The sequence below is a fragment of the Sminthopsis crassicaudata genome, chromosome 3 (genome assembly GCF_048593235.1).
Source record: "Sminthopsis crassicaudata isolate SCR6 chromosome 3, ASM4859323v1, whole genome shotgun sequence".
Taxonomy (NCBI): domain Eukaryota; kingdom Metazoa; phylum Chordata; class Mammalia; order Dasyuromorphia; family Dasyuridae; genus Sminthopsis; species Sminthopsis crassicaudata.
This window is the reverse complement of record NC_133619.1, coordinates 250,722,675-250,794,120: the sequence shown is the minus strand read 5'-3', so window position 1 is coordinate 250,794,120 and position 71,446 is coordinate 250,722,675. Positions and strand designations below refer to the sequence as shown.

General features: G+C 37.2%; 2 protein-coding genes across 5 annotated transcripts in view; both read left to right on the top strand.

Moving 5' to 3' along the window:
• Positions 1-8,493, top strand: part of LONRF2 (LON peptidase N-terminal domain and ring finger 2) — an 81,409-nt gene extending 72,916 nt beyond the window's left edge. For all 3 annotated transcript variants that reach the window (XM_074300401.1, XM_074300400.1, XM_074300402.1), the window contains one exon: positions 3,042-8,493. In XM_074300401.1, coding sequence (XP_074156502.1) covers positions 3,042-3,200 — 159 coding nt within the window. In that variant the 3' untranslated portion in view covers positions 3,201-8,493. The remainder of the gene's footprint in view (positions 1-3,041) is intronic.
• A 5,578-nt stretch (positions 8,494-14,071) lies between these two features.
• On the top strand, positions 14,072-61,879 carry LOC141561180 (uncharacterized). 2 transcript variants are annotated; one of them, XM_074300403.1, is made up of 4 exons: positions 14,072-15,209; positions 51,462-51,644; positions 51,734-51,897; positions 58,036-61,879. In XM_074300403.1, the coding sequence occupies exon 4, from the start codon at positions 59,013-59,015 to the stop codon at positions 60,036-60,038; it is 1,026 nt and encodes a 341-aa protein (XP_074156504.1). In that variant the 5' UTR covers positions 14,072-15,209; positions 51,462-51,644; positions 51,734-51,897; positions 58,036-59,012; the 3' UTR covers positions 60,039-61,879. The 2 variants fall into 2 exon arrangements, with proteins under 2 accessions (XP_074156504.1, XP_074156505.1); XM_074300404.1 differs by lacking the exon at positions 51,734-51,897.
• Positions 61,880-71,446: the final 9,567 nt, after the last annotated feature.

Sequence of the window (71,446 nt, the reverse complement as noted above, 5' to 3'; positions counted from 1 at the left end):
AGTATTCTCTGGAAATTCTTTCTATGTAACTTTTTTTTAAGTAATGTATCTTAATGGATTTGCCTTTTATCAGATTGTCTATAATAGAATATAATTTCTTTCACATCTGGTGAGAGAATTGTTTTTGGTGGTTCAGAACCAAGACCAAAAGCATAGCTTCCTGCTCAGCTGCTCATTTACCTTCTGTTTATCCAGCATAATCTTCAGTCTTGAGCAATGGAACTACCTCATTTGTAATACCTGGGTATATCTCTAATAAGTATTGGAAAAGGAAGATAATTAATTCAGGTGAACTCTCCAAAACTTTTCATGGAATTTTTGTTACTAACCCAAATTGTAGTTCTCCCCTCCCTTTTTTTTAATCCTTTAAAAATTCTTTATTTGTTTTTCATAACTTTTAAAATTTTAAATTCCAATTTCTCTCACCTCTTCACCCAATGAGAAGGCAAGCAAAATGTTATCAACTAGTTATACATATGAAATCATACAAAACATTTTCATATTAGCTATATCACCCCAAAAAAAGAGAAGAAAATTTTATTTCAATTTGCACTCAAAAGTTAGAATTTATCAGTTCTTTCTGGAAGTAATTAAGCATTGTTTCATCCTGAGCCATTTGAAAATGGCTCAGATCATTGGTTAGAGTAGCTAGCCAGTTGATAATCATAATAACATTGTTCTTACTGGGTACAATGATCTCCTCATTTTTCTCAGTTCAGTTTACATATTACCATGTTTTGTTTGTTTTTCTGAAGCCAACCCCTTATAATTTCTTATATAACTGTAGTACTCCATTATGTATTTTGTTTTTGTTTTTGCCTCTTTTAACTGCTGTGCCATGTGTGCTCGTTGTGGGTTCCCATCCTCAAGTCACAGATCAATCCTGACCATATCCTGAGTGGTATTAGACTGGAAAAGGACTCACTCCAACATTTGTTGGCTTTTACCATTTCAGAATTAGATTTGAATAAAATTATTTGGATGGGAACATTAGAAGAATTCAGCTGGGTTGCTACCTATACTCCACATTCTTGGTTCCTGACTCCAAATTAATTTCTAATTAGTAGAAATTGAAAGTGGAAGGCTAATTTTGAGACTCAGGGACCTTCCAACTGAACCAGCTCTGAGAAGATAGTAGCAAAGGAATTTGTGGTGCTAAACTCTCCTACAGTAGGGAAAGCAAGACCTATGGAAAATAGAATGTCACAAATTACCCTCAAGTCTGTCACACTGTCTCAAACTTTTCTTCTGTTGGAGGGAGTCATTATTACCTCCTACCCTTCATTCTGCAGAACCTTCCCCAGGTGCTCTCTCTAATGCAGAAAAGATTATCCACAAACAACCTAGATAAAAACTGAGACTACTCCATCAATTCTTTGACTCAAGAGTGACGAAAGATCAATTCTTAATGAAGAAGGGACATAGCTGCTAAATTTTAAGTTAAATATAACTCAGTGTCTTAATTATTAGTACTTGGGGCAGCCGGCACACAAATCAAGTGCTCTCAGGCTAGTGGTCTATGGGCAGCCTCTGCAGAAAAAAATGACCAAATTCTGTTACCTGGGATTTTCAGAGAGGTCTCAGAAAGCTTTTTTCTTAGCCTATTCCTTCTACTTTACTCTTCTTTGCCCTGTACAAACTGATCTCCAAAATCAAATCATTTGCACATTATAGCCATCTTTGATAGCAAACCTTTATCAGAGATATGTGAAGCAAAGTTCTCCTCCCCCCAATTGACTGCTACTCTTCTTGTTCTAGTTGGTTTTGTAAGGGCACACGTTTTTTAGTTTTGTGTAATCAAAATTATTTTATGTTTTGTAGTTGCCTTAGGTCTTTTGTAAGCTTTCTGTGTGTCAGGCATTCACTGTGTAAGTTCTGGGAATACAAAGAAGGGCAAAAACAGCCCCTAATCTCAAAGTATTCACAGTCTAATGTAGACAGCAGCAATCAAATAACCATGTGCAAAGAAAAATGGTGTATATGGGTGTGTATAATTTATATGTATGCATATATGTACCTACAGGTATATATTTTGTCAATAAGATTAAGGTGTATATAATAAATTAGAGAAGGAATCTACTAATATTAAAGGTGTTTTGATTGGGAAAGGCTCCTTACAGAAGTAGGATTTTAGATGATATTTGAAACCAGAAGTCAGAAGGGGAAGGAGAGACTTGTAGGCATTAGAAACAGTCAGTAAAAATGTTGGAGATATAAAGAGCAGCAAAGAACCCAATATCACTGGATATTAAAATAAACGGAAAGGGGCAGGGAGTAAGGTTTAAGAAAACTGAAAAGATAAGTGAGAATCAGATTATGACATGCTTTAAAAGCCAAGCAGGAGTTTATATCTGATCCTGGAGATGATAGGGAGTCATTATAGAGTTTATTGAATGGAAGGATCACATAGATCTTATTTTAGGAAGATCAGTTTGGCAGCTGGGTTAGTGAAGGATGGACTAGTAAAATGTAGTAAAGATTGAATTCCCATTTGAGATTCCTATTAAGAATCTTAGTAGAATAAAGTGATCTCTAGAGCCAGCTGATTGATAAAATTTTCTCTTAAAAGGAATCACATACATACACACTCCCTTTGTCTCTCTGTCTCTCTCTCCCTCCTCTCTTCCCCACTGTCTTTCTTACTTTCCCTACATTGATTGTTTCAGTTTTAACCTGTATATATTGTATTTGAACATGATTGTTTGCATATTTTCTTCCCTGTGAACAGGACTGTTAACTCCTTGAAAGGAGGAGCTATCTTTTTCCTTTCTGTTTATAGCACTTAGCACAGTACCTGGCACATAGTAGGAGCTTAATTAAATGTTTGTTGACTGACTCTGTGTGTAGCATACAACATCTCTGGATGATTGTCTAAATTGGGCATTTTGAAGATAGGATGAAAAATGAATTTGGCCTATAATAGAGATAGACCATATGCTTTGTGATAAGCAAGAGGCTGGTTTGAGGGGAATAGTGGGGAGGATATCACCATTCTTCTCTGTATAGTAATTTTTGTTTTTTTGTCTTTATTTCTTCCTTAGAGTAATCCTAGTGGTCCAGCATGGTATTGGTGGCTCCTGGCTGTGTTGCCATTAGAAAACCGGGCTCAGCTTGCTATACTTGGTATGACATCCCTTAAAGATCGTCTAATTGCCATCAGGCGTGTGTTAATATTTGTAACACGTAAAAGACCCAGATGACAAGGGCTAATTTATAACCAGACAGAGGACAAATTGAGATTTTTCATGTCTTTCTCTCAAGATTGTTGGAAACCCTTATGCTTTTAAGTGTCAAGCACAGATGAATAGCCATCCATTTTGGTGTGTGAGACACACTAATTATAGGGTCACAAAATGGACAATTTATTAAACTTTGAACCCTACTCAGAAGTGAAACACTGTGCCTGCCATCCTGGTGGAACCTGAGCCTCTATAATGTAATTCTGCAATTATAATGGAGTCCATAGATGTGGAAACAATTTAAGAAAAACTCTTCATAGTAAATGCTTCTAGCCTGCAATACACTGTGCTCAAAGCACTGGAACACCACAAGTGGCTTATGTGCAGTTTGAATTTGACAGGGAAAAAGAACTCCCTTGACAGTAAATCTCTTGCTAAATTAGGTGTATTTGCCAGAGGGAAACTAAATTTTCATATGGAAGTAGTTTTCCCAGAGCACATTGCTGATACACAATGTTGCCACCCTTTTTTGTGTTTACGAAATATTCTTGTCTGTGAAGTTGAGTAGTTAAGGCATTGTCCAATGAAAGCTATGTGATGTCTACATAAGTGATAGCTACTAAATAGAACTGTATTTGGTAGCCTGTAGTAGTCCCTAGTGTTGTAATTTGCATGTTGTCATCAAATGAATGTCAGAATACATCTGAAAGAGGTGTACTTTGAAAATAGAAAAACCTAAAAGTAGTGCATCTGGTCAGAAGCTAGCTACTCAGTAAGAAATCAACAAGACCAAGGTAGTTTGCTACATTTATAGAGATGTCAAATGTACAGCCTATAGGCTGGAGCTGGCCCACTGAATATTTTAAAAAGATAAGTAACCCTGTCTTATTAATTCAATGGATGATATATGTGTTTTGTGAAATATTAGTGTAGTCCACCATTATTTTCATAAACATAAAGTTAGCCCATCAACAGATTTGAGTTTGACACCCCTTCACTACTATATGAAGATGGTAAAGGCTGCTATGAAATAGTTTTCTGTTTCAATTTAGATACATGAAAAGTTTATGATTGTGTGTGATTAGTGTGGGTGTGTAAGCATTCCACAAGTTTCCCTATAACACTAGCTTAAAAATCTTAACCCTTGTTTTTAGAAGCAGATGGCCTGCAATGATCAGAAAGGTATTATCTATTACGGAAGGATGCCTATATGTGCCAACCTAATACAGATTATGTATGGAACAGTGTTGGTTAAAAGGATAATTTTAACCTGTACTGGTTACTGTTCTGATTTACATATCAGTTGGTGCATGTGGACAGATTCTTGGTCCACGATGCTGATGTTATCAGTATGAAAGAAGGCATGGACTTTATGTAAATGAAAGGCAAATCTCACTTCAAGTTTTGTTATCCCCATTCAATGTATATGGTATTTGGTTTTTTTAAAAATATATTTCATAATACCAAATGTTTCTGGTTTGTCAGTCCGTTAATCAGATAATTAGGAATTTAGTAAAATGACAGTATTACTTTAGTTCAAGTTGTATGGGTTTCCAATATAACATTACTTATACAAGCAGAAGATTGGGGGTGGGATAAATTTGATCTTTCCAAGAGAGATGAAGGGTTCCTGTGCCATGTAATACTTTTAAGAAAAGGAATTTTGAAAATATTTCATGATCAAATGTTTAAAGTGCCTCACTTGCTTATTTTGAATTTATCTCAGTACAGATGTAGTTTAAAATCAATTTGCCCAAATCGATTCTAAAATATTTCATCAATAAAAACATTTAACAACTTTAACAGTATTCAACTTTTTGGGGCATTGAAGTCTTTGGTCTTCTAACAAAAACAAAAACCAAGTATGTGATGTTCCAGAAAGCTTTTATTATAAGTGGTTCATAAAAACTGTTAATATGCACTGAATATTCTGTATTTTTTCCTTATGGAAAATATTTTTTATCTTAACTCCGTATACTTGTGAATGTTTTTTTAAAATTTAGGCATATAATTTGTCACCAGTGGCATAACAACTCCGATAGCCTTTGTGAAAATTAAGTTTCTATCATCAGAATAAGAAAAGGTTTACCTGTATTAGTGCTCTTTCCACTAACATTTAGAAGCTGTCATAGTATCTTCTGCACTGTTGAAATGTAGCTCACAATTCTCAGAGAAAAATTTTTATAAGTGAGCTAGCATCATTATTGTTATTTTCTTTTTCTTCCCTTCATTTATTTTGATTTGAGTCTTGCCAAATCTATTAATTTCTGTCTTCCTTCCCTTCTTTAAAAGTTGGTACATGCTATATAACAAGCTGCTGCATAACAGAGCAACACGCATGTTTTTGCTACCAAAGGAAATAAGTAATGATCTTAGAACCTATTAAATGTTCACAGTTTTAGTGCTGTTGCAAAATACCAAGTCCAGTATTCAGTAGAAGCTGAATACTTGACGTGCACCTAGATGACAGGCGATTTAACTTACTAGAAAGCCAATTTTATATTTGTCACCATTATTATTTGAAATTAACCTTCAAGTTAAAAAGAAAAAGAAAAAAAACAAAACACTCAAACTTAAATTCACTGAAATTGTCCAAAACTTTTGGGGACATTAAAAGTAGTTTGGGAAAATCTTAGAATTAGTAGCAGATCAAACCAGTTTATTAACTAATATTAGAGACAGCACAGTTTCTACGAATTCCTTGAAAATTAATATAATGTTACTCAAAGCCAGGGCCTTTTAATTTCATTTTGGAGTGAGTTTTCTTGAATAGTATTGTTTTAGTTATATCAGCTTAACAACTTCTGCTTTGTCTTTCTTTTTAATGAGTATTTTTAACTTATATTAATTTAATAATATCAATTCTTAGGGTAATTTTTTTTCTTCTTTGAGTACAGCTAAGCTCCCTGTTATTTAACATCCTTCAAACTGGAGTTGACAATATGGTAATGGTATCAGAGCACTGCATTTGGAATCACAAGAAGGGCCAGGATCAGATCCTGCCTCCACCAGTACCTATGTAATCTTGTAAAGTAAGGGGAACTGCACTAGATAGCCAGTAAGTTTGTTCTCTCCCTAACCAAGTGAGCCTATTTATATCTAAAGTTGCAAAAATACAAGATAACAATGGGCACTAGCTGCAACAGCATGGAAGTTCAAAGATGAGGACATTTTCACATCAGAATAGAATTATTTTTTGCTTAAAGGTGGATGGATACCCACAACTTTCTTTCCCAGAGCAGAAATTAGATTTTTTTGGTAGTTGTAAATAATGAAAAGATAAAATGTTGAGACCTGTCAGCAACCCCGAGTAAGATTCTTTTACCGTATAAAAAATGGGCCAATGTTTATCTATTTTTAGGATTAATAAGTACTAGAAGCAGTTTGTTTGCAGTGAATAAACCATCATGAACAGTAGATTAAATATATGTGAAAGGTATTGATTTTGAAAAGTCTTTGGAATTAAATAATATACACATCATGACTATCCATCAGAGTACACTGTTTTAAATTGTCACATAACAGAGAGTTTACTGTAATATTTCCCTATTGATGCAGATCTGTGTTTCTAATTGCTCTAATTTTTTTTTCTGTTGTCTTTTCTAATCATCCAAACTACGGTAATTTCTACCAAATCAAAATTTACATTTAAAAATTGTATACTTTATCCATCAAATAAAGTTAAAACCTAAACAGATTTGAATAGTAGCCTTCTAAAAAGGAATTGTGACTGGAATTTTTTTTTTTTTTAAGGCCATCTAGGAAGTTTGAAACACAAAATTACGGGTAATATCTATTTCTACAGAAGTCATGGCGTTATTTTTCCTAGATGAGAGTCACAGATTGGCAGTGGCAACTGATAATTCTCTGGGCAATCTCTACCCAGCATTATTTCTCACTAAATGGCATAACAATATTTTGAATAAGTTCTTTTCCTTTAGCCTATTAAAACTTAGTTCAGAGATATAGTCAAGAATAAGTAAAGTGGGAGCATTTCTCATATTGAGCCATCCAGACAGGTAGAAAACACTGAACCCTGAAATGTTACTGATTCTCACCTCCTTTTCTCACTGGTGCTAGATATTTAATCCTAAGAAGTTTGCTTCTAACTCTTAGGAAAGGACCAATGGCAGTACTCAGAAAAGTTTAAATGCTAAGAAATGTTGACCCAAGTCTGACCAATCTATAGAATAGCCTTTCAGTAACAGTTCTGCCTTTAGTATATTCTGCATTTTATAGAATATTATTTTGGCATGAGATAGTCACATAAAAGTGCCACAGCTCCACTCTGGCAAATTTGGGGATCACAATTCTTGCCTGGATACATGTATCTGGATTCAGCTAATGGAGGATGTCTTTACTTGGTGAATAAATAGAAGTGTGTATATAAGTAGGCCTTGTGACTGCAACCATCCCAACTATGCAATTTGTGTATGGCATTTCAATGAAGAAGCCATTTGTTTCCATCATGAAGTAAGAAGAAAAGCCTTTGGTTGCATAAAAGATTAAATTCAGATGTGTGCACTCAAGGTCAGAGTATGGAAACCTCTAGATAAGGGAATTTGGACCAAGATTCTGCCCTGAATATGTTGCCTAATTAATGAGGCTGGATTGGCAAATAATAAGCCTTTAGAAAGAAAAAAGTGAAAATCAGTTTTTAACATACTCTTTAACTTTTTGCTTTTCAGGGACCATTTTTAAAAATGCCATTTGGGGCCTTTGCCATCTATCATAATATTTTAACATGAATAGTTTGTCAAGCTTTATACTACTAACTGTCTGATCGGTTACAGACTTTCATACCTCTCACTGCGTACCCCCACACAGTTTTCACACTGAAATACATGGAAAAACTGTTCTTGCTAAGATGGAAAGTTGTATACTATATTCATATGTAGCTTTCATGCTAGTGGAGTTGGTATTGGTAGCGCCTTAATTTTGCAGTTGTGAAATGATTGTACCAATTAAGAATCTGATCTGTATTTTTTATATAATTAAATGAGCAGGTTTGAACAAGTAAGTTTTAACATAGATAAACTTGAAATGAAATCTTGCTCTTACCTGTTTTAAGATAGACAATATGTTCTTACATCTGTGTAATATAAATTATTAATCTGCGCCTTCTCTTTTATATTAAGTATAAATAAGACAGGTCCATGTTGTCATAATAGTGTTTGGCATTCTTGTTGCATAAGTAAAGCCAAACTGAAATGCTGCAATATTCACTTCATGTATATTTGTAATATTCATTGGAAATGTATATTTAATTTATGTGATGTTTGGAATAAATAAATCAAATTCTCATTGTTGCATATCTGCTGTAAATAAAACCTCTCATGAATTAGAAGGTAGTGGCTTGGAAGTGAGATCCCATTTACTATCTTTTCCTCGCCCTCTCCTAACTTGTATTGATTACTTTTCCTTGATTTTTTTTTTTGAGCCTATTTTCAGGCCCAAAATGAGAATGATAAATCCTAGTGGTAGTTCAGACTCCAAAGGCATTAAACCTTATTGAGAAAATTGGGATTAAAAGAAGTTGACTTGTTCAATACCACACAGGAATCAAACATCCAAGCCAGGGTATTTTTTACTGTATTATGATATCAAGATCAGTTGACATAATTTCTCCTTTTAGAACAATACTGTCTCAAAACCGTTTTCCTTTCTTTTGACTCCCCCATCCTCCATATAGGTAGGATCTTGGAAAGCCTACAAACCATTGTTTGATTTTTCTTCAAGCTCAATTACTAATGTAGCTAGTACTTTAAGGACTTTAAGACCCCAGGATCTTCTGCAAGTTTAAGGAGAAAAGCATGTTGTCTTTGGAGAACTCCTAGTTTGCTCAGGAGGGATATAGCATTTCTCTTTGCCTAAGGCGTATTTCAATAGAAAATGAAATGTCCAGCTACTAATCACACTCCAAAATTGAGCCTATTGAAGCCGCACAGTATGAAAAACTTATTGTTTTGATGATTTCAGTGTGTTGCTACAGTGCACAATATGAATCTAAAACAATCTGCTATAGCGTTAGTTTATCCATATTGCATTTTTGAAAATAATTAACACCAGTTGATGTCTTGTGTGACTAAGTGTATTGTGAAGAAAGAACTGAATTTTGAAGCAAGATGGGTCTGGGTTTGAGGTCCGCTTCAGATGTGTGCTGGCTCTGTGATCCCAGACAAAGGGGATCTGTAATCTAGGCCCTGAGTGTCAAACTTAGAGCATCTTTATTCTGCTGAAATGGGCAATATGGGGAGAAACCAGATTAAAGCGTAATTGGGAAGTGTTAACAAAATAAATAAAAATGTAATACAGTATCAATAATGTTGATTTGTAGTTTCCCAAGTGCAGCCTGCAGAAATCCATTTCTGTTTCAATTTGATAACTTCTGCAGTAGGGTCTCTTGTAACTTGTAAGTTGCATTGTTAGAGGAGCTGTCTCACCTATACTGACAAAATCACAAGTCCAATTTTCTGCCCCACTGATGCCATCCATGGGCAGTGATTGTCCATGGGAAAGGAGTGCTCAATTCCCAGACCCCCTTCATGTCATGCAAATTTAATGTGCTCAAGTGCATGGATTAATTTCTCTGAGTTATTTTTGTAATTTTCTGGTTTTAGTTCTTTGCAGAATTCATTGTCCAGTGTTTTCCATTTAATTTCAGTCAATATCTCTAGTTTACCTACATCATTATGTTCCTCACTCTGAAAGCAGGGAAACAGAATGCAACCCTTTTTCCCTTCGAGAATTTTTAATCTCTTATGGCAGAAACAATTTCCAATAATGAAACCATTAGAAAATATGATAGAATGCTAAATCATATACATTAAGATGGGACCAAGCTCATGGAGATCAATAGGAATTATAATAACTGAGTTCATATAACTTTGTGTTATCTCCCTTGAATCTGGCAACTCTCTGAGTTAGATATTAGTCTCTAACAATGAGAAAGAAATATGTGCTACAGCAAAGCTCCTTAAACCCATTTGGGGTCTTGTAACTAAATGTGGGAGGTCAATAAATATTTTATTTATATATTGTTTTATATACTTAAATAACTGAGGCAGTGTGGAAATTTCTGAGGCAAAAAGGGTTCATGAATGGAAAAAGGCTAGAGTAAGATTGTATAAAGGTAGTCAGAGTTTGAGCTGGACTTTAAAGGATGAGCAAATTGGATAAACCAAAAGGAAAGGGAAAGCATTTCAAGGAGAAGGGAATAGCTATTAACAGCAGTGAAAATTAGGGAATAAGCACTTTTCAATGTCTCCAAATGCCTAGGCACTGTGCTAAGCATTATAAATATCTCATTCAATCCTCACGGCAGCCCTGTGAAATAGATGTGGCTATTATTCCCATTTTACAGTTGAGGAAACTGAGTTTTACCCAAAGTCACATAGATAATATGAAGCTGGATATTTTCCTGACTGTAGATCCACTGCTCTGTTCATTGGACCACCTACCTGCCACGCTTGTTGAGAGTCCTTAGAAGTACAACAGACAGGAGACCTCACTGGAGCTCAAGCTTTGAGTTGAGCAAAAGTGGGGAACTAAGATTGGATAGGTCCAGTCTTGTAACAATCATGGAATAACAATCCATGTGAATTGTGAAGAATTTCTATGGGAATAAAATCATTGAACTGAATGTATGCTTCTAATCAAAGAGGAATATTGGAAAACACAAGGTTATGTTTGGCCCCAAAAAAGAGCAGGCAGGTGATGTGATAATCATTATCTGATATTTGAAAAGTTGTAATGTACAAAAAGTTGAGAGATAATTGCACAGCCCCAGAGTATGAAGCTGACAACCAGTGAGTTGAAATTATAAGAAACCTATTTCAGATGAATATTAAAAGTGAACTTTCTTATGAGGTAATGCATGAACTATGCCATCACTGCATAGCTTGTCTCTTAAGAATGTGGTGAAGGGGATTTTTGCATTGAGGAAGGCGAAACTAGATGATGTAAAATCCCTTAAAACCCTTTAACATTAATTCTGAGCATTCTATTATCACTCTTAAATTCAGGCAGATAGCTCATTGGTGACTCTTGTCTTGAATTTCATGTTTTTAGAATAGTTTAGAGTTTTCAACTTGAAACTACATAAATATTCCAAAAATATTTTTAAAAACATTTCTCTTTAAGCACATTTTTCCCCCCTCGGTGCAATGTTTTTTATTTTACATTTTTCAAGGTTATATTTGTTTCCTTTTGTTTTAAAAATATCATGATCTTTTAGACATTTCTTTAAAAACTAAATCCTTAGAGATCAAATATATTTGTTGTCCACATTCATTATGTTTGAGATGTTTAGAAGTTGGTGTTGAGTGGAGTATCATAACAAGGCAGCATAAAGCTGTTGGAACTGTTCAAATTGGTCCTAGGCAGAGTGTCTACATGAGTGTTACCATGACCCAGTATTAAAGACCATTAGAAGATTTTGAAGCTTGATTTAAGGACCCATTGAAATTGCATGCCATGCTTTTTGTAAAGGAAAAAGGAGAGGTAATCTCTCAGTTATGTTTGTTTGATCCTGGACATTAAAATATGGTAGTGTGTGATGAATGTGGTGTATTCAGAGATCATACTCACAAAAATATCAAGGCCTAAGTTAAGGAGGCTTAACAAGCTATCAATAGGCACTCCATTTTAAACTTTTCCCCTTTTGGATGGCAAATGTTCACCAACTCCTGGGCAGTGCCACAGTGGTATGCCACTAATTTTTCTACGTGTAGCTGAATTCTTGTTAAAGGAAATATAACATTTTTCACACAACAATGTTGATGTGGAAATGTGTTGTGTGATTACACATGTATAACCAATATTGTATTATTAACTTTCAGGGAGAGAAAAAAAGGGAGGAAGGGAGAGAATTTAAAACTCAAAATTTAAAAGCAAATATTAAAAATTATTTTTATATATAATTGGAAAAAATCAAATATTAATCAAATAAAAGACACATGGAAGGGTTAGGGTTCTCTTATTAGAATTTTAATAAAGAACCCCACCCTAAAGTAAAAATGTAAGGAAATGACAGCAGGATCAAGCAAATAATGCCATTTTTAGAATTACAGTTAATGTGATCACAAACCACAAACCAAGATCAGTTTACCAGTATTGGTGCTAAAATTTATACCCTCTAAACATCCTACCTATAGTCAAAAAATCAAGACCCTGTGACTTAAGAGGAAACAAGCCCTGGGCAAGAAATGTGCCCTCCTTTGAGTTTTACTTTGATAAAATGTTAGCCCTTATGGGGAGAATATTGTGAGAATCAAATGAGAATATATAGGGAAGCAATTTGTGACCATGGAATATATTACAAACAGAAATTGATTGCAAAATGGAAAGAGTAACAAAACTTGGATTTGGTATTTATCATTGAACAACTTCCTTTGAGACTCAGTTTTCTTCATCTGCAAAATGAGTTTTTAATTTGTATTATCTGCCCACAGAGGTTTATTGTAAGACTAAAAATACATGAATTTTAACTATTATTTTGAACTATTATTCATGGAAAAATTAATTTATAGAATTTGCAATAGAGAAAATCCTGTCATAAAATAATTTTAAAATGTATGTATCTATTACTTGTATGTCTATATATTCAATAATTGTGAAATAATTATATGCTACATCTCATAAGAGATGGAAAGTAAATAGTAGAGAGAAAACACACACACATAATTCTCAAAGAAAACTTGGAAGGAAATCCCCAAAGAACTTATTTTACTGCATTATTTTTTTGGCCTACTGAAGTTAGGTGGCTTGATGGATAAAGCACCAGACTTCAGTTCAAATCCATCCTCAGATATTTACTCTTATATGACTCCTGGCAAAGCAGGGCATATCTGTGTATGCCTATGTAAAATCATAATAAGAATTTTACAGGCTTGCCATGAGAGGCAAATGAGGCTCATAAAACACATTGTAAATCTTAAAGCTCGAGGTATATACATGCTAGCTGGTGGTGATAATAGTAGTAATAATAGTTCTAGTAGTAGTTTTTCAGTTTGTCATTAGGTTTTGTTATATTCCCTAAAGTGTTTGTTTTTACAGATGGTATTTTGGCTAATACTATTGCCATGCTTTAAAAAAATGGAAGAACAAAGAAGATACCAGTGTGGTATAGTTGGCAAAAGAGTTCTACATTCAGAGTCATCCTGGGTTAAAATCTCAGCCCCACAGCACACTATGTGACTACAGAAGAGTCATTTTATCCCTCTGAGCCTCATTCCTTTAATTTTGATATCAAATTGTAAAGATAGTACAGAGATGACTGGATCTTATACAAATAGAAGGGACCTCAGAGGTTAGTGTAACTTCATGCTCAAAAATTAAAAGGGGCCTTGCAGCTTTAATACATATTCATCAACTAAGGTAAATCATTTTTGTGAACACAAGCCCTCATAGGCTAGTCTGCTGCTTACATAATTTCTCCAAGAATTTCAGCTCCTTCAGAACCTCCTTTTTCATCCTTTCCACTGGAAAGAAGAATCAAGAGAAAGCTTATTGACTTTTTGCATTGCATCAAGGATGAAACCCAATATGTGCCTAATTTCTTTGAAGGTTTCCCTATGGAAATTTGGGCTAATTTTCTTCTCTTCTGATCCTCACTCCTACTTCTAAACTATTATCTGGAAAAGCTCAAATGATTGCTCTCAATTTATATCTATTAATTTCAGCCAGCCTGCTTAATCTCCCCTAAGTATTCGTCCCTATCTTTAATTGTGTAGTAAAAGGTTTTGTCTCTTTTTGGACCTTTGGGCCTTGTCCTTTCTTAAATTTTCCATAAGTTAACCCAAAGTGCAGGAAGTCATTGTCTAAATAAAAGGTTCATAATCTTGTGTGTGTGTGTGTGTGTGTGTGTGTGTGTGTGTGTGTGTGTGTGTGTGTGTGTTGGACCCCTTTGGAAGTCTACTAAAGCCTTTGGACCCCTCAGATTTTTGTTAAATTATTAAAGGTGATATGTGTAAGATTACAGAGGAAATCAACTACATCAAATAGTTACCTAAAAACTTTTTTTTAAGTAAATGGACCCCAGTAAGTAAATAAACTCCTATAGTTTAACATTTCAGGGAACATGTGGATTGTGTGTATCCATACCTGATAAATCTACTTTGTTTCTCGCCTCTCATCTCTCCAGGGACATCCTGTACTAGTCTTTCTTTGGTCTTGTGCTGCAGTCTCCCTTAACCACCCTATACCTCCTTCTCATCTTCTCTCTGCTCCCTTTGGTGCTGCACAATTTGAATTCTTTGGAGACTAGCATCCTCTTACTGTAGTGAATACCTTAGGGCACTGACATGGAGAGGCAATGCCTTCTCTGCCTTCTGGGCAGAGACCTGAGAGGAGCAAGGATCTGACTACCCCTTCCTGTTCCCTTCACCCCTCCACACTAGCCTTGGTTCTCTTTAAAAGGCTTGGTCCTGTTTCTCTCCATCTCTTCTGATGCTTTGTTAAGATGGGGTTACTTTGGAATCTCAGGTGAAACAGATCTGAGGCCAGCCTAATTAATAACAGCAGTATTTACATAGAAATCGCCTAACATCTGAGTGGGGGTAGATGCCATTGTTAGGCCCACTTTACAGACAGTTCTGTGGTGGAGATTGAGAGGTTAATGTGACTTGTTCAGGGCTTCACGACTAGTCCAAATGTCTGACACAGGATCAGAACTGCTCTTCATGACTCACAGGTTCCATATTTTATCCAGAGTGCCACCCAGCTGACTCACCCAAGTGAGAATCTCATCTAATAACATCCCTCAGCAATTGGTCATCCAGCCTTTTTTTGAGGACCTCCAAGAAGGGGGAGAGGGGAATCCATTACCTCCTGGAGCAGCCTCCTCTCCTTTGAGAGAGTTTTAATTGTGAGTCATTTTTTCCTTGTCTTGTATCCATATCCACCTCTGTAGCTTCTCTCTATTGCTCCCAGTCCTATCACCTCAGACCAAGCAAAAGTTGAAAGCCTTCTCTCTTCAACTCCAGATTTGGAAGGCGGCTCTCATCCTGGGGCTGTTACTTGAGTAGGCAGGTAGGTCACATGATTCCCTTGTCAGCCTTACCTCTGTTGTATATAAAGATATATAACTTGAAATAGGGAGTTGGAATTTTCCAAGAATTGAGTTCAGAACACAGCTCTGCCTCTTACTGACTCTGACCTCATACAACTGCTGTGGCTCCTGGAAAAGTTATACCTAGTTACAGCTCTGCTTATTGGGCAATTTCTTTCCCAAGTCCTGTAATAATAGTGGAAGAATATTCATGTTAACAATTCCCTAAAACCATGCAACTTTTGTAAACTGGCCACTGAGAGCCAGTATACTTGATTACAGGGTAATATATTTTTTAATAACTACTATTTTTTTTGTTTTGAGGCAATTGAGGTTAAGTTACTTGCCCAGGGTCACACAGGTAGGAAGTGTCAGAGGTCAAATTTAAACCCAAGGCCTCCTGACCAGGACCAGTGCTGTATCCATTGTACTTCCTAGCTGCCTCTCTTTGATTAGCATTTTTTAATTCAAGTGATTTCATTATAGTAATACTGTTTATCATTGTGCTGAGAAGGGGGCTTTGGAAGGGTCTCCCAAATAGAGAAAATAACACTTGCATTATACCTTAAGGAGTACATAACTAGAAATAAAGGACTTAAAAAGTAGTAACTGACTTACAGGGCTTTGAGGTTTCCAAAGTGCTATATATATATAAAAAATCTCATTTGAGCCTTACAGAACTCATGTGAGATGGGTATGCTAGATATTTATTGTTTCAGGTAATACTGAGTCTCAAAGTTTTAAGTGATTTGTCTAGATTGAAATAACTAGTATCAGAATTGGGGAGGGGGGCATTTAGGTGTGTTCTTCGAGTACCTGGAGTTGGGAAAACTTTTCTGAATTCAGGAACTCAGACATACTAGCTGTTTTATCCTGGGCAAATCACTTAATGCTGTTTACTAGAGTTTTCTTCTCTGTGTAAAAAGAGCTGCAGATCTTTACTCCAGTATCTTTACCACAAAAATCCCAAAAGAGATCACTAAGAGTTGCACACAACTGACAAACGATTGAACATAATCCAAAGTTGAGCCAGATCTTCCTGATTCCAGGTAGTGCTCCATTCACTCTGCCATGTTGCCCTTTAGATATTATTTGATCCTCATGGTAATCTTGTGAAGTTGTTCATTTATATGGCATCCCCATTTTACCCTTGATAACTGCTGCTCAGAAGGCAGTTGCATTCAGTTGAACTTTTTTGGAGACTGAGTATTTTGTTTAGGCGGAAAGTGCAGTGACCACTGCTGATCTAGCCCTATTGCTGATTACCATGGGAGTGTTGACATACTGTTTCCAACTTGGCACAAGTTAGCCCCTCCTGAAGCAGTGTGGTGATCCCCCGATCTCAGGGGCTCATATACCAGTGCCAGCCGCAGTGTAGATACCCAAACAGCTTAGCACAACACAGCTCAGAACTACCGAGCCTTTGCAGTCCATCAGTCTCAGCCTTTCCAGTAGCAAGGCTTACTGGCATATGTGGCCAGAACTAATCTGACAGTATCCTTGTGGCTGAACAGTGCCCTCTTGCCTAAGAGCTTAACTTTCTAAAATACCTGGCAGTAATCTAGTTTTTCAGTTTTGATCCTCACTTAGGTCCTGATTTAAGCCATTACTTAGGGGTTAATGTTCCACATTGTGCCTACATCATTTGATTCTCACAGCTGACCCATGAGGACAGTAGGGCAGGGAGCTATTTTCCATTTTCTTGGGCAGAGCAGGTTATATCATCACAGACACAGATCTGGAAGAAACTGAGAAAATTGAGGCCCAGAGAATTTGTGATTGCCCAAAGACATGCAGATAGTAAGTAGCAGAGTAGGATTTGAACCTGGATTTTGAATTTCTCCAGGCAGTGTTACTGCCACTGTATAAAACTTCCTTTCAGGCAGAGCGAACCAGATTTCCTTAAACTAGCAGGAAACAAGAAACAGTGGATAACCCAGATGGAGCCAGAGGGGCTTGATTTCTTACCCTCTCAGGAATGAGGAAATGGTTGACACCCTCCTTGCAGGCCCCCCAGCAGGATATAGTTATACTGGGAGCAACCATACATGCTAGTAATTAAGATACATTAAAGTGCCAAAATGAATAGTGGGGCCCCAGGGCAAACCCCAACTCGAGATGAATGTGAGTAGGTTACAAGGCTGTGGGAACTGTACCGTGCATAGTTTGTAGCATTAAAATAAGCAATATGAAAATCCCACAATGAGTTCAAACCCAACATTTGCAGAAAAAAAAAATTTGATCTCTACAATTCAAGTAAATGGATATCTGAAGTTGTGAATTCTGTTTAGCAACTTAGATCCCTTCAGTTTTCTTTAGGTGGAATCTTTATTTTAATATTCTTTTTGTTATTTTGAACTTGATGAAACACTTTGGGTAGCGTAGTACTACAAAGTACAAAGATCATATCAATATCAATCAAAAAATAATTATAGATAGCATTATGTAGGATCTTATTTGTAAATAAGTGCTTTATAAATAACCATATTTTTAACCCTCAAAACTATATGGTCTTTGTACTTTGTAGTTCTACGCTACCCAAAGTGTTTCATCAAGTTCAAAATAACAAAAAGCATATTAAAATAAAGATTCCACCCAAAGAAAACTGAAGGGATCTAAGTTGCTAAACAGAATTCACAACTTCAGATATCCATTTACTTGAATTGTAGAGATCAATTTTTTTTTTTTTCTGCAAATGTTGGGTTTGAACTCATTGTGGGCTTTTCATATTGCTTATTTTAATGCTACAAACTATGCACGGATTTGAACTCCTGGCTTGTTGCTCCATGCTTGCCCTATGAAGTCAGTGCTAATAATATCCCCATTTTACAGAAGAGAAAACTGATGCAGACAGGATTTAATTGACTTGTCTCAGTTGAGATCGATTTTGAGCTTGCATTCTTCCGGACTCTAGGTCTAACATTTTCTCCAGGACATCAAGGATATGTGTCATCAATCTGTGAGAGCCAGGGTTGACAAAGCTGTGGAGATGATATAATTAGAGCACACTTTGTTTTTTTTTCCAGTTAGGAGATTTTTCTGGTATTGCTGCCTTCTCCCTCTTCTGCTTTGCCCTCTACCCCTCACCTCTAAGCTTCTCTGAGTCAGGCAAGTATTTATTTGTTCCATCCTAAGGACTCTGCTGGAAAATCTTAAACGCCATCCCCAAAAGGGTTAAATATTTCTTAGCTGAAGCATGAGTCATTTGTCCCTGATTTAGGAGCCTGGCTGCTTAGAATCACGTATTTCACTGGAGTAGTTCCTGGAACAATCACTCCCTGCTCACGTCTCAAATACACTGGCTGGCTTCGTCAGAAATGGAGTAAAAGGGGAAAAAAAATCATCTCTGGAAATGGAACACCTTAGTTTGCCCATGTTTGCAAGGCCCCTTTGGGGAGGTTGAGTCTGACTCATTCAAGAGTATGCACAAGTCATTTCTTACGTACAATTAAAGTCGGAGCAGGGCCATAATAGGGTATATGTGTTATTTTTGTCTGTCTTTATTTTGTGTGTGTGTGTGTGTGTGTGTGTGTGTGTGTGTGTGTGTGTGTTTAAATCTCTAGATCCCTTTCTTGAAAGCCAAATTCTGAAAAGATAAGTGAGAAGTATCCATTCTTTATTCCTCCACTTGAACTTGAATACTTTTGTTTTTTATGTTTTCAAAGATTCCTATTTCAAATGAATGGAAAAAATGTTACATTTTCTTGCCCAAAGAATAGAAAAAAGATTTCACATGACACTGAATCTTTATTGTTTTCCATAAGTGGGTGAGGTTAAATAGGCTCTGATAAGGATTAAATGTCCTGGTGCTGTCACTTCTGACTTAGTGACTTTGAGCAAGTCATCCTGTAAGTTGGCATCTCAGTTCCCATTGAAATAGGATCTCTAAAGTCTCTTCCAGCTGTCAGTCCTGTAAGGGTAGTTCATACAGTGAGCCATTTCTGTGCTGTGTGTACAAGCTTTGTTTCTGTTGGTGGGGTGGGGGGAGGATGCTCTGGTTCTGGCTCTGCCTCAGATTTCCAAGCCCACCAAATCCTCTCTTAAGTACTGCCACATACCAAGTGGGTTTGATGCTTGAAACTCTCAAGAAAGATAAAGTGGAACTAGCAAACATAGACATCCTGAGATAGAAAATGAATCGATCCCTGTTCTAAAGAAACAAATTCTAAGGAGGCAAGGACTATTTCGTTTTCTCTCATTGTAAACCCAGTGAGTAGCTCATAGAAATATATTTTGATAGAATGATAATGGAATAACATGTATCCACGTTGGTAAGTGAAAAATGCATACAAACTAGCTAGAATTAGAATTTGGGAGTCAGGGTACCTACCACTAACAAGAGAAAAATCAGGAAAGGCCTTAAAAGGAGATTAAGGACACTTAGACTGAGCCTGACCTAGAGGTTCCAAAAGCCAAGGCAGGAAGGGGAGAGCACTGAGAAAATGGAGTAGGGGAGGATCAATTTTTTCAAAAGCCCAGAGAATGTTTTGGATAGATAGTTTGGGACCACAAGCATCAAATAGGCTAGCCTGACTGAAATGAAGAGTATGTATCAGCATCACAATACCAGAATAAATATTGGAATAAGTGTGCACAGCAAAACTTAAGGTAAGTTTAGGATAGTAAAGGAAATCTTCCTTCACACAGCTAGTAATCAACTTGTACAATTTGTATATAAACTATATATAAAATCGTTTTTATCCCCAAGAAGTAGTATAAATAGGAAATGTAGGTGGATTCCAAAAAACCCTCAGGCAAATTCATGAATGATAAGAGCCATATTCTAGATTTTCCCCCAAAGCCTTTAAGGTGATTCTTTACAGAACATTTTCCTCACAACTAATCTATATAGTAAGTAGCATAAGCCTTATCTCTATTTTACAGATCAGGAAATAAACTCAGAAGTCAAGTAGCTTGTCTGTTGCCACAAGAATCATCCAGATTCATCTATGGAGTCATTTTTAGCTATTACTGGGTTACCTAGATCTTGGGTCTAAATCAGTATGGCAGCTACTATGTTTTAAGGTTCCAATAGCCAGCAGACATCATTTAGACCTTTATTCCAGCAAAAACTTACTAATGCCCTTCCCTTAGAAAGCCACATATGGACAAGTAGCTCTCCTGTTGATGATAGTCAATGAAAAGGAAAAAAAAAAAAAAAAAAGTTGATTTTCCATTTCCTTTCCTTGGCCTGCTTGAAATATTGCATCATCTTCTGGGAAGTCTCTCTCCTTCTCCAAATACTTAGTTTGTTTGCAACCTCCTTGCCCCTGAAATACCCCTCTGTGAGCTTTCATTCCTTTCATAAGCCTACCCTTTCAGGCTACTGAGCAAACAAAGCATGTCCCATCTAGCCTCAGTTTTCCAGGCAAAGCTTGGCCTCCAGCCCTTTCCCAGTTGTTCCTAACGTGTAAGAGGGCTAAGTAAACAATAACTATAGGAAGAAATGGCTCTCAGACAATTTCTTTTTTTGAGACCATTAGAGAAAAAGAATTTAAATTCTCTATATATAGACATAGATATATGTATATGTAATATACCATGTGCAATCATATTATACATGTGCTTGCATCTTTATGCATTCATACACTTATTCATACACTGTTATTTTTCTGAATGATACATTTATAAAATTTTGAATTTATATCCACACAAATATACATGCATATATACAAATTATATATGTACAATGTAAAAATACATGACACAGATGAACATATACAGTATGTAGATGTGAGGTGCCACAGATGGTGCATTTGCAAAAGCTGGGGAATTATTGTCCTTTCAGGTATAACTATTCACAATTATACCAGAACTTTACAGAACATTTTCCTCACAACTAATCTATGTAATAAGTAGCATAAACATTATCTTTTTTACACATCAGGAAATAAACTCAGAGGTGAAGCAGTTTGTCTAATTGCCACAAAGTATGTGGCTGGTAAGAACAGACTCTTGACTCCCAAATAGACTCCTGACTCCCAAGGTGAAGTGCTCCTTAAACTACCCCTTGATAGTCCCAGCTTACATTCCAGGTATTTTCTACCAATAAAAGAAGATAGCATGAAATGGGGTTCCCATGCTTTATCCAAGTTGAAATCTCTTTTTTCATACACATATCTCCAGAAGTGCTCATCCCTTTAGATCTCCAACCAGAACTGATGCTCAGGGTTCAGTCTGATTCTGACAGGGGCACTGTAACATATGCCTCAGGGAATATTTTTGGAAATTCCATTGGATGAAAGCTTAAACCGTCTAGCCCACTTCAAACCTAAATCAGAATCTTCCTGCTACAAGTCCTAAGCGAAGAGGAATTTGTGATCTTTAAAGAAGCCACATTTGGACAAATGAGTGTTTAAAAAAAAAAAAAAATCCAAGAGCTAAAATGTGCCTCTGCAACATCTATTTTTTGCTTCTAACTTACCTTTAGGGTCCCAGGAGAACAAGGCTAATGTCTCATAAGATAACCCTCCACATTCCTGAAAATTACTCACACTTCACCCCTACCCTAAGTCTTTTCTCATTTATGCTAAATATTTTCAGGATTTTTCATTTTTTTTCAGTAATTTTCATATATCATGATATCAAAGTATCCTGGGCACTTTCTTCTGGATGGTCTTCAAATGATCAATGTTTTCCTAAAATGGGTGTAGTCTGTACGGACAGACTAGTGGAATTTTCACCTCTTTTCTTCTAGGAAAAAAAAAAAATGGTTCTTTTCAGGCAACCTGCAATACATAGAGGTTATTCATTGACTCATGGAGTTTTTGCTGTGCACTAAAACTTCCTAATGTCATGATAACAATATCTATGTAATATTTATATATTTGAGGTTTTCAGAGCACTTCACAAATACTATCTCATTTTATCTTCACTACAATCCTGAGAGATAGGTACTGTTATTATCCCTATTTTAAGTGGTTCAGAGGTTAAATGACTCACTCAAAAGTCAAGTACAACTAGTAAGAGTCTGAAGTTGGATTAAAATTTGGGTCTTCCAGCTGCAAGTCCTAGGTTGTCCACTGCACCACCTGGCTGTCCACTGTCATGTAAACAAGTCATTGAGTTATGCTTTTCCTACCTGCATTCTTTTGAACCCAACTGTAAGACTATATTTATCTCTATTAAATCGAATTAGATCTAGCCAAATGTTCTAGGCCAGCAAGATCTTTTTAGCTCCTTCTGGTTTATTTCCCTCAAAGCCTTGTGTCATCCAGCAATTTGTTAAGCATGCCATCTATGTCCTTGTTGGTGGTTGTTCAGTCATTTTTTAGACCTGTTGGATTCTATGATTCCATCTGAGTTTTTCTTGGCAAAGATATTGGAATGGTTTGCTGTTTCCTTCTCCAGCACATTGGGAGGAAACTGAGACAGAGTTAAGTGACTTGGCCAGGATCACACAGCTAGTTAGTGTCTAAGGATAGATTTAAACTCAGATTTTCCTGATTCCAGGCTTAGTACAGCATCCATTTTACCTCCTACTTGCCCACGGATAAAAATGGGTATCAACCATCATAAACTGCAATAAGATTATACAATAATCAATTTTGATGCATGTAGCTCTCTTCAACAATAAGTTGATTCATACCAGTTCCAATTGTTCAGTGATGAAGAGAGTCATCCACACCCAGAGAGAACCATGGGAACTGAGCATGGTTCACAGCATAGCATTTTCACTCTTTGTCGTTTGCTTGCATTTTTTTTTTTTTTTGCTGGTTTGATTTGATTTTTCTTGTGCAGCTCTATAATTGTATAAATATGTATGCATATATTAGATTTAACATACATTTCTACTATGTTTAACACATATTGGATTACTTGCCATCTAGGGGAGGGTGTGGGGGAAGGGAGGGAAATTGGAACATAAGGCTTTGCAAGGATTAATGTTGAAGAATTGTCCACTGATATGTTTTGAAAAATAAAAAGCTTTAATAAAGAAAAAAAATTTCAACAATGGCTAGGTGGTGCAGTAGATAGATCACTGGCCTGGAATCAGGAGGACCTGGCTGTGATATCTATTGTCTTTGTGACCTGATCAAATCCCTTGACTTCAGTGCCTTGGTTAACTTTTCTGGACCATAAATCTCAAAGGATGTGCTTACTTGAAGGTGCAGGAATTCCCTATCTCAAGAAAACCCAGCTCCAGTTCCTGTCATTATTATCACTGTCATTGCTATGACAACTGACTTGGTAGATATGGTATGCACAACTTTATCTCTACACTTTTCATTTTGACTCAAAATTCTTTTTGACTAGGACAGCTGGTGGTATAGTGGATAGAGCACCAGGCCTGGAGTGAAGAAGATCTGAATTCAAAATTGGCCCCAAACACCAGTTGTGTGATCTTGGACAAGTCATTTATAATCCTGTTTGCCTCCATTTTCCCATCTGTAAAATGACTTAGAAAAGGAAATGGCGAACCACTCCAGTATCTTTGCCAAGATAATCCCAAAAGGAAGCACGGAGAGTTGAACATGACTGAAAAACTTCTAAACAGCAATTCTTTTGACTCCAGACATATTTTTACCATTCTTTGTTGGATAAACTCCATCCCTACCATTACTGTATATTAAGGTGTGGTCATTTGCTAACCAAAGTAATATTCAAGGCTTCTGAGGATGCCATACAAACAGCTGGTGCTTTGTAAATATATAGGGACAGAAGTGGTTTGAGTCATTTTGAGTTCAGTTTCAGTTTATCAGAATACTGAAGGATGTGATTAAAGAGTTTGAGAACCTGCCTGATTCTGGTTTTGTTGGGTTTGTTTCCCAGCCTTTCCACTTAGTAGTCCCAGATAGCTGGAATTTGAAATAATCACTGGTTAACTGTGTCGCTAAACTCCAAACAGAAATGTGTGATCCTGGATGAGCCACTTAACCTGTCTACCTTAGTTCCCTTAATTGTAAAGGAGGCATAATAATAATACCTATCTCCTAGATTTGTGAGTTCTCTAAGGCCTTGGTTGATTCATCTATGAAATGGGAATGGAAATTTGCATTATGCAGGATACACAGATTTATGAGAATGAATCACAATGAATGTCAAAGTGTTTTGAAAAGTTAATAGCACTGCAAATTTATTATGTAAGTCTGTTGACAATTTAATCAGTTTAGAACTAGGTGGGTCTGACTGAACATTTTTTTTTACCATTAAATTAATTTGGGACATCATCTTACTGTAACCTGAGTAAAGAATTTTATTTTAGGAAGACCTGGGTTCAAACCCTGCACTCTGATGCTCTCCCAGTCAATTGTCAGATCATTTAAACTCCTAAGCCTCAATTCCCTTAATAAAATGGGGATGATCATAGAGTATCTACTTCATGAGATTGTTATTAGGCACTAAAAAGATGATGTATTTTAAAATCACTTTGACAATCTTTAGAGTGCCATATAAATGTAAGATATTATTAACCAGTAAATAGATTGTAAGCTCTGTAAGGGCAGGGATTGTTTGCCTAGTTGGATACTAGCAGGCACAGAAGATGGAATACTAGATCTAGTGGCAGGATGGACCTCATTTCAAATTTTGCTGCAGACATTTGTTTAGCTGTGCAGTTCTTGGGTGGCTGTTAGGATTACTAGGTGAGAACTCAGGTTGTCTGGACAATGACAAGGTGAGAATTCAGGTTGTCTGGACAATTACAAGGTGAGAACTCAGGTTGACTTGATAGTTCTCTGGCTCAGATTATAAGAGGAGCAAGCTCATTGGTTGGAGTACTTCTTCCCAGAAGCCCTTGCATTATCCCATACCCATTCTCTGGGAGGATAAAAGAGGCAACATTGGGCCTGGACAGGCAGTCTGGACTGGGGAAGGACAAGAGCTGGAGGAGATTCAGAGCCAGGATTCAGGAAGAAGAGGCTGGCTGGAAGCTCCAGAAGCCTCCCAAGAAACCTGCTCATAGAGGAAAAGATTATACAGAAAAGAAACCTCCTCCCAGAGAAGTATTACAACTGAGAGACGATCAGAACATTACATAGAACAACAATAAAAAATCAATTCAAGAAAGGACATATAATAGTAAAAGTTATATTCATGAGTATCCATCTTTTCTTTGCTTCCTTGTAGCTTGTTCTTTTGTTCTTTGCTGTGCACTTTTTTTACTTTATTCTTTTTTTCCCCTTAGACTCCTCACTTCTCCCAAGCAGGCTATAGTTAAGCACAAATATGTTCATATATACATACACACATACATACATATCCACCCTTCCATCCCCAGTCCAAACTGCTTGTCCAGGCCCAATGTTGCCTCTTCTATCCTCCCAGAGAACGGGCGTGGGATAATGCAAGGGCTTCTGGGAAGAAGCACTCCAACCAATGAGCTTGCTCCCCTTATCAAGTCAACCTGAGTTCTCACCTTGTCATTGTCCAGACAACCTGAGTTCTCACCTAGTAATCCTAACAGGTGGCCACTTAAATCTCTGGTCTGCCTCAGTTTTCTCAAGGAGGAAGAGGAAGGAGAAGGAAAATATTTATATGGTACCTTCTTGTGTCAGGTACTTTACAAATATTGTTTCATTTGATCTTCACAACAATCCAGGAAGCTTGGTGCTATTATTATCCCCATTTTATGGTTAAGGAAACTGTGGCAGATGAGCTAAATGACTTGTTTGGGGTCTCATCAGTATTTGAGCTCATCTTCCTGATTTTGCTGTCCTGACAATTGGACCTGTATCCACTGCTGCTGCCTGCTTTGAGGGTATGTATACTCAGAGAGTTGGTGTGAGGCTAAAATGAGAGGGTATTTTAAAGCACTTTTCAAATAAATGCTTGCTGCTATTATTTTTGTGTCCCTAGCAAATAACACAGTGCCTGGACCTAGGAGACAAATACATGCTTAGTAAATGTCTTGCTGTGCCACTGAATGTATCATGATGGAGAGGGCATCTTCATTCTGGGAAGCCAAGCTCATTTTTAAATTCAAAAATACATGACTCCCCACCCGTTGGTCAAGGTCAGCAGACTAGAGATGGGGAACATACTGCTGTTTGTGCTCAGCAGGAAGGGAAGCAAAGGCAGAAGGGCATGAGAATTGCTCCACACCTTCCTTTTCCTGATTTCATCGACCTGGAAGTCTTGTCTCTCCTTTCCCCCTTCTCTCCCATCTGGGAAAACAAAACAAAACAAAACAAAACAAAACAAAATCCTAGCCAAGTCCACAGACAAAGGTCTATTCCAAGCTGCAAGGCTTGATTTGACATTTTCCACCAGCCTTGATAGGCACTGTACTAAGGGACCTGGAATTGGTGAGAGCATTTTAAAGGTTTTTTATAGATAGGCTCAAGAAATGCAAATCATTAACCTTATGTTTGAACTTGGGCTCATGTGAGTGAAGTTTTGTCTACAGACATTAAGAGCTAAGTGAAAAGCTTATTCATACACACAGGCAGTTTGTTGAATCATTCCTTCATTCTGCAAGAATGCATTAAATACCTACTATGTGCCAGATATTGTGATGGCTGGAGGATACAAAAATTAAGCCATCCCTGCTGTGAGTAAACTAAACTGAAACTGTTGAAAGCAGTGGAGGAGGGGGGTAGAGGAGGAAGAGTAATACAAATTATTTTTAAATTACACACACACACACATATATATATATATATATATTGTGTGTGTGTGTGTGTGTGTGTGTGTGTGTGTGTGTGTGTGTGTGTGTGTGTGTGTGTGTAAAACGCCTTAAGAGTCTTTTTCTGGTGCTAGGGATGTCCTGCAGCTTGCTGCCAGGTCCTTTCCATCATGGAGGATAATAAAATGGAAGAGCTGGACCAGAAGGTCTCTCGGGTCCTTTTCATCTCTAAGGATGCAGAAGAGACGCTCCTGTTCCCCTCTGCCCCCTCCCCAGGAAGGCCGCAGCATCATTATCCCTCCCGCAGGGACCACAGCAAGTCCAAACAGAAGTCTGCTAAGGGCCGGCCAGTCTCAATGGGCTTGACCCAAAACTCAACAATCTTGTAGAAACTGGCCTTTGCCTGGGGAGCTTTGGAACTGCTGCCTATGGCTGGGCTATTGTTTCCAGAAGGAAGGGGGGCGGGGGGAAGTAGGGAGCCAGCGACCGCCAGGAAACAGAAACAAGTAACAGACTTCTTCCTCACGCGGCTACTATGTAATCGGGCTGTCTCCTGGCCCCGCTTCAAGCTCGGTTGCACCTGAGTGCTGCGCGCACGATGTTCGGAACTGTACGTGCAGGCCGGGGACAGACAACCGGGCGCTGGCTACTCCCAGGCTCTCGGCCACTTAGATGCCATTTCAGAAACAGGCCTTTTAGGAGAGCGCTGTTTTCCGCTCAGACTCGGGCGGCTAGCGAAACCATCAGCATACACGGAGCTTGGTGACACTGAATGTAGAGAGCTGGGGAGCTTCCCGTCGCCAGGCTGCGGGCGACTTCTCCTGGGGACCCAACGGCCCGCGCAGCTGGCTGCCTCTCGGGAGCAGCCCGAGGGGACAGCGCGAGGCAAAAAGGTGCCTTTACCTGGCGGCGGCAGCCTGGAAGCCAGGAAGTCTTGAGGCTGGATACATACTCTGCGGCACTCCTAAGTAACCACGAGGAAAGCATTTATTAAGCACCGAATGTATAATCCAGGCAGTGTATGTTCCGAATTTACATTATTTGTTCCTCAAGAATCCTGCTGGTAGGGGCTATTATTATCCCCTTTTTACTGTTGAGTTAACTGATTCATTCATCAGTTAAATAGCTTGCTGATTACTGTCAGTTAAATAATTTAATGATTCCTTGCTGATCAGCTTCAGTGGAGGAAGTTTCCACAAGGATCTAAATAACTTTGGAGATGATAGGATCATAGAACCGAGAGCTGGAGTGAGTCATAATAGTTCCAGTTTTCCCACTTACTTCCTGTGTCATCTCGAGCAGGTCATTTATTCTTTAAGAGCCTCCATTTCATCTATAAAAGGAAAACTGTTGGCATAAAATATATCTCAGTTCCCCTCAAGCTGCGGTCCTGTAATCCAGCATCAAGTTATTCCAGGGGTTCCTAATTTTTTGTACCACAGACCCCTTCTCAGAAAAATGTTTTCAAATGCATAAAATTCAATAAGTACAAGAACAAAGGAAGGCAATGCCTTGGAAATACAAGTACTAAAAATATTTTTAAGAAAACAAGTCCATGAGTCACAGGTTCAGAATTCCTGGTCTAGTCCAATCTTACAGTGGAGAAAACTGGGGCCAGAGGAGTTGCTCAACTAGTCCACAATCACCCAAGGAGTACCGTGGCAGCAAAAGGGTTCAAATCTAGAGTCCTTCACTCTAAATCTGGGCATTCAAACCCACAGGTCAGATTTTCCACCAAAGCCGATGTAGGATATCCAACAAGAGCTACAATTCACTGCTCCTTTGGTGAGACAGAATGGGAGATACAGAAAGAAGTCAATTATTGTCTTCACACTCAAGCTCTTGGCCTTGGACAAAGGCCTGGAAACGGGGCTAAGGCAATGTTTTTTAATGACTCTAGAAATAGTGAATGTTGCAACTAGATTGTGTAATGGATGGATAGAACACTGGGCCTGCAGTAATGAAGACTCACTCCACTTTCCACTTCCTGAGTTCAAATATAGCCTCAGACGTTGTCCAGCGGTGGGACCCTGAGCAAATCACTTAACGGGTTACCTCAGTTTCCTCATCTATAAAATGAGCTGGAGAAGAAAATGGCAAACCTCTCCAGAATCTTGGCTAAGAAAACTCAAAGTGAAGTCACAGAGTTGGACACAACTGAAAAATGACCGGCAAGAAATACTGAAGGCTCTCCCCCCATTTTCCTTTTTCTCCCTCTTGACCATGACGACTTGAACCTCTGTTTCTTGCTCCTCTTTGGTTCTAAGAGGTAGAATAAGGAGAATTCATGTGACATTTTATAGAATTGCTTATCTATAATGGGGTAACTACTAATTTCTATGAAGGAAAGAAGGAATATGCCCTAAATAAAATTGTCAGTAATTTGCTAAGGAAGACTAGAGAAACAGACATTTTACCCTGCTTTTTGAACAACTAATTTTCAGTGAGTCAAGCACTGGTTCTGAAATGAGAGGTGCTAGGTTCAAATCCCACTTCTCAGTCTTTCTTTTGTGATCCTGAGTAAAGTTATTTTCCTTTCGGAGCTCTGATTCCTCATCTATAAAATGATAGTAGACTGACTAGATGACATCTGAATTCCTTTCAAGTTCCAAATCTATGATCATATGATTCGAATTAGGGGTTTCTAAAACATGGAAAGAGGAAGTTTTTTTTTTTTTTTTATGTTTGGAACACTCTGGTTCTTCATCCCCTATCCCATGTCCACAAATTCTCCCTCCTGCCTCCTGATTTTCAATAGTATTTCATTTTTCCAAATATATGTAAAAATAGTTTCCAATATATATTTTTGTAAAATTTGTGTTGGAAGTTTTTCTACTTCTTTCTTCTTCCTCCTCCCTGAGACAAGAAGTAATCTGATCTAGATTAAATAGCATGCAATCCTTTTAGATGTATTTCCATAAGAGCAATTTGTAATTATGCTCAAAAAGTTATCAAACTGTGCAAACCCTTTGACTCAGCAGTGTTTCTATTGGGCTTAAAGGAGGGAAAAGGACCCACATGTGCAAAAATGTTTGTGGCAGCCCTTTTTGTAGTGGCTAGAAACTGGAAACTGAATGAATGCCCATGAATTGGAGAATGGCTGAATAAGTTATGGTACATGAATGTTATGGAATATTATTGTTCTGTAAGAAATGACTAGCAGGATGAATACAGAGAGGCTTGGAGAGACTTACATGAACTGATGCTGAGTGAAATGAGCAGAACCAGGAGATCATTGTACACAGTAATAATAATATTAATGATGATCAATTCTGATGGATATGGCCCTCTTCAACAATGAGATGATTCAAACCAGTTCCACTTGTTCAGTGATGAAAAGAGATATCTACACCCAGAGAGAGGACCGTGGGAGCTGAGTGGGACCACAACATAGCATTTCTACTCTTTCTATTGTTTTCTTGCATTTTTGTTTTCCTTCTCAGGTTCTTTCTTTCTTTCTTTCTTTCTTTCTTTCTTTCTTTCTTTCTTTCTTTCTTTCTTTCTTTCTTTCTTTCTTTCTTTCTTTCTTTCTTTCTTTCTTTCTTTCTTTCTTTTCTTTCTTTCTTTCTTTCTTTCTTTCTTTTCTTTCTTTCTTTTCTTTCTTTCTTTCCTTCTTTCTTTCCTTCTTTCTTTCCTTCTTTCTTTCCTTCTTTTTTTTCCTTCTTTCTTTCTTCTTTCTTTCTTTCTTTCTTTCTTTCTTTCTTTCTTTCTTTCTTTCTTTCTTTCTTTCTTTCTTTCTTTCTTTCTTTCTTTCTTTCTTTCTTTCTTTCTTTCTCTTTCTTTCTTTCTTTCTTTCTTTCTTTCTTTCTGCCTGATTTTCCTTACGCAGCAAGATAACTGTATAAATAAATACATATATTAGATTTAATATATACTTTAACATATTTAACATATATTGAACTACCTGCCATCTAGGGGAGGAGGTGGGAGGAAGGAGGGGAAAAGTTGGAACAGAAGGTTTTGCAAGGGTCAATGTTGAAAAATTACCCATGCATATGTTTTGTAAATAAAAAGCTATAATGATAATATATATATATATATTTCTGTATTTGTCATTATATTTAAAAATCAGATCAAAAGGAAAAAAACAACCATAAGAAAGAAAAAAATAAGAAAGTAAAAATATTATGCTTCGATTTATATTCAGTTTCCATAATTCTCTCTGAATGTAATTAGCTTTTTAAATCCAAAATCTATTGAAATTATCTTTAATCACCACATTATTGAGAAGTTGATCATCACACAATCTTGTTGTTATTGTGTACCATGTTCTCCTGGTTCTATTCACATCACTTAGCATCAATTCATATAAGTCTTTTCAGGCTTTTCTGAAATCAGCCTACTCATCACTTCTTAAAGAACAATAATATTCCATTACATTCATATGCCGTAACTTATTCAGTAATTCCCCTATTGATTGGGCATCCACTTAATTTCCAATTCCTTGCCATTACAAAAAAAGCTGTTACAAATATTTTTGCACATATAGGTCCTTTCTCCATTTTTTATTATCTCTTTGAGATACAGAACTAGTAGTGAGACTGCTGGATCAACCACTTCCACATTCTCAGCTTTGATTGGATGGAGTGAAAGGGAGACAAGATAAAAATAAAAATAAAATTTCTTTATCTCTGGGTCAATAGGACAGCATAATTTTAAAGATGAGAACAAAAACTCTAGGGAGAAATGATTTGTCCACAGTCATACCATGCAACAATCAGTCAAGAAATAGCAGTATTAGAAGTGACAGTAGTAGGAGTTGTAGCTGTTAACATTTCTAAAACATATATAACATTTGCTCTGTTCTAGGCTCTATCCTAAGCACTTTACTTCATCTCATTTAATTCTCACAACAGCCCATTTTACAGGTGGGGAAACTGAGGCAAACAAAGGTAATGAGACTTCCCCAGTGTTGTTCATATTTTAGTGAGTATCTGAAATCAAATTTGAATTCAGGAATTCCTGACTTCAGATTCATTATTCCATCTCCTATTAGTCATACTTTTATTCAGTCTTTCATCCATTTATTCAACAACCAACTATATATAGCAAGGCACCATATACCTGGCACTGAGAAAAGTAGTGAAGAGGATGTGGAAGAACCATACCCTACCTGCTAGGAGCTTATAATCTAATTGGGGGGGGGGTAGAATTAATGGATATTCATTCATTCAAAATCTATTCAACAAACACTTGTTAAGTAGGTTGGGGGGAAGAGAAAGGAGGACATAGAAACTCAGCTTTTTCCTTACCAATCTTATTGAGGATTAGAAGATTAGCATAAGAGAGTGTGACTATCACTTGTGTGACCATAGAAGCTATGTGCCCAAAGGAAAGCTAATTAGCTCCATGATGAGGGATGCCAGCTAAAAGAAGCATCCCTGGCGTGCCTGGCAGGCTCAACAGGACCCACATCCCTCCCTCCTCTGAAAGTGAAGGATTTGACCATCTCTTCCAATTATGTGAAAGCCAGGGTAGAGGGCCTGCCATCAACTTCCATCTGCCTGTACATATCCTGTGGAAATTTACAGGCCCTTCAGCATGGAAAAATACAAAAAACACTGAAGCTTAAGATTCAAGACCAACGCACAGGCCCCAATACCAAAGAGCTTTAGAAACGGATATTTCAGTTGTTTTTCCCAATGTAAACGTTCCTAACACAAGGCATTGCTATAGCACGTCCTCAATAGTGAATGCAATTGGAAATGCTGGATATGAACATAGATTCCCCCATTCAAATAAATACTCACTGTACCACTCACTAGTGTCTCTGGCCCTCAGTTTCTTCATCTCTAAAAAGAAGGTATTAGACTATAAGACCTTCTATTTAAAATATATGAATTTATGGATCCCTCCAAGTCCAAGGCACTTCCACAACAACATTTTGCCTCTATCAGAGGGGTTAAGGAAAAGTTGAACAATGGGATCCACCACTGGTTGATTTGACAAGAAAAGGGCAGCTTCATCTTCTTTTCTAGGTATCAAGTGTCTTTGATGGAGTCCAGGGAAGAAATCCATTGATTTGTAAATGCCAGGGCTGGCACCAGGAACAGTGAGCCCATGCCTGTGTATGTCTTCCAGTCTCAGCAGAACTGAGAAGTGCAGGTGTCAGATAGCTCTACCATGCCAGAGAAACTTCCTCACTTCCACCTCTGAATTTTTCATGCTAGAATCATTCACTGCCTCTGTGGCTTCTTCCCAGAAGCTCCATTTTTTGAGAGTAATAGCCATGGGTCCTCTCTAGGCTGCACTACTGATTCTTCAGATTTTCTCTACCACTCTTTCCTTCCTTTCAGGTAAGTCTCATTTCCTTTCCTGTACTCCTTAGCTTCCTTTTTTTCTCCTATTAGAGTGAAAGTTCCTTGAGGGCAGTGAATTTATTTCTGCTCATATTTATATTTCCAGTTTAGCATGGTGATTGGTACATAGTAAACGCTTAATCCATGCTTCTTAGATTTGAATCTAACTCCCAATCCAGATTTATTCCTCACAAGAGCCCTATGAGAGGTAATGTAGAAAAATGGCACTTCAAATACCTGAGATTCTTATCTGCAATCAACATTCAGTTTCCTCAAACCCTTGCTTCCTTCTTTAAATCCACCATCACCAAGGCAACAAAAATGAGTCTAGGACTGACTGCCCTGGCCATAATGTCCCCAGCCCACTTAGGACCACAGGATTTTAAAATTGGCAAGAGACCTTAAGAACAGAGTGTCTGTCATTACTCACATGATGTTCCCTCTCCCATCTAGAGATGTTTATACTTTTCTGATTCCTTCTCCTCCTCCCAGTTACCACTGCCCCTCCTTCCCACAACTTGCATTTATTTTGTAAAGCTGTATTGTAGATATTTATTTATGCACATATTGTCTCCCACTGCAGAATGTAAGCTCCTTGAAGACATGCTTTATTTTCAGCTTTGTTTTTGTATCTCTAGCTGCAGTGGAAAGAGATCTGGGCTTGGAATCAAAAACAGTTCAAATTTGAACTCAGATACTTATGAGCTAAAACAACTTGAGTGAAATACTTAACCTCTATTTACCTCAGTTTCCTCAACCATAAAATGAGGATAATAAGTGCATTTACTTCCCAGAATTGTTTTAAGGATGAAATATAATTAAAAAAAAAAAACTTAGTACAGTGCCTGGCATAATATTTGATACCTAATTATTCTTTCCAGTGCCTAGAACAGTGCCTAGGATTTGGAAGGTGCTTAATAAAAACTTGATTGATCATCTAGCCTGAATATGCCATTATGCAGATGAGGAAACAGAAGTTTCAGGATGAGAAATGACTTACTTCAAAAATCACACAAATAGCAGGTGACAGAGCTAGGATTTGAGCTTAGATTTCTCTCTCTCTCTTCTTTCTTTTTCTCTCTGCTCATTGTGTGTCTTTTTGTCTATCCCTTTCTCTCTGTTTCTTTCTTTCTCTCTCACTTTCTGTCTGTCTCTTTATTGCTCTCTCTCTTCTCCCCTTCCCTCTCTCTCTTTCCCTCTCTTTGTCTCCCTCTCTTCCCCTTCTGTCTTTTTTTCTCTTTCTGTCTCTCTGTCTCTGATTCTCTGTCTTTCTCTCTGTGTCTCTTTCTTGTTTCTGTCTCTCCTTTCTCTCCACTTCTGTTTCTGTCTCTCTTTTTGTCTCTGTCTCTCTCTCTCTGTGTCACTATTTCTCAAATTAAGTTCTTGAAGCCTCCATATTTTCCAGTTCCAAGTTCAGTTTCTATAACTAGATTATGCTGATTTTTCATATTGAGAAATACTGAGACAGAAGGTTGGGGAAAAGATTGGGGTCAGAACAAAAAGTTCTTGAATTCAATCAGTAAGTATTTATAAAACACTTACTTACTATATGTCAGTTATAGGGAATACAAGTACCAATAGTGAAACAATTCCTGTTTGCAATGAGTCTGTATTCCATTGGAGAAATAACAAGTAAATACACACACAGAGAGAATAAATATAGAGTTAACAAAATAAATTTGTACAAAATAGTTAAATATAAGGTAGTTTGGGAGGCAGGGCATTAGAAAATTGTCAGCTGCTTCTGGAAGGAAGAGAATCCTGTGAGGCAGAGGAAAAGAGGAAATGCATTCCAAGCAACTTCCAGGTTTAGCCAGAGCAAAAAAGTGGAGGTGGGAGATGGAGGGTAATCTTAGGAACAGAGAGAAGACCAATTTAGTTGGACTGAAGAGGTTGGGAGGGGGAATAATGTCCAATGAGGCCAGAAAGGACTTGTTATATAAGACTTCAAAAGCCAAAAATGGGGGATCACATGATCAGATCTATGCTTAAGGAAAACTACTTTGTCAGCAGTATACTGAATGGACTGGAGTGATGAAAGACTTGAAGTGGGAGGACCAACTAGCAGTTTGCTGCAATGATCTAGGTAAGAGGGATGGGGAACTGAACTAAGGTGGGAGATCCTAAGAGATCCAGATCTAAGAGATATGGCAGAGGTAAAAATGACAAGATTTGGCAACTGACTTGATATTGGGGGTAGACAGAAATAGGAAGGTTTGGGGAGCAAAGAGTTTTAGGAGAAAAGATAATGAGTTCAGTTTTCCATATAAGTTTCTGATGCCTTCTGAACGTTTGAATTTGTCATTCTTGTGTTAAGAATATATTCCCTTGCCTCTATTGTCTTTTTTGGAAACACATTTCCTTCAAGGTCTTCAGGTTCTACCATTATATTATTATTGTTGTTCAGTTATGTCTGACTCTTTATGACCTCATTTTGGGGTTTTATTAGTAAACATACTGGAGTGATTTGTCATTTTCTTATCCAACTCATTTTACAGATAAGGAAACTGAGTTGCCTAGAGTCACATAGTATCTGAGGCCATATTTGAACTCAGGTCTTCCTGCCTCCAAAATTGGAACTTTATCCACTGCCTTACTTAGGTGAGCCTGCCTTTATGACATCTTTCCTAATTTCCCTAGAAGCCCCACCCATTCCTTTTGAATCTTCTAGGCCATCAGTATGACTTCATCTAGGTGCTTGTTATTTCATGACTTGTATTGTAGGTTGTAAGTTATAGATTCCAGGGAATTTAGGAAACATCTAGTCTAATGTTCTCATTTTATAAAAGAGGAAATTGGTTTTCGGAAAGGGGAAGTAATTTGCCTAGATTTACACATGTAGCAGCAGAGCTAGGATTCCAATTAACGTCATTTCTTTAATTCTGTCATAAGATATAGTCTCTGCCACTGATACAAAAATAAATGTATCACAAGCAAATGGATGCCTACTTGGTGCATATTTGTTGTAGGTAGAGTTAAATGGGGGGGATAGGGCAGCTAGGTGGAGCAGTGGGTAGTGCATGGAGGCCTCAAGTTAGGAAGGCTCATTTTTAGGTCAAATCAAATTAAGATGTATTTTAAAACAACTTTGAGGTACCACCTCACACCTCTCAGACTGACTAAGATGACAAGAAAAAATAATGATAAATGTTGGAGGGAATGTGGGAAACCTGGGATTCTGATACGTTGCTGGTGGAGTTGTGAACAGATCCAGCCATTCTGGAGAGCAATCTCCAGATACCCAAAGGCCTATCAAACTGTGACTCAGCAGTGTCATTACTGGATCTGTATCCCAAATAGAGGTTTCCTGGCTGTGTGACCCTGGGCAGGTCAACCCTTTCCCCCTGTTTCCTTCTCAGTAAAATGAGCAGAGGAAGGAAACAGCAAACCATTGCAGTATCTTTGCCAGGAAAATCCCAACTGGGGATGAATAATAGGACTGAACACAACAAACAACAAACAGAAGATGGAAGCCAGGAAGAGGTAGAGAAAGAGTAAAAGAAAAGCATCAACAGAACTTAAAAAATACATTCAGAAAAATTAGTTTCTTGATTAAAAAATGCAAAAAATCTGGGCGGGGGGGGGGGGGAATGAACATGAATTGCATGGGATTCTATGAGCTCCTAGGAGGACTCAGTGGCAGGAGTGCCATCTGCTGGCTTGATAACACCAGTGCCATTTATTGGAGCTCCCAAGTGTGGTGAGTTATGGGCAAAAAGGTATTGCTGTTAGCAAGCCTCAAGCTGATTACTCTCCAAAGAACTCAGTTTTACATTAGTGGCTCCGATGAGCCTTGGCAGGTGGTTACACAAGTCCAAATATATAATCATCTTCATTTTGTGGGCCTATTTTTTTTTTTTTTTTTTTTTTTTTTTTTTTTTTTTAACAAAGTGCTTGTTTGCATCAGTTTTCTCCAGGTAATTGTTCCTCATCAAAAGTGACATATACAGGTGTACTTTTCTTCATGAAATAGATGAATCCAAAATAGCTGTGCAGAAACAGAATTGTATTTTCTCAATGAAATATTAGTAGAGATGGTGAGTAGTGGAATGCAAGGAATATTAAGGAGCAAGGCGACCTGGCTACGAATCCTAAACTTGGACTTCCTGAGCCTCCTTTTCCCCAGCTATAAAATGAGGTTGCAGGGGGAGGATTTGATGTTCTCTAAGGTTGGGTGTCAGGAAGAGCTAAATTTAGATTTGACCTCAGTCAAATGCCCTTAGCTGGGCAGGTCTTTATACTCTATTTGGCTTGGTTTCCTTATCTGCAAAAATGAGCTGGAAAAGGAAATGGCAAACCATTTCAGTATCTCTGCCAAGAAAACTCTAAAGGTTCACAAAGACAGAGACATGACTAAAATAAAGGTTATTTTCAGTTTCAACATTTTAGGATTTTAGAGATTCTTTGCCTTCCTTCCCCCTTTCTCTCTATTCATAATCCTACTTCATACCCTCTCCATTTTTTATCTGGAATACTGCATTTGTCTCCTAGTTTGTCACTCAAATCTAGCCCCTTTCCAATCAGTGTTTCACACAACTGCCAGAATGATTTTTCTAAAGCAAAGATCTGACCATCTGCCATTCTTCTGCTTCCTATTATCTATATTAAATGTTGAAAAGCATTTAGGGGAATGATGGAGAAACCCGGAGTAGTCCAGCCAGGTGGAAAACAGAAAAGATGACTGGTCAGGAGGACCTCCTTCAATCAGAGAGAAGGGTCCCAGGGACAGGGGATTTCATGAAGTGCAACTTACAGCACTGAAGTACAGCACTGAAGTGATTTTTCTGGGACAAAGAAGTTCCTTCCTAGAATAAGATGAGAAGGACAGAGGAGTGCAGCCAAGTAGGAAATGAAGAGGGGGAAAATAGCTTGTTTATTATATGCCAGTTAAAATTTGTAGATTGCTTTCATATCCATCATGATTTAATCTCACAAAACTCTGAGATTGGTTTATTATAAATTAGTTATTACAAATAGCAATTGTTTCTGTTTTACTAGAAAAACTGAAAGTCTTCCCTTCCCATTTTGATTTTACTTTTTTTTTTGACTAAATAAAAAGGCTATTTTTTTGCCTCGTATTTTACCTAGCTTTAATCACTAAATGTGTATTGCCTCAGACAAACAGATCTGAGAAAGACAGTTCAAAAAGGCCAAGGCTCCTATATTCCCTTTAATCTTCTATCTTTCCCCACTTATGGTTCTTTCTCTCAGTCCTGCAAAAGACAAAACAAAAATTTTTTTTTTAACTCTTCCAACATTCCCTTAAAATATTTTCATAGATCTCTCCTTTTTCATATTCAAATTCTGAAGAGAGAAAACTATCTATTCCTGTTTCTATCTATTTCCTCTCTTCTTTACTTTTCAGCCCTTTGTAATTTGGCTTCTGACCTCAAGATTCCATTGAAGCTGTTCCTTCCATAGTTACCAGTGATTTTTTTCATTATCAAGTTTGATAGTTTGTTGTTTTTTTTTAATTTCTCATCCTTATGATGCCCTTTGTAGTATTTGACACATTTGTTCTTCTAATTCTTTGTCCTCGTTGGGTTTTTCCTACCTATCTGTCCACAGGCTCTTATGCTAGTTTAGTTTCCATATAATATGTCCTGACTGTGAAAACACCTCCAAAGGATTGTCCTGGGCTCTTCTCTTCTTTCTCTACTCTTAACTAATGATCTTATCAACTCTCACAGATTTAATGATCATTTTTATGCTATTACTCCCAAATCTATATATCTAACCTGTCTTCCTCCTGAACTCTAATTGCCTATCTCCAAGTATCTATCTGATATTTTAAGCTAGATTTCCCCAAAACATCTCAAACTCAATATATCCAAAGCTAAATTCATGACTTTTTCCCCTCAAACCAACCAACTGCTTTATTTCTGTCAAGGGCACTACTATTTATCCAGTCACCTAGGTTCAAAATCCTAATGTTACCTTCTTTCTTCAGTTTGTCTTATCCTGTATTGAATTATTGGCCAAATATTATTTCTATATCCACAATATCTCTTATGTTCATCTTCTTTCTTCTAAGATTCATAGGCAACTCCTCTAGTACCAGTCCTTGTCATCTCTTGCCTGGACTACTCTACTATCCTCCTAATTGCTCTGTCTGCCTCACATTTATCCCCCTCTCTAAACATCTGCCACAGCTACCAAAGTCATTCATCTAAAGTGCAGATCTGATCTTGTCACTTCTCCACTCAATAAACTCCAGTGATTTTTTATTGTCTAGAAGACTGAATACAAAATGATCTGTGTTTTGTAAAAAAACAATAACAACAACGCTTTTAAAATTTTTTTAATTGTTACATTTTTTTCTGGTTTTGGTTGTACATTCATTTTTATATAGTTTTTAATGAATTATATTGGGAGAGAAAGATCAGGAAAAAAACCCATGAGAAATAAAAACAGAAGGAAAAAAAATGAACATAGCATGTGTTGGTTTGCATTCAGTTTCCACAGTTCTTTCTGGCTGCAGATGGCATTTTCTATCCAGAGTTTTGGGATTGCCTTGGAATGCTCAAACACTAAAAGGAAACAGGTCTTTCATTGTTGATCATTGCACAATCTTGCTGTTACTATGTACAATGTATTCCTGGTTCTGCTTATTTTACTTCTACATCAGTTAATATAAAAATTTCAAGATCTTTATAAAATATAAAAATTTTTTTATAGAACAATAGAATTCCATTACCTTCAAATACCATAACTTATTCAAGCATTCCCCAATTGATGGGCATTATTCATTTTTCAATTCTTTGCCATCACAAAAAAAAAAAAGAGCTGCTACAACATTTTTGTACATGTGGGTCCTTTTCCATCCTTTTTGATTTCCTTGGGATACAGACCCAGTAATAGTACTGCTGGATCAAAAGTATGTACAGTCCTTTGGACATAAAAACAATACTTTAAAAAAATGTTAATATGCACTAATTTTCTCTTCCCCTCTACCTGAAAAAAAAAAACAAAAGAAAACTCTTGAATAACATATTTTTACATAATTAAGCCAAATGCATTCTTACAATGGCCATTTATAAAACTGATATCTCAATTTGAACTTGAGTTCATCAATTCCCTAAAAGGAGGGGAGTGGCCTGCTTTATCATCAGTCCTCCAGCATCATGGTTGCTCACTGCTTTGGTCAGAGTTTTAGAGTCTTTCAAAGTTTTTCATCTTTACAATTGTATAAGCTTTTTTTTTTTTTTTTGATTCTGCTCATTTTGCTTTTCATCAATTATATACATGTCTTTTTGTGGTGGTAAAGAACTGAAAATTAATGAGGGTATTCATCCATTGAGGAATAATCAAATTATGTAATTTGAATGTAATGAAATATTTTGTTTAGCTTTTGAGGCCCTTTATAACTGGGTGTTAATATAAATTCCAAGCCTTATTATATAAAACCAGACTTTTTGCAGTTATTAATATACAATACTATTTCTATCATCTCTTTCTTGAAGTTAACCTCCATGTCTGAAATGCACTCCCTCCTAACCTCTGCCATTTTGAATCTATTAAATCTTTTTAAACCTTTTTTTCCCCAAACTTTTTATATGAAGCCTTTTCTCATCCCCCAGTTGCTAGGACTCTCCCCCAAATTTGCCATATATAAATATATATATATATAAATATATATATATATATATATATATATATATATATATATTGAAAGTAGAGGGTTTTTTTTTTTTTGTCTTTGTTTACCTAGAACCTAGCACAGTGCCTGGCACATAATAAGCATTCAATTATTGCTTGTTGATTAGAGATATACAATTTTCCCTAAGTACTATCTTGACTGCATCCTACAAATTTTGGTGTGTCGCGTAATTTTTGTCATAATCTTTAGTGAATTGATTGATTGTTTCTATGATTTATTCTGTGACTCAGCCATTCTTTAAGATTAAGTAATTTGGTTTCCAATTAATTTTTAATCTTTGTCAAAAGTTCTCTATATCAAATATAATTTTTGTTACATTATGGCTAGTAAAAATGTGTTTAGTATTTCAGTATTTGTTTGTGAGTTTTTTTCCTTAGTACATGCTCAGTTTTTTGAAGATTTTATACAGCTTAGAAATAGATATATTCCCTTCCCCCCATGTAATATTCTCCAGAAATCTATCATAGCTAATATTTATAATATTTTATGTCCTTAATTTCTTTTTGATATTTTTTGGCCACACTTATCTAGATTTATGGAAATTGAATTGAAGTTCCTTAATTTTATTATTTTATTATCTATTGCCTTTATTTAGTCCTTTATGATTTCTCACTCATGTTTACCTTTTCATATTTTCTTGACTCTTGTGTTTATATGTTAGATTTTCTATTCAGCTCTAAGTTTTTCAAAAAGAATGCTTGGATATCCTCCATTTCATTAAAGATTCATATTTCTTTGATAGGACTATATTGTTTTGCTGAGTTGGTTATTCTTCATTGCAATTCTACATCCTTTGCCTTCTGGAATATGATATTCCAAATTTTCTTTTCTCTTAAGTGGTATCTGCTAAAACTTGTTTGATATTGACTGTGACTTTTTAATACTTGAATTCTTTCTTTCTGACTGACTTTTCCTTGATTGAGAGTTCTAGATCTTGGATAGAAGATATTTGGATAATTTTCTTTTATGATTTTTTAAAAATATGGTATCTAAACTTTTTTTTTGGTACATGGATTTCAGGCAGTCAAATGATTTTTAAAATATCTCCCCAGTTTTTTCCAGTTGTTGAAATGTCTGTGGGATATTTCACATTTTTTCTTATTATTTTAGACTTTTGACTTTGTTTTATTATTTCTTAGTGCTGTGGTATCATTAGCCTCCTTTTGTTCAAATCCTTATTTATAAAGCTAATTTTCTTCAAGAAGGCTTTATACCTCTTTTTCTAAACTGTTGATTTTCTTTTTATATCTTTCTTACTTAGTTCTCTTTTCCTTTCCCATTTTTCCTCTGCTGCTCTTATTTACTTTTTAAAATAATTTTTAGATAAAAAAAAAACCTTCTAGCTTTAACTCTTCTAGGAATTTTTCTTGGCTTTGTGTCCAAGCTATAGTTTTGTTTAATATTTTGCTTGTATATGTTTTAGGTAATTCTCTTTTTTTATTTGTTTTTTTCCTGCCTACTTTTTGCTTTTACTTATGTGCTGGTCAAGATCAATTCTAAGGGACTGTCTGACGTGAGTTTACATCCTTTTACATACTTCTGTTGCTTTTAGCTCAGGATAGGATCCTGCAAGTTTTCTGTGTACTTAAAGTGGTGTGATCTGGGAGGAGGTCTATTTATTGTTCTCTTGATCTGAGCTCTGCAAGTTCTAATCCCAGGTTTGGTTCTTTTCTTATTTAGGAGTAGACTGCTGATATACTAATTTACTGTTAGCCAGTTTGGAGACTCTGCATGTTTGAAGTGGCTGAATTATTGGCTACTCTTTGGTTTGGGAATTCTGACATGGCTATTCCACTAAAAGCTTTATGCTGGGCTAATGACCTACGTGATCCTCAGCTGGAAAAATGACTCACTGATTTTTTTTCCTAGGCTTTCCCAAACAGAATTTGATCTCATACACTTTCTAGATCATTGTGAAGGAATAGTACAGAGCTTAACTCTGTGCTTCTTTTTAGTCTGCCACCTTGATTACAACATGCTTGTTGACCAAATGACTAGGAACATCTTAGTCTTAAATTTCTCTGTCCCCAAGCTTTTGTCAATTGGTTAATGATCTATAAACTTAAATGCACTAGAGAAGCTTTTATTTAAATGAAATGTTTCTTTGCAGCCGAGTCCATTTACCAATATGAATCTCAACTTCTGATTTATCAGCTTTATAAATTCAGATTTATTGAGCTAGAGTACTTGTAGACAAATAATGAGAGGTCATAATAAGGTGAAAGTACTGAAGTCTCTTGATGCTCAAAGGGGAGGAAGTGAATTAACTGGTGGGAGAAAAGGCCATGGGATCAATCAGTCAACATATAAGAATTTATTAAGCACCAATTATGTATCCATCATTTTTTTTCAGAGAAAAAAAGGAAAATGATAGCTCCTGCCTTCAAAAGGTTTGTAATCTAATAAAAAGAAAAAAAGAACTAATCTGTATGCATATAGATGTACACAAAATAGATACAATACAATTTGGAGGAGGGTGGATAAAAGCTTCAAGTAGAAGGAGTCTTGAAGGAAAGAGGAATAAAAAGTGAGGGTGAGATGGGAGTATTTTCTAGACTGAGGAACATTCAATATGAAATCTCAGGGATGAGAAATGCCATATGCCATGTAAGAGGAACAGGATAGTTTGGCAGGATCATGGTATATATGGAAGAGAATAATGTATATTTGGACAAAGGATCCTGAGTTGAATTTTATCTCTGTTATTTTCTATTGGATAGTCCTGAACAAATCTCACCATCATAGCTAATAATTGCATGGCATTTACTGTGTGCTAGGCACTGTGCAGAGAGTTTTATGATTATTATCTCTCTTAATCTCTTCAGGAGTCAGTTTCTCCATCTGTAAAATAAGGAATTAACTAGATGTTCCCTAGAAGGTTCCTTCTAGTTCTAAATCTAGGAATGTATGAACTTAGCAAATTTCTGGGAAATAATTCTTAGGGCATTAGCCTCCCATCTGATTGCCCATCTCTGTCATTATCAGTAGTGGACAGCTGCAGAAATACTGGCAACATTCTCCTCAAATTCTCATTCTCAAAAATGTTTACATTAAACAGCTGATAATACTGAGAGATGACTATGCAAAAAAAGATGCATTGATAATAATAGTTTTATTGTCATTGAGTCCTTTCAGTCCTGTCTACTTTTCATGACCCCATTTGGGTTTTCTTAACAAAGATCCTAGAGCAGGTTGTCATTTCCTTCTCCAGTTCATTTTACAAATGAGAAAACTGAGGCAAACAAGGTTCAATGACCTGCCCAGGATCACAGAGCTAGTAAGCATTTGAGACTGGCTTTGAAATCAGGTCCTCCTGACTTCATGGCCCTGCTTAATCCCTGAGCCACCTAACTTCCTGAAATAACAATTTTTAAAATTAAAATTGCTTTTCATTTTTCAAAATACATGCAAAGATAGATTTCAACATTCATCCATGCAAAACCTTGTATTCTAAATTTTTCTCCCTCTCTCCCCCTTCCCCTAGACAGCAAGTAATCCAATATAGGTTAAACATATACAATTCATCTAAACATATTTCTATATTTATCATACTGCATAAGAAAAATCAGATCAAAAGTGAAAAATGAGAAAAAACAAGCAAACAAACAACAAGAACAATAACAACAAAAGTGAAAATACTATTTTGTGCTCTGCATTTGTTCCCATAATCCTCTATTGGAATTGCCTTGAGTCATCTCTTTGTTGAAAAGAGCCAAGTCCATTAGAATTGATCATCACATAATCTTGTTACTGTGTACAATGATCTCTTGATTCTGCTCACTTCACTTAGTATCAGTTCATGTAAGTCTCCCCAGATCTCTCTGGAATCATCCTGCTGGTTGTTTCTTACAGAACAAGCATATTCCATAACATTCATATACCATAACTTATTCAGTCATTCTCCAACTGATGAGCATCCATTCAGTCCTTTTTTAAAAATTTTATAATTATAAATTTTTTTACAGTATATATGCATGAGTAATTTTTTTAATAACATTATCCCTTGTATTCATTTTTCCAGATTATCCCCTCCCTCTCTCTACTCCCCTCCCCTAGATGACAGGTAATCCCATACATTTTACATGTGTTACAGTATAACCTAGACACGATATATGTGTGTAAATACCATTTTCTTGTTGCACATTAAGTATTAGATTCCGAAGGTACATGTAACCTGGGTAGAAAGACAGTAGTGCTAATATTTTACATTCAATTCCCAGTGTTCCTTCTCTGGCACCCACTCAGTCCTAAATAACAATAAGCATTTATAAGATTTGTGAAGTACTTTACAAATATTACCTCACAATCCCCACAGTAATTCTAGGGTATAGGTGCTATTATTATCCCCATTTTACACACAAGAAAACTGAAGCATAGGGAAATGAAAGTCATGATTCAAGATTTACAAGTGGGAAAGTGACTGAGCTGGGATTTGAACTCCACTCCAGCACAACTTCTAGATAGCTGTTTTCATCATATGGATGTCAAATGAATTTTAGGGGTAGAGGAGAAAGGGTAAATCTGTAAAAAGGGAATTATGAGTAGGAGTCACAGAAGCAGTGAACTTGAATGTAAAAGTAAGGAACCTGCATGTGAGTCTATGAGCCATGAGCAAGTTGTCCTAATTACAGATTTAGAGGTAAAAGAGATCTTAGAAGTTGTCAAAGCCAATCCCTTAATTTTGTAGTTAAGGAAAATGGATTTGCCCAATGGTAGGTCTTTCTGACTCCATGTCCAACGTGCCTTTGAGTCTCAGTTTGCTCATTTGTGAAAAACCTTACTATCAAGCTCATTATCTTGGTTTTGGGGATTTTTCTTGGAAAATATAATGCAACAAAGAACAACGGCGATGATGATAATAAGCCCTAGTTTCTAGCTGAGGGAGTTGAGCCAAGTAATTATATATCTTTTCCATTATTCCAGATGATCTGATTTTGAAGGTTATGACAGGAAGGCTCTATTATGATGAGATTTACAGGTAACCACCAGAGGGCACTGCAGCCCCATGAATAAAAATACAAAGTCCGTTGCATTTGGTGGTCTCTGAAGCAATCTGGTTTTGAGAAAAGAAACTGGAACAATAGAAAACCTTTGGTAAGGGCCTATTGTTTGTAGAGATAAGGCTGGATCACAGTTGGGAAACAGCAGGGCATTTCCAAGTGATCCCAAGCCCCTGCAGGAGACCCTGCCCTTAGTCCCAACCCTCTTGCAGTTGATACCCCAAGATCATGGATGATGGAACTCCTCCTGGCAGGCAGCCAGCCCAAAGCCCAGTGGGTGTAAGCAGGTGGCAGGGTATTTTACTTTTTAGAGGGAGAGCTCTTTGTATGACTGTACAGAGATCCAGAGCAGAGGTGCACCGTGGGCAAGTGGAGCCTCAGAGTTTTATAAGCACCAGATTCAAATAGTTGTTGTGTGTTCTATGTGACCCTGAACCTCATTCTGAGACCATAAATTGTGGAGCAGGAGCAGTTGCTAATGGTTATTGGCAGGGGGAGTTGTTTCTCCGAGATGAAACCTGAGATTTCTCTCTGAGAAAAAGAACAAAAATGCTGAAATATGTTAATAATAATGACTGTCATATAGGAGGCAATGTAAAAATATTTTTTCTTTTTTTAAAATTTTGTTTTTGTTTTTCATATCATCATAATTTCCTACAGTATCCCTCCCTCTCCCAGAAAGCCATCCCGTATAACAGTTTTTTAAGACAAAAAAGTACAGCTGATCAATATGTTTAACATAAAGATATTTTCAGTTCAATAAGCACTTATTAAACACTTACTATGGGCTAAGCATTGTGCTTAGCACTGAGGATAAAAAAGCAAAGTGTGTGTGTGTGTGTGTGTGTGTGTGTGTGTGTGCAGTTTTTCTCCTCAGACTCAAAAAATTTACCTGGAGTTGCAGGCAGGAGAATTGGGAACAATTCAGTCAACAAACATTTGTTAAATGTTTACTATATGCCAGCCACCTGGGATATAGACAAAAACTTCTGTCCTCAAAAAGTTTACATTTTAAGTGGGAAGATAATAGAAATAACTAGTCAGATTTCTACAAGATATATGGAAGGCATTGAGAAGAGAAGATATTAGTAACTAGTGAAGAGTGAGCAGGAAAGTCCTCCTAGAGATGGGATTTGAGTCTTGAAGGAAAATTAGGAAATTTAAGGAAAATAGGGAATAAAGGAAAATTAAGAGGTGGAAGTGAGATAGCAGAGTGGAATGCAAGACACAAGCACTGAGAGAGAAGATAGAATGTCTTGTTGAAGGAACTACAATTGTTGCTGGTCATGGATATGCATGTATAAGTGTGCCTATAGTTGGAACCACAAGCTTGTGCGGAGGAAAATAAAAGGTAAGAAGACTTGCAAAAGTAGGAAGGAAGTAGGCTATGAAGAGCTTTAAATGCTGTAAATAAAGGAGTTTAAATTTGATCCTGGAAGCAATTGGGAGCCACTGCATCTCATTCATTGAGCAGGGAAGTAGCACAGTTAAACCTAGGCTTTAGAAAAATCACTTTGGCAGATGGGCGGACAATGAAGCAATATAAAATATATCCCACGTGTTACATGAGGCTTAGAGTGAGAAAAAGGGAAGAAGAATCAAGGATGGTTCTGATGTGGTAGATCTGAGCTTGGGAGGGAAATACGGAAGTTTGGGAAATTGGGGGGAATAGTGGTTATTTTGGATATTTAGACTTTCAAATGCCATTTGAAGCTGAGAGAGGAGGGAAAAGATGTGCTGCTACAGAGTTATCTAGGAAAGAAGAGGTTTGCAATAGCCATCTTGGGAATGTGACAGAGAGAAATCATGGAAAAATAAAATAGTTGTCATATAACATCGAGAGTCTAATTAAAATTAGAAAGTATAAATTTGTAGTGAACCCAAAAAACAGGAGGGGCTTCCAGTGGAGTTTATCATTACTCAAGGAAGATGGAGAAGACAAATGACTTGATTATGGTAGGAATAATCTAAGGCTGGGGTTTGGCAATGAACAATGATATAATGAGACAAGGAAACATAGAGGACAGCTGCTGATGCTTTCCCCCCACAAATTATCTTGTATTCTTGTATTTATGTTTTATATTTGATGTAACTGTTCTCATAATTATCATTTTTCAATCGTGTCCAACTCTAACTCTGTGATCCAATTTGGAGTTTTCTTGTTAAAGATGCTGAAGTGGTCTGGCATTTCCTTCTCCGGATCATTTTTCAGATGAGAAAACTGAAGCAAATAGGGTTAAGTGACTTGCCCAAGCTCACCCAGACAGTAAGTCTTTTTAACTCTAGTTAAATATCCAAGTGACCTTGTGAATTTGAAAGGTTCAAGAATCTGGGTCCATTGTAGGTGGCCAACTGGACTCGGGAAGCTTCTGTCTCAGAAAAACAAACACCAGCAAGAGGAAGAAGTCAAGGGCAGCTGGCAGGGCAGTTGACATGGACTTTGAGAGGACAGTGCAGAGCTGAGGTGAAATATAGCATTGCTGATTCAGCAGTCCCACACATTTTATTTATGTTCAGATGGCGCTGAAGGCTCAACCTCCCAGCAGAATAGAACAGAATGATTCTGCTACTAAAGGGTATTGGCTCTTCCTGCTCAATGGCCAATAAGGAGAATGCTTTGTCATCTCAAAATGCAAAAGTCCTTCGGTGCTGAGTCACATATAATCCGAAGCAGCTGGCTCATCATCTGCAAAGTGCTGAGCTAGTAACATGGGGTGAGCTATAAAGAGGAAGAGTTTTGTGCAGTAAGGTGTAAGAAAACTGAAATAGTAGTAGAAGATTGAATTATGAAAGGCTTTGAATATCAAACAGAGCCCTTTGTATTTGATCCTGGAGGCAATATGAAGCCCCTGGAGTTCGTGTGTGTGTGTGTGTGTGTGTGTGTGTGTGTGAGACATAATCAAACCAGTGCTTTAAAAAATCACTTGTAGTGGCTAATGGTTTTCTTCCTCACTTCTGCTTAGAATCTCATGTTTCTTTCAAGATTTAACTCTAGCATCACCTTCTATATGAATCCTTTCCTGATGCTCCAAGTTGTAGTGCCCTCTCTTCCCAAATTATCTTGTATTTCCATTGTATATATTTTGTATTGCTTTATGTAGGTGCATATTACCCCTCTTGACAGAATGCAAGCTCCTTGAGGCCAAGGGCCATTTAACTTATTTATTTATTTTGTCTTTGTGCCTCCAGTGCTTAGCAAAGTGTTTGGCACACAGTAAGTGCTTAGAGATGACTGCTCTTTGAAGGGAACTTCCAAAGAAAATAAGAGTAGTACAGCACTATTTGAAATTCATTTGAGAGAATCATTTACTTGGTTTCTTTACATGTGCAAACTTAGCTGGATACTTGAATTTATGAAATAAGCCTTAAGAAGAATAAAATATGTATTAAAAATATGAGAAGAGGTATATAATGCACTGAAAAAATTGCAGAGTTCTAGGCTCAACTATTGGAGAAAAAAAAGGACATTTTTCAAAATGAAGTATTAATTTGCAAGGTGCTAGTAACAGAAAACTTTCCCAAAACTTTTTCTCTAAAAACATTATATATTTTCTTCACATAAAGGTTTATAGGCTATATCCTGGAAAAATACTTAAAAGTATAATCACATTTTAAGAATATTTTTCTTTTTCAAAAATAGTAGCTTTTTAGTTTTCAAAATACACGTAAAGATAGTTTTTCAACTTTCACCCTTGCAAAATCTTGGGTTCCAAGGTTTTCTCTCTCTCTCCCTACCTTCCCCCTCCCTTAGACAGCAAGAAATCCAATGTAGGTTAAACATGTGCAATTTTTCTAAATATATTTCAACATTTATCATGCCACACAAGAAAAATCAGATCAAAACAGAAAAAATGAGAAAGAAAAAAAACAGGCAAGGAAATAACAAAAGGTGAAAATACTATGTTGTGATCTACATTCACTCCCCATAGTCCTCTCTTTCCATCACAAGTCCATTGGAATTGCCCTGATTTACTTCATTGTTAAAAAGAGCCAAGTCCATCACAGTTGATCATCTTATAAACTTATTATTGCCATGTACAATGATCTCCTAGTTCTGCTCACTTCACTCAGCATCAGTTCATGTAAGTCTCTCCAGATCTCTTTGGAATCATCCTGCTTGTTGTTTCTTATAGAACAATCATATTCTATAACATTCATATGGCATAACTTATTCAGTCATTCTCCAACTGAGGGGCATCTACTCAGTTTCCAGTTTCTTGCCAGTACAAAAAGGGCTGCCACAAACATTTTTGCACATGGGAATTCTTTTTTTCTTTTTTAATGATTTCTTTGGGATATAGGCCCAGTTAGAGACACTGGTAAATCAAAGGATATGCACAGTTTAATAGCCCTTTGGGTATAGTTCCAAATTGCTCTCCAGAATGGTTGGGTCAGTTCACAATTCCACCAACAATATATTACTATCCTAGTTATCATTATCTTTTCCTTTTATCTTGGCCAATCTGAGAGGTGTGTCAGAATTGTCTTATTTTGCATTTCTCTAATAGTGATTTAGAGCATTTTTTCATATAACTAGAAATTATTTTCATTTCTTCTTTTGAAAATTGTTCATATCTTTTGACTATTTATCAATTGGAGAATGACTTGTATTCGTGTTTACAATATATTTTCAACTCAAGGAGAAAGGGACTCAAGCAGTTTCACTCATGTATTTGAAGTTAGTTTCCATAAGCAGCTAGAATGATTGTCTCTTTGTCTCTGTCTCTGTCTCTCTCTCTTTCTCTCTGTCTCTGTCTCTCTGTCTCTCTCTGTCTCTGTCTCTCTCTCTCTGTCTCCTCTCTCTGTCTCTCTCTCTCTCTCTCTCTCTCTCTCTCTCTCTCTCTCTCTCTCTCTCTCTCTCTCCTCTCTCTCTCTCCTCTCTCTCTCTCTCTCTCTCTCTCTCTCTCTCTGTCTCTCTCTCTCATTTCCTATTTCCCATAGTCTACATCTCCTTTTATCTCTAGACAGCATCCTGGGCATCCTTTTTTTACTCCATTGCTTCTCATTTTAGCATCAGTACTTCCTGAATCCTATTCCCCTGGAGTCCTGCATTCTTTTTCCTGACAAAATAAAGTTTAAAAAGTCAATAAATCTGTTTCAGCTTCATTAGTGAACATGAGATATGTAGGTGACGCTATGGCGCACTAGACTCAAAGTCAGGAAGACCTGAGTTCAAAACCCTGATACAGACATTAATTAGCTCTTTGATCCAGAGCAAGTAATTTTCCCTTTCTTAGCTTCATCTCTAAAAGGAGAAGTATTAGATTTGATAATCTCTAAGGCCCTTTTCAGCTCTAAATCTATGATTTTGTTTTCCTTAATTCAGTTCAGGACATCCTTATTTTTCATTCGATATAAAAATGGTGGGAATCGTGGGCTTGAAGCAAGCAAGGGACAGCTCTTATTGGATTCTTGCTGCCCCCCTATTGTATCACTCGAGCACCTGTCCAGATTTCTTCCTCTTTCTTTTTTCTGTTCTTTCTTTGGGCCTTCACCAACACTCCCTCCTTTCAAATCCATGTGTGAAGCTGGGAATAAAACTGAGCACTCCTTTCTTGGCGTCAGGTTCCCAGAATGAGCTTCCATGACCAACTAAAGAGAGGAGGGCCAAGGGCCACTTTCTGCTGAATCCAACAGTGATTTCCAAACCTGGTTCCTGGTTTGAAATCTTTCTTTTCACGTGGAAACTTTCATTTCACCCCTGGCAGCTTGTTCTCAGTGGCTGCCCTGTAGGACACAGATGCTGCTTTGATACAGCTGTAGCTCAGAGAAGGCAGAAGGTGGAAGCTGGCCTTAGGCCAAATAGACAACACCCCCACGCTGTGTTAATAGGACCCCCACAGCCAGGATTCACAACAGCTGTTGTATAGGCGGAGCCAAGCTGGGCCAAGGTAAGTGCAGCAAGTATACAGCTGTGGTTAGGGCTGCTGCTGGTGGGAGGGAATATTATTTTTGTTTGTTTCCTTTTGTTTTGAGTTAGTTACCTTTCCATCTTGAAGAGGACATCAGGAAGGGGATGTCTTGATTTGCAAATAAATTTGCATAAAGTCCCAACCTTCAGAGTCATCAGAGTTCAATGGCAAGACATAGGTCAGAACTACTGCAGATGGCCCCAGATGCAATAGGACACCTTGGCCTTTTAAGGTAAGGTCTTCATTTGTCTGAGGCAAAACCTATTCAGCAATTAAAGACTAGGTAAGAATTGAGGTGAAAGATGGTCTAATTTGCCTTCGATGATCTAGTTTGCCTTCATAAAAGAGTAAATCAGGGAAGGGAAGACCCTCAGAATTTCAGAAACAACTGCTACTTACATTCATTCTAGGCCATCAAAACCCAAATAAGGAGCTTCTGCCTGTGTACGAAATACACACAGTATGTTAAATGTGCAAGTACACACAGTATGTAAATGTGCCAATATATTATGTAAATGTACAAATACACTATATGTAAATGTACAAATACACATAGTATGTAAATGTGCAAGTACATACAGTATGTAAATGTGCAAATATACTATATGTAAATGTACAAATACACGTAGTATGTAAATGTACAAATACACACAGTATGTAAATGTGTCAGTATACTATATGTAAATGTACGAATACACATGCATGGTATGTAAATGTACAAATGCACACAATATATAAATATACAAACACCCTATGTGTAAATATACAAATACACTATATGTAAATGTACAAATATACACTATGTAAATGTGCAAATACATGGTATGTAAATGTATAAATGCACACAGTATGTAAATGTGCCAATATACTATGTGTAAATGTACAAATATACATGCACAGTATGTAAATGTGCAAATATACTATATGTAAATGTACAAATACACACAGTATGTAAATGTACAAATACCCATATACAAATACACTATATGTAAATGTACAAATACACTATATATAAATGTACAAATACATATTATGTAAATGCATAAATGTACATATAGTGTACTATATGTAAATTTACAAATACTATATGCAAATGTACATGCATGGTATGTAAATGTACAAATATACACAATATGTAAATGTGAAAATACACACAGTATGTAAATGTGCAAGTACACACAGTATGTAAATGTGCCAATATACTATATGTAAATGTACAAATACACATAGTATGTAAATGTACAGATACCCTATATGTAAATGTACAAATACACTATATGTAAATGTACAAACATGGTATGTAAATATACAAATACACTATATGCAATTGTACAAATACACAGTATGTAAATGTGCAAATACATACAGCATGTAAATGTGTCAATATACTATATGTAAATGTACAAATACACATGAATGTTATATAACTGTACAAATACACATAGCATATAAATGTACAAACACACAATATGTAAATATGCAAATGTACAAATAACCACAGTATGTAAATATACAAATACATGTTATGTAAACGTACAAATACATTATATGTAAATTTACAAATACACACGGTATGTAAATGTACAGATACACTATATATAAATTTACAAATACACACGGTATGTAAATGTACAAATACAGTAGGTAAATGAGGCAGCTAAGCTGTCCAGGTGATAGGATGCTCAGTCTAGAGTTAGAAAGACCTGCTTTCAGGTCTTTCCAAATGGTCTCAGTCACTTCCTAGTTGTGTCATCCTGGGCAAGTCCCTTTTACTATTTGCCTCCCTTTCCTTGACTGTAAAATGGGGGCTAATAATAGCACCTACTTCCCAGAGTTATTGGGAGGACCAAATAGGATAACAATTGTAATGCACTTAGCATAGTGTTTGGCTTCTGTATATGCATGTATCTAACACATATACAGAAACTTGTGCATACACATTTATATGTACAATATACTTATATGCATGCACAAAAATAGTACACATGTACATTTGCACAATATATGTAAATACATGTATAGAAATGTACCAATGCATTGGTATTATATGAATGTTAGCCACAAAATAATAATTACTATATAAATATCAATAATACTAATAAATATTAATTAAATTTATAATCATAAATTATACCAATTATTATAACATAGTATGATAGTATATCATTCCAATATAATACTTAGCATCTCATATTAATTAATTACTAATTATATGATTAATATGTGATATTATAATATATGTAATATATTACATGTTATGTATGCTATAATTTAATTTATATTATATAATAATAGAATGTGATCATAGTGAATTTATTCATATTATATATATATGTAAAACAATAGGATTGATGGAATTTATAGGGAATTTATTAATATCAATAATTATATCATTATATGCAATTATAGTATTGATATAATAGAATGTAATTAGTAGTGATCTGTTAATATTAATACTTATATATCATATGCAATAATAGATTGATATAATCAATAGTGAATTTATTAATATTAATAACTATTATGTCATATATAATAATATGATTATATAGAATCTTAGAAAATACACATGTACATGTACACATGTACACACATGTACACATTGCGTATATGTACATTGTAGAAGGTATTTGCAATTGTGTATGTTTATACTTGAATTTACTATATATGAATATACATGTATATATTGTGCAAATGTGTATTCCTATTTATCATGTGTGCATATATCTAAATTTATCATGCATGTAAATGTGTGTACAGAAGTAACTGTATATGTATTTATGTGTATGTGTGAGATACATATATAGATTCATATAAGCACATATGCATTAAGGATAAGTGAAAAGGAACAGGCCTGGGCCACAGCATAGAACTGAGGGCAAGGAGGCCTCTAAACCCAGGGTAGGGAATTTCCTGTGCTTGAAAAGCTACAGATCCCCACTTGAAAGGAACAGGAAAGTTACCTGAGATCCTAAGACCCATTTACCACATGGTCACAGCAGGGAAGGAGCTATTTGCCTGTTAAAATAATATAGGGGCCTGATTTGTTTTCAGTCTTTTTTTTTCTTTTTTTTCTTTTTCCTGCCAAAGTGAGTCCTGGACCAAATGGGCAACCTCAGTTACCCAGGTACTTCAACCAGGAGAGACTCCCCAAACTGACAGAGAAATGTAATTTTTTTTCCCTTAATCTTCCCCCTAATCATCTTCTCAGATCTTTCCAGAACAAGAATTTTGTCTTCCATTTCTCTGAAAGCCTTTCCTTCTTTCTCTTTTATTCCCTTTCTTTGTTATATTTCTGTTTCCTTCCCTTCCCCCCTTCCTTCCCTCTCTCTCCTTTTCTCTTGTTTCTGGCTTTCCTCCCTTTCCCCAACACCTCCCCCTACCCCAAGCTTTCAGAACTCTACACCAGTCCTGCGGGCACTCAATAAATATTGTTGACTGGCTGACTTACTGCTGGGTAGAGCTGGAGCCAGCCGGAGCTTGGTGGCCTAATTAAGTCTGAGGCTTCACGAGCATTGATTTTAAGAGCTGTTTGGAGTTGGCAACTGTAAGTGTTTCATCTATTATGATCAGGGCTTAAAGTGGAAAAAGGAACCTAAAAGAGTTCTGACCACCTGATATTATTTGCCTGTGAAGGGTCAGGGGAGAAAGAGAGAGGGAGAGAAAGCAAGTTGGGAAAGCAAGAGTTAAGGAAAGGGGGACCCTTGGAGATGAAACAAAACACCTAACATCACGATGGAATGTTCTAGAATTAGAAAGTTGGGTTCAAATTCTAATCTTGCCCCCTGCCACCTGTGTGACTACAGGCAAATTGTTTTATCTTTTTTGGACTTTTGTTTTCCTCATCTGTAAAATGGGTGGACTAGGTGATGATTAAGTTCCCTTTAATCTCTTCATCTGTGACCCTGAAAGACAGCTTGAAAACAGTCACAGGTACAGGGGAGTTAAGATTCTCTTCAACCTAGGGCTTCCTTAGTGCCAACAGAAAACAACCCAGAAGAGCAGAATGAAATTATATTTTGATTTTTCTTCTGATACCAACCACTCCCAAATGAAGTGGGAAACACAATCAGATCTTGAACATTTCCTGACCTATTTTCATAAGCCAAAGGGTAAGATCTATCTATCTATCTATCTATCTATCTATCTATCTATCTATCTATCTATGTAGATAGATAGATATACACACATATGTATACGTATATATGTATTATTGAGAAGATGGTGTCTTACATATATCATAGATTATTCAAAATCATAACTAGTATTTAAATAGATAATGCTTTAAAATTTACAAAGCACTTTATACATATCATCTATGGTGAATCTCAAAACAATCTATCAAAATAATACTATAACTATTTGTTCAATTATTTTTCAGTTGTGCCTGACTCTTTATGACCCTATTTGGGGTTTTCTTGGCAAAGATATTGGAATGGTTTGCCATTTCCTTCTCCAGCTCATTTTACAGCTAAGGAAACCAAGGCAAACAGGATTGAGCGACCTGTCCAGGGTCATTGTAGGTGTCTGAGATAAAATTTGAATTCAGAGTCCTCCAGAACTTTATCCACTGTGCCATCTAGATCCCCCACTGTAGATTTTATCCCCACTGTAAAAATCAGGGAATCGAGGTTTCAGAAAGGCTGAGTAATTTGTCAATGTTCACTTAGCTAATTAGTACCAGAGAAAGTTTTTGAACCCAGCTCTTCCTGACTATTGGATTCAAAACTATGAAGAAACTTAAAGATTATCTAATCTGTCTCTCTCATTTTTACAGTCAAGGAAATTGAGATCCAAAGAGGAAGTGACTCTTAGTAATTCAGCAGTTACTTAGTGAATTGTTCTCAGGTTATAGGTTTCCTTAGTAGTTTCTAGGGTCTAATTGGGGAAATGGGGGGTGAGTATAAAGTAGAGAGGAATGTGTCTCATTCTATCGTACCAAGAGGCTGAGATAGTGGCCCCTTAGGGAAAGTCACATCCTGTTAAAATATTCACTGGAGCTGAGTGAGTGCCTCCCAGGATGTCTGAATCCATTAGGCAGGATTGTCTGTGAGCTCCCAATATCGCTGGCACACACTTCGACCCGGTTAGCAGCTCCTCTAGCCTCCTGCATCCCAAAGGTTTGCTTCTTCAAGGTCACTGGAGCAAAAAGCAATGCAACCTCATCTCATTTGCCCCTGTAATTGTGGGTAAAATGGAAGTTAAGTGCCTGTAATCATCACCCACCCTGGGTAGAAGTGCCAGCAGAGAGCAGTAGGTATCAATAATTCTTCAATAGTTCCTAACCTCCATGAGTCAATCTCTCTCTCTCTCTCTCTCTCTCTCTCTCTCTCTCTCTCTCTCTCTCTCTCTCTCTCTCTCTCTCTCTCTCTCTCTCTCTCTCTCTTCTCTTTCTCTCTCTCTCTCTCTCTCTCTCTCTCTCTCTCTCTCTTCTCTCTCTCTCTCTCTCTCTCTCTCTCTCTCTCTCTCTCTCTCTCTCTCTCTCTCTCTCTCTCTCTCTCTCCTTTCTGTCTTCTCCCTCTCTTTTTCTCATCTCTCTCTTTGTCTCTCTCTGTCTGTCTCTCTTTCTGTGTGTGTGTGTGTGTGTCTCTCTCTGTCTCTCTCTGTCTCTCTCTGTCTGTCTCTCTCTCTGTGTCTCTCTCTCTGTCTCTCTCTCTCTCTCTGTCTCTCTCTCTGTCTCTCTCTCTCTCTCTCTCCCCTTTCTGTCTTCTCCCTCTCTTTTTCTCATCTCTCTCTCTTTGTCTCTCTATCTTTCTATATCTCTCACTCTTTTTCCACCTTTCTGTCTCTCCACTTCTCTTTCTATTTCTGTCTCTCTCTCCCCCCTTTTTCTCCATTGTCTCTCTATTTCACTTTCTGTTTATATATAATTATGTGTATATATTCCATATAGTCACAAAACATTGTCATTTTGATTTTTATGTACTTCTCACAAAATATACAGACTGACTAATAGCAAACACACTTTAGAATCATAGGTTAGACCTGAGAGGCATATCAGAGAGCAACCAGCCTAGATAATATGAGCCACAGCTAGGATTTGAAGCTCAGTTTCCTGTTTACAGAAGCAGTGGCCTTTCTATGTTATCACATTTCACCTTTCAAGACTGAATAAATAATAATTCATACAAATACATATTAACATAATTCCACATGAAAGCACATGCTATGTGGCAATGAACAAAACACAAATAAAATCATTATTGCATTCATAGTGGCGTTTGGTCACCATGTATTTCTTCATTCAGTGATTGCTAATAGTACAATTATTATCATGTGAAGGCCCATAGCAGTTTTTGGTTTTAAAAAGAGTCCCTATATTTCCTAAGGTTGGCAATCACTAATCTAGCCCAATGCCCTCTTTTTACAGGAGAAGAAACCTATATAGTCTTACGGTGAAGTGACCCTGCAAGTTGTGTGTGGCAGAGCCAGGACTAGAGGACTTAAAACCAGTTCTCCTCACTTTAGCTCAGTCCTCTTTCCATTTTTGATGATGGAGAAGATCCTATTTTCCCTTTCTTGACATAAGCAATACCATTTTAAGCCTCCATATATTGTTATAAGTATGATCTTAGTTTCTTCAAAATTCCCCCATTTTAACTTACATGAACTGATCCTGAGTGAAGTGAACAGAATCAAGAAAACATTGTATACAACAGTGTAAGGGCCCTTTAAATGGGCGGACACAGTGCATCGGGAGATTGAGGCCCAGAAGTATTAGGACTGCCCTTGGGCGGGATCCTGGCCATATTGAGATAGTTTCGTAATGGGTGACTCTCTCGCTGATTGGCTGTGTGTGTGACCTCACAGGCCCTATGTAAGCCCACTGCAGGCAGCAACCGCCCTCTCTTTAACCTCCTGCTGTTCACCCTGGCTCCTAGCCTGGGTGGCCAAGCCAAGATGGGTAGCCGAAAGAGGTAAGGATTTTGGTAGTGAACACATGGGTCTTCTGACCAGGTGTTCACCAGGGAACCAACAAGTCAGGGCATCAGTTAGGGCATTATGTGAGTAGGTATAATAAAGGCTTTTAAGATTACATGTGGTTGTTCTTGAGTGCGCTACCGGTTACTAAGCTATAGATTTAAGAGATTGTGGCCAGAGACCTTAGAAGGCCTCAGAGGAGGCGAGCCGGGTAGAGCTCACACTGCAAAGGACAGTGGTCAAAGGTACTGTGGTGGGTCTAGGACAGACTAGTAATTGTAACTGCCAGGAGAGCACGTTACAAATGGCGCCCAATGTGGTGGACGCATCAGGAATTATCAGGTTTTGAAAATATTTAATATTCAGAATTAAGATTCTGAAAGATCCGGTAGAAACGCCACTTAGGAGGGAAGACAGAGAAGCAATATGGACCCAGGTAAATCTGGGATCAGACTCAAGGACACAGCTGAACATAATGCTTATTATATAAAGAGGTTAAAGAGCCAGATGGAAGATCTTTTAACAAAGATCACCACTGAAGAACAGCAGGAAGCTTGTAATCAAGCTCCCAGAAGGCTATCCCCACACCCAGTAAATAGAGCTAGGCGAGGGAGCAACCTAGAGCTAATGCGTATGTATGACAGTAGAGAGTATAAAATGCCACAGCAAGAGTTGCTGGAATTGCAGGTTAAACTACAGATGGAGATAGAGAAAGAAGAAAAAGCTAGGTTACTACAGATAGAACAGGAAGAGTTCAAACCAGTGGCTGAAACTAAGGAAGGAAATAAACGAATCACATGGACTAAAGTTGTAGAAATTCTTCTTAGCATTTTGTTGGTTTACCTCCTGCATTGTTGTTTTAAGGAATTTATTGATTACTCTTTCATTGAGAAGAAGTTTAGTTCTTTTTATGTGCAAAGCTCAGGTTTGATTTTGAATCAGCCTTTGGGGGATTTTCCAATTCCTCTTCCCTCTGCCTCACCTTCTTGGGCCAAGGGAGAAGGGGGAGGAGGAAAAGGAAGGGCGATAATACTATCAGCACTGCCCATTAATCCATTTAAAACTCCGGTGTCTTCATTTCAAAGGACTGGAGTAGGCTTTATGCCCCAAGGCAAAAAGGAATTGTGGGGTATTGAGTATAATCAGAAAAGTTTTGAAAATACAGTTCAGTTAATTTCTAAGAAACCTTACAGGGACAAGACCTTGCAGTTAGAGAGAGTGGAGTTTTATACTTGTAAAACTGCTAGGATCGTCTTTGGAGAGTTGAAACTCCTCTTTTCTTACCTCGTGGATTTTCCACTTCCACAGGTGAGCTTGATTTCCCAACCCCCTACGGGTACTTATAAAACAGTGTTTATGTCTAGAATGGGTTGGAAAATTGCTGTTTTAATCACTAGAATAAATAGACAGTGTGTGATCTTTGACCCAGGAGGAAAATATCAGATTTATTGATTCACACTCCTGGAGTACAATTCGGTATCAGAAACTCAAACTTTGATTTTTAGGCAAAAGAATTCAGGGATATAGCCAGAGTGTTCTAGTAAAGTCATTACTGCACAGACTATCCCCAAGATCTCTTCTAAACAAGAGAAGGGAATTTTGGGATATGTGATTGCTTACAATTTTAAATTTTGATTTTACATTTTTAAACACTTTTGATTTTACATCTTCAAAGTATTTTGATTTTACATTTTAAAGTTATTTTGGTTTTATATTTTTAATCTATTTTGGTTTTACACTTTTAAATTATTTTGGTTTTACATTTTTAAATTCTTTGCATTTTACCTTAGCAATGCACTTCGGGCATACACAGAAAGTGCAGCTAAGTGACAGACTGACTAACTTTTGTCTGACTTTTGATCTTTTTGACAACAACTTTGTTTCCACTGTGATGTGGAAAGGCCTGGATGGCATTTGGAAAGGCCCAAGTTGGGCCCTGGGGACATTCCTTCCTAGGTGCAGATCCAGCAGTAGAGTTCATCCCCACCAGAGACATTTGTAACCTGGGGATCCAAGAGAAGGACCAGACAACAGTCCAGAGAGACCAGCCAGATGTCAGCAGCCCTTCAGACGCTGATGGCAGCGATGCCCCTCCTGACCGTGACACCAGAGACAGCAGACACGGTTCCAGTGTTGCAGCTGAAATGGACTGTTTTGGGTGATACGCAATATAAAGACTGTAAATGGACAATGGGCCTGCTTGCTTCTCCCGTGGCCACTTGCCATATGGTGGCCTGGGAAGAGGCTTTGCCCTATGCTTTCTATTGAAGGACTATGCTTTTAAATTAGTGGGTGAAAAACCAACACACCCACCTGCCATTGTTATTGAGACAATGTTACTGGACATGACTGCTTATGTGCACCTGTGAAACTAGAATTGTTCTAGAATTGTGAAAAGTGTAATAGAGAATTGTGAGAAACTAGAATTGCTCTAGAATTGTGAAAAGTGCAATAGAGAATTGTGATAAGCTAGAATTGTTCTAGGAGTGTGAAAAGTGCAACAGAAAATTGTAAGAAACTAGAATTGGTCTAGAACTGTGATAAATGTAACTAGAATTGTGACAACCTACCTACTGATATTTGTTAACTAGAATTGTGATGTTTTACCTTGTTGACTTCCCACCTCAGTGTTGACATCCTACCTCATTGGCATCCAACCTCTTTGGCTTATTATCTCGAGTATGACTTTGATGAATGGGTTGAACATTTGGGCCACTGTTGAGCCTGGTTCTCATTGTCATACTTCTGTTTACTGATTTGCTGCTTTGTACCTCCTTGGGCATAACACTCTGTCATCTCATGGATCAAGTGAACTATAGCTGGTGCTAAAAGTTTAGCTTGATGAGATGTGCGGTTCCCACAAAACAAGAGAAAGGGAATTGTAAGGGCCCTTTAAATGGGCGGACACAGTGCATCGGGAGATTGAGGCCCAGAAGTATTAGGACTGCCCTTGGGCGGGATCCTGGCCATATTGAGATAGTTTCGTAATGGGTGACTCTCTCGCTGATTGGCTGTGTGTGTGACCTCACAGGCCCTATGTAAGCCCACTGCAGGCAGCAACCGCCCTCTCTTTAACCTCCTGCTGTTCACCCTGGCTCCTAGCCTGGGTGGCCAAGCCAAGATGGGTAGCCGAAAGAGGTAAGGATTTTGGTAGTGAACACGTGGGTCTTCTGACCAGGTGTTCACCAGGGAACCAACAAGTCAGGGCATCAGTTAGGGCATTATGTGAGTAGGTATAATAAAGGCTTTTAAGATTACATGTGGTTGTTCTTGAGTGCGCTACCGGTTACTAAGCTATAGATTTAAGAGATTGTGGCCAGAGACCTTAGAAGGCCTCAGAGGAGGCGAGCCGGGTAGAGCTCACACTGCAAAGGACAGTGGTCAAAGGTACTGTGGTGGGTCTAGGACAGACTAGTAATTGTAACTGCCAGGAGAGCACGTTACACAACAGCAGCAAGATTTGTGATGATCAACTCTGATGGACGTGGCTCTTTTCAACAATTCAAGGCAATTCCAATAGACTTATGATGGAGAGAACCATCTACATCCAGAGAGAGACCATTAATGTGGATCAAAGCATAGTATTTTTACCTTTTTTATTGTTGTTATTTGTTTATTTGTTTGCTTTTCCCCCTATTGATCTGATTTTTTTGTGTGCAGCATGACAAATATGGAAATATGTTTAGAAAAATTGTATGTGTTTAACCTGTTTCAGATTGCTTGCTATCTTAGGGAGAAGGAAGGAAGAGAGCGAGAAAAAGAAAAATAGGGAACCCAAGGTTTTGCAAAAGTAAATGTTAAAAACTATTTTTGCATGTATTTGGAAAAATAAACTATCATTAAAATAAGCTTCCACTTCAAGGTGATCTATCTGTACCAGACTTAAAAGTATATCATAAAACAGCAATCATTGAAACCATTTGGTTTCAGAGAATTCAATTTCAAAGAAGCCTGGAGAGACTTACATGAGCTGATGCTGAGTGAAATGAGCAGAACCAGATCATTGTACACTGCAACAACAAGACTATGTGATGATCAATTCTGATGGACATGGCTCTTTTCAACAGCCAGTGATTCAGGCCAGTTCCAATGATCTTATAATGAAGAGAGCCATCTACACTCAGGGAGGATTGTGGGGACGTAATGTGTATCACAATGTAGTATTTTCACTTTTTTGTTGTTGTTGCATTTTGTTTTCTTTTTCATTTTTTTCTTTTTGATCTGATTTTTCTTATGCAGCAAGATAATTGTGAAAATATATTTAGAAGAATTACACATGTTTAGAATATATTGATTATTTTCTGTCTAGGGGAGAGGTGAAGAGAAGGGAGGGAAAATTGGAACACAAGGTTTTGCAAGGGTGAATGCTGAACATTATCTATGCATATGTTTTGAAAATAAAAAGCTTTAATAAAAATAATAAATAAACAAGGTAAAATAAGTCTCCATTTTAGTGTAAACAGGTAGTCTCTTATAACATTTATGTTTTGGTTCTTTGCAATTCCAGATCTTGTGCAAGGAAAGCCAAGAAATAGAGTCTGCCATGTCTCAACCCTGGAGTTCAAGGGCTCAGCCCTCTGCAGTCAAGCAGATTGGAAAATCTTTGTGCTCTTCCCCTAGATAATAATAACTTGTTTTTAAGGCCAATGGCTGGTCTGTAATGAACCAACCTTAACCAGATTTTTTAGATATTATGGGAAACATCTTCTATCAGAAGCCCATTTGCCCCATAAGAATTTTTCCTCTCTTTGGGCCAAATAATTATCTTCCTTGAATGAGGAGAAGAATAACAACCTTTTTACTCACTTACACATTTTAGAAAATTAAATGATTTGCCAAGGATCATAAAATTTGAATTCAGGTATTCTGACTTTCAAGCCAATGCAGTCTTCCAGAGTACCATCCTTGCCTTATTCCTTTTGTTTTTGAAAACTTTAGAGACAAGAAGTTTTTAGCTTTGGGGGTCTGTGAATTTGTTTTTAGAAATATTTTGATAATTATATTTCAGTATAATTGGCTATCTGATGCATTTTGTTTTATATATTTAAAAACATTATTCTGAAGAATCCATAGGCTTTTGAGAAGTTCATAATACAAAAGAGGTTAAGGACTTGTGACCTGAGTTTTAATAGCCTCCTTTCAGAATGAAAATACTCTTGGGAGAAATCATATCTTAAATTCTTTTGAACTCACACTTTAGCTGTTAGCAGTTAACATCTTAGCAGGAATTAGCTTTAATGTCACTTTAATGTAATTAACTGAATGTAATGTAGGAGATTGAAGGTAGAGGTGATGCTTTTCAGAGAAGGATGTTCTCAGTCTATACAATATTGGAGAAGTAGGTCCTGATGGCTATTTAAGACAGCACCTTGCATATGTAGATCCTCATCAATTATTTGTTGAATTACTAGTTAATTCAGTGAGATTGTAGACAAGTTCTGAAATGAATTGGATTGCTTTTCAATGATTCAGTGGATCCCAGACATATTAACCATACTTCAAGAAGCCTAGGAAAACACTATAGCAGAAACTAGATATAGATCAACTTCTTATACTGCCTACTGAGAATTTAAGGTACAAAGATCTGTAAGAAGAAAGCAGGGATTACTGGGGGGAAAAAAAAAAGGAACTAAGAGTATAGGTGTGTGATCCTGGGCAGGTCTCTTAACTGCTCTCCACTTCAGTTTCCTTATCTGTAAAATGGAGATAATAATAGTACCTATCTTCTAGAGGGGTTTTTGAGAGTCAAGTGAGATAACATATGTAAAGGACTTGGCAAACCTTAAATCATTATGTAAATGCTAGCTGTTATTATTATTGTTGTTAATTCTCTGAATCAGTGTCCTCCATTATTACTGGAAACTGTAGGGCTCTGGGGTCCATTGCATAAATAAATGGGATCTGCTGTAAATAGATGAAAATCAGAATGTAGTCAACTCTCAGTTGTCTATGGTAATAGAGAGAGGCAGAATTGCAAGTTGTCCAAAGCAGCAGATCATCAAAAACTAATTTTCTTTTGAACACAACATGATTTTTTTTTCCAGAACAGATTTACCTTCCTAATCACATTTGGCATAGGCTAATATTAAAATTAGCCTGCCTTCCTGGTACACACACCAGTTGCATGCAAGAAGATGCCAGCTGGGAATTTAAAATTTTCTGTAGATCTTTTATAAATCAACATGTATAATTGGTAGTCAACTATATTTTTCCTAGTTTTAGCCTTCTGTGGTCTGTGCCTATAATGGAGGGTTGAATGTCATTTTTGCAAAGGAAAAATTGTGCAATGTTTTCTGTCATTGTAACAGCCTAAATATTTTGGACAAACAATCCCATCTGGCAGTATTTTCTTGATGGGGGTAATTTGGGAGTGTCTTAATATCCCCAAACAAATAATGATTTCAGTCAACCCAGTCTGATATTTGTTGGTAAAACTCTGTGCTTTTGAAGCAGAATCAAGGGCTCAAAGTTTTTCAATATAATTCTCTTTTCCTTGATGGAAATTGATCACTCAATGTTCAGTGCTTACCTGAAGGGTGTAAAAAAATTGCAAAAAGCTAGAATTCCGGATCTTACCCAAAGGGAAATTCTCTAATGTAACAATCTGGGGATAAAGATATTCTGTTAGATCTTCCACATATCAGCTTCTTCCCAATCTCTTTCTGTTTAGATATCTTTCTCTAAAGAAAATATGGATTTGTGTCTTCTCTTTAATTTGGAAATCAGAAAACTGGATTCTCTCTTCTGGAAAACTTATCATTTCTGTCCCTCTTGCTGTCATGGGTGCATTGAGTAATCAGTAAGGAGAGTCTGATGCAAGTGGGTTTTGGACCTCTATTTATAGAAGTAAACACATACAGAATCAAGATGTATTCAAATCAGGGAAAGACACTCTGTGTGGAAATGAGTGCTGGTTTAGATGTGCCTTTTACTCTAGTAACACCATTTGAAAGACGTGGAAACATAGAAAATTAAGATCATGTGACTTTAATGTTAGAAAAATACCCTGAAAGCAGATATTATGCCTTTTCTAAACTTTTTATTGCACCAATATGAAATACAGTATTGTTATTCAATTGTGCCCAACTCTTCATGGGCTCATTTAGGGTTTTCTTGGTAAAGATACTGGAGTGATTTGCCATTTCCTTCATTTTTACAGATGAGGAAACTGAGGCAGTAAGAGTTAAGGGATTTGCCCAGAGTCACACAGCTAGGAAGTATCTGAAGTTACATTTGAATTCAAATCCTCTTGATTTGAGGCCTGGCATTCCATCACATCCACTCTACTGCCTAGCCATCCTCTGCTCAAAATAGACCTATAATAAATGTTTTTGAATGAATTAATGCCTAGTGTTCCAGTAAACCTGGAATCAGGAAGACCTGAGTTCAAATTACTAGCTGTGTGACTCTGGGCAAGTGACAACTTCTGCCTGCCTCAGTTTCTTCATCTATCAATTTAGAATAATAATAATAATAATAATAATAATAATAGAATAATAATAACCCATCTTTCAGGGTTGTTATGAGGAGAAAATATCTTTGTAAAGTGCCTCGCAAACCTTAAAGTACTATATGTAAATGCTAGTTTTTATTATAGCCATAGATGGTAGCTCAAAGATTATTTTGTCTTAACTTTTAATTTATTTTTATTTAATTTTTTTCTAAATGAATTTTACTGCTGCATTTGTTTTGATGTAATCGCCATTTCCAGATATAGTACTCTAGGCCTCTCTCTTCAGCACTGAAGCCTAACTTATAACTAAAAAAGTGCTAAGCAAAAATCTAGACTGAGCTTATCAGTGTGTGTAGCATTCCATGCCTGTAGACCTCCACTTCACTTCGAAGAAGAGGATAGAATGCTTTATTCTTTGAGTAACTTACTTTAGAGATAAAGAAACTCATGTGTTAGGATGTGAAGACCACCCAGTCAGCTACTAGAAGAGTCTGGACTATGAATCTGGTTTCCAGACTGTTGGTTCTGTGCCTTTCCTTTTACATAATTACTTTGGAGAAAGAAAAAAAAATACCCTGGTGCAAAATCCACTTGCCCTTTCTCTGAGAAGGAAACTTTCCCCTTGGATACCAGAAGTAAAGTCCACAAATGCAAACTTAACAGCCTGTAACAATTCCAGAGAGGGTATTGAGAACAGTGAAATATTGATCTTGGCCAAGGTCCTTAATGCATCTTGAGTTGTGTAAATGGCTGTCCTTCTTTTCAATGGATTGTTAGAATCCATTTAATCTTTTCTGAACAGCCTCACAGATTTTTAAGACTTATGTATTACATCAAATTTATATGGTTAAATTGTCCCTGTTTTTTGAGAACAAAGAGTTGTTTTGTTTTGTTTTCCCTTGATGTGTGTGTGTATGTGATGGAGCAGGAGGGGGCCTGGGGGTATGGGTAGCAAGGAGATGAGGTGAGGGAAAGGTTCCCTGGTAGCATGAGTTGGAAAATGAGCTTCTCTTCCAACTGGAGCCACAAAACTGCTGAACAGTGACGTGGGTGTGACTGAGGCAATCTCTGTGTGTTTCCTAGAAAAGTCCTGATTGAAGGCCAAAATCTAAAATCGGGATGGATGCTTTCAGTACTGACGCACTTATTCATAGGACATCTGTCATTTATTGAACCGGAACATTCAAGTACAAATTCCTCAGTGCAATGCAGTTGATGCCAGTGATAAATCTTAGGACTTGTGGCAGCAGAGGAGGTCCTTTCTGCTATCATTTTCTCCTCTAAAAGGCACCCGACAAGCCCTTCGATTCCATACCCTAGAATTCTGAGCTTCCTTCAGAGCACAGTGAGACTGGTACCTCCTTTGTTGTTGTTCAATTGCTTCAGTCATGACCGACACTTTGTGACCTCCTTTGGGGTTTTCTTGGGAAAGAGACTGGACTAGTTTGCCATCTCCTTCTTCAGCTCACTTTACAGACCAGGAAACCGAGGTAAGCAGGATTAAGGGACTTGCCCAAGGTCACATAGCTTTTGTCAGAGGCTGGATTTGAATTCAGGTCTTTCTGACTACAGACCCAGTGTTCTATCTACTGAACCAGCTCCCTGCTTGCCAAAGGGGTCCATGACATAAAAATTAGCTTTGAAAAACCTATGCTTTAGAGATCTGATTCTATTATCTTATTGTCTCTATGCAAGTTGGGTAGTGCTGGTCCTGGAGTCAGAGAGACCCAAGTTCCAAATTGAACCCAGTCACTTACAAGCTGTGTGATCCTGAGTAAGTCACTAAACCCTGTTTGCCTCAGTTTCCTCAACTGTAAAATGGGGGTACTAATAGTATCTTTCTTCTAAGGGCATTATGAGGATCAGAGGAGATATATATAAAGGACTTAGCAAAATATCTGGCACATAATAGGTGTTTAGTAAATGCTTGTTCTTTTACTGAGGTTGCTTCCTCTTGCAATTGCTCTTCTACCATGCTCTGTATCATGTTCTTGTGCAGGTATCTTCATATTTTCCATCATCAGCCCCTACCTCCTTCCAGCTCATTTTTATGTACTATCTTAAGAAATTATCTATCTTCTTGTATTTGTATCCGCAGAATTTAGCACAATGCTTGCTAAGCATTGTGCTATGACATGTAGTCACAGTTTTGTATATAATTATTATTCATATTTAATTATTAGTAGGTGTGTTGTATCCTTTATAGCAGAAAGGAAGGCACTTAAGGGCAAGAATTTCTTCATTTTTAAAGCCTTCCTCCCTCCTTTCCTTCTCTCCCCTTCCTCCCTCCCTCCTTCCTTCCCTTCCTTCCCTCCCTCCGTTCCTTATCTCTCTCCCTCCCTCCCTCTCCTCTCCTCTTCTCTCCTTCCCTTTCCTTTTTCCTTTCCCCTCTCCTTTCTCCCCTCCTCTCCTCTCCTCCTCTCTTCTCCTCTCCTTTTCCCTATCTCCAATTCCCAACATAAGTCCTTTGAGGTAGGGACTGACTTTTTCCTCAGTAGCTTACCTAGTCAGAGCTTAATAAATATTTATTGATTTTATTTTGTCTTTGGGAAAGTTTGTTGAATTGAACTGTTAAATACCTAACCCCCACTGTTCTTTCATCTTCATCCCCTCCTTTTCCCCCTTTTATTTTGTCACTCTGATTATACTTCCTCACTGTCTCATCATATCCAATGTGTTGTCAAGTCCTGACATTTCCATAATTCCATAAATTCTCCCCTTTCTCTCCTCTGACTGCCATCTCCCTGAGGCAGGCCCTCATCCCCTGATGCCTGGGCTATTTCTATAATATCTTGGTAGGCTACCCTATTTCAAGTCTTTCCTTATTCTAAACCTTATCCTTGACTCAGCTGTCAAATGATTATCCTTCAACAGAGATCTGAGGCACATCTTGCCCCCAGTCAACAAACTTCAGTAGCTCCCTACTAGCCTCAGGATCAAATATGTAATTCTGGTTGGCTTTTCATAAACTGGCTTCTTTCTACCTTTGTAATTTTACACCTCATTCTTCCCCATGTGACCTTCTTTTCTGTTTCCCAGACATGACACACCACTTCCTAACTCTATAATTCACCAGCTGTCCCTTGTGCCTGGAACCTTCTTCTCCTCTCTATTTCCTGGCTTTCCTGGCTGTCTTCATATCTCAGCTAAAATCCCACTCTCCACATGAAGCCTTTTCCAGTCCTCCACAATCTTTGTGCCTTTCCATTTTATTCTGTACATATCTTGTTTGTATAGAATTGATTTGCATGTTGCGAATGAATGAATGAATTTCGTGAAAGCAGGGACTGTTTATTTTTTGCCCATCTTTGTATCCATGGTATTAAACATAGTGCCTGGCACATAATATGTACTCAATAAATGCCAACATTTATTAAATAAATGATTCAGCTAGAATGGGCATTAGCAGCATGTTATTGCTGATTGAATGTGACAGGGGAATGATAGGGAAAAATTAATAATAATTCCAAAGCAGTAATTGTGACGGAGTCAGAGAATGAAGGTACCAGTAGTGAGAATGGGAAAGCTGCGCTAGTTTGTTTATAAGGGAAAGTAGAAGAATTTTATCTTTAATTGTAAACTTTCAGACAGTATTACTACCCCTGGGAGGACAGATAGTTAATCCTCCATTAGGAATTTCTGGGTAATACACTTTCTAATCACATTTAGATTTCCCTAGCAACAACTTTATGATGGAGCTTTTAGTATTGCATTTCCCTTAACTCTTCTCCTGACTCAGAAAACCTCATATTCCAGATTCTCTTCTCTTTATACATCTAGTGCCTACCCACACAAAGCCAAGTTCAAATTTAACCTCATCACTAAGTTTCCTTTTAATAATATTTCAGGTGACATATCAGAAGGCACAAAGTGGATGCAAGGCAGCTTAAAGCTTGTAGCTGGCCACATGATCAAGGCAGCAATTTGGAGCAAAGAATTGAGGCTGAAGGCAGTGCTTCCAAAGAGCTTCCCTTGGAGTTCTTTCCTTTTCCCCCTTTGCTTTTCCCTTCCCATTGAAGATCAAAAAGAATCTCAAGGTTAAGAAAATGGTAGAGGGAGGGCTCAGATCTTGAAAGGCCCTAGTGGTTTGTTAAAAGAGCAGTCCCCTGAAATGATTCTGAAAGGTTGCAGTTTGGCAATCAGAAATTAAACAAGAGTTAGAGTAGCTTTCTAACCCTAAGTTAGATAAAGTTTGGGGAAAAAGACTTTTGCCTTGGTTAGTAGGAAGAACTTTTAAAGTTAAACTAGTTTTAGTTTTGTTTTGTGTCCAAAAAGTCTGGTCCTTGGAGTGAAGGGGAAAAAAGCCTGATCACGTGCAAGGCTCTGAGAATGAACACATTCTTCATAAGGGGAGAAAAACAATGGTTTTTCCCTAATCTGGAACTAGACTATGATGACTGTCTTACAAAAAGATCCAAACTTTAAACCTCTAGGACTTAAACTAAAAGACATATGTTGCCATAAGAAATGATGAAATGGAGAGTTCTATAGAAAACTGGAAAGAACTCTATAAATTGATACAAAGTGAGCGATGAGAACAAGGAAAACAACTTATACAATGACAACATAATACAACTTTGAAAGACTGAAGTGATCAATTCTATAAGAAACGATGAATCTAAAGACCAAAAATGAAACATTGTACCCTCCTCCTGCCAAAGTTGATGGATTGGAAATGCAGAAAGAGATACACATTTTTGTATGTGACCAATATGGGAATTATTTTATTTGAGTTTTTCTAAGGAGAGTTTTCATTTTCTTTTTTTTGTTGTTGTTTGCTCAGTAGGGAAAAGGGGAGGCATAAATTATAATTTATTTATATAATTGTTTTATTGTTTTAAAACAATTGTTTATAAAACAATCATAAAAATAAATTTTAAAAAGTATGGTGAAACCCCCTGTTCCTCTCATGACAAAGAGTTAGCACTTCAGTTAAACATTCTACCTGAGTCTGGAAGGATATAGAAACTTCATAATCACGTACCCAGCAGCAAAGAACGTAAACAACTGTAGAACCAGAAATGCATATTGACCACAGGAGGCCAATAGGGAGCAATACTTGGCAGAGGCTATATAATCCATTCACATATTCAGAAGGGACCACATGCTTAATAAATGCTTGTTGACTGACTGACATGCCTTAGGAAACCAGTGGGAAATAGGCCCTTTGTCATTATGGGCGAATTACTGCATCATTCTGGGCTTCATTTTTTGCAATTTAAAAATGAAAGAGCTGAACTAAATGGTTTCTAAGTCCCCCCAAGCACTTGGGCTTCTAGGAAACCATGTAGTGTTCCTTCTAGGAATTCTAGGTCAGAAGAAAAGGTTTCTTTCCCTGAAAAGTTTTTATAGAAATGTCTAATGTGATGCAAGTTGTCTTATTCTCTGTTTTATTGGGTAGATACTG

Bases quoted from the DNA above. Each gene is read 5' to 3' on its own strand.
- LOC141561180 (XM_074300404.1), top strand. From the start codon at position 59,013: ATGGACCCAGGTAAATCTGGGATCAGACTCAAGGACACAGCTGAACAT.